The sequence below is a fragment of the Leopardus geoffroyi genome, chromosome D1, assembly GCF_018350155.1.
Source record: "Leopardus geoffroyi isolate Oge1 chromosome D1, O.geoffroyi_Oge1_pat1.0, whole genome shotgun sequence".
Lineage (NCBI taxonomy): Eukaryota > Metazoa > Chordata > Mammalia > Carnivora > Felidae > Leopardus > Leopardus geoffroyi.
This window is the reverse complement of record NC_059329.1, coordinates 44,563,688-44,635,776: the sequence shown is the minus strand read 5'-3', so window position 1 is coordinate 44,635,776 and position 72,089 is coordinate 44,563,688.

Sequence of the window (72,089 nt, the reverse complement as noted above, 5' to 3'; positions counted from 1 at the left end):
TTTTGAAATTCATTAGACTTACAGAAGTCATACCCTGGTTCTATAATCACATTGACCCACCTTCAATCATCTTACATTCCACTCTATGCCAACTGACTTCAGCTCTAACAAGCCTTCTACACATCAAATATCACTTCTGTGATGTCTTTTCTTACCATTCTGGGCTGAATTAATTCCTGCCTTTACTTTAGAAATGTGGCCTATCACAATGCATTATGATATCATTAACATTATAAAGCTAAGGCTGATCTTAAACCTAGGATTCTATAGTATTCAAATACTATTTCACCATAAAAATACTTGGAGTTCCTTCTTACTCTTATAAAAGTCTTATCCTCATTGAACTCATTTAGATCTACATAAAAACTAGGAAATAAATACAAAATATATTATATATTATACTATTTATACTGGTTGGATATTGATATCCCTATTCAGAAAACTGCCTACTATAGCATGACAATAAGATACATGAAAAGAAAAAAGTCTAAAGAGATTGCTTGGAAAAAATAAACTTGAACAAAAGCAAAGGTTTTTTGGTTCAGACTGCTGGGTATTTTTCTTAGACCAATGTTTCACAAACTCTGTCTCTGTTTCTTTTATTAAAAAAAATGTTTTTAATGTTTTAATTTATTTTTGAAGGAGAGAGAGACAGAGCACAGACAGGGGAGGAACAGAGAGAGAGGGAGACATAGAACCCAAAGCAGGCTCCAGGCTGTCAGCACAGAGTGCGATGTGGGGCTGAACTCACGAACTGTGAGATCATGACCTGAGCCAGAAGTCGGACGCTTAACCAACTGAGCCACCCAGGCACTCACTCTGTCTCTGTTTCTTAAGTTGATAATAGATTTCTCTTGAAATGAATAATTAATTTCCTGGTCAAGTACATTGGGAAAACGCTGCACAGTGTGATTTACAACACAAATTAACTATTTAAAGTTTTTCAGAAGTCCTACTGAAAAGAAATCCATTATACTTGAAGACCTATCTAAACATCTCTCAGATCACTAATATTTTCAGATCCGTCTGGGAAATTCTGATTTAGTCTATTTTCACAACTCTTCCCAAGGATGTTTTCCCTCTTGTTAATCAATTCTGTCAGTTAGCATTTAGTTGCAGAGTACTGAAGCAGTAAGAAATTTACTAAGACATTAGGCTGAACTTCCAACAATGACTCCTAAAGCTACACCACAGAACTATCTTTAAGGGTGCTACCACTTTTATCATGATCAAGAATACATCTGCTGAATCAAGAAGGTGCTTCTCCAGACAATTCCATAACCATTCTAGTCTGCTGTGATCAACAACAGCAAAATAAATGCCTCACATCCGGCCATTTTCCCCACTTAATCCAATTTAAATTCAGGTTTCATGCTTGTTCATGTGACTGGTGAAACATACATATATCCAGAACCTTAGCTTCAGGGGAATGTGGAAAATGTGATGTTCAGCTTCCCAGCCTCTACAATACAAAAGGTGATTAGAATAGATGTTAAGGCAATCCCCGGTATCCTACTCACCATTTCTGTTTTATCCCAGCACATAATATTACATTGCAAGGTAATGAGATTTCTGATGATGCAATGACGAACTAATTAAAAATACATATAATTAGAACCAGTTTTATAAAGATTCATTATGGCAGAAACTACCTAGCTCAGTGCCTGTAATAGAAGAACTGACCCAAAACAAAACAAAACAAACAAAACAGTGTCATTTGAATGAATGAATGAATGAATGAATGAATGAGATTAGAGGATCACCTTGACCAGTCTCCTTGCTTTCCAGAAAATGAAACTGAGCTCCAAAGAGGTGAAGTGATTAGTTCATATTCTTCACAATGGAACCCAACAAAGTCTTCTCTCTTAAGTTTGTGTTCATTTTTTGTTCCATGGTTCTAATATTATATTTCACCATATCAAATAATTTGCCTTTTTTTTTAATGTTTATGTATTTATTTTGAGAAAGTGAGAGAGAAAGAGAAAGAGTGTGAGTTGGGGAGGGCAGAGAGAGAGGGAGAGAGAGATTCCCAAGCAGCCTCCAAGTCGTCAGCACAGAGCCAGACACAGGGCCCAAACCTATGAACTGTGAGATCATGACCTGAGCTAAAATCAGGAGTCACACACTCAACCAACTAAGCCACTGAGGCACCCCTAATATGCCTTTTTTAAAAGGACTAGAGGGAAAAAGAAATATGTAATCAAAAAGAAACAAAAATATTGAATATCAACAAATATCACTGAGCTTTAAAATATGTAGAATGCTGTGCTAGGTACTGCAGGGGGCATAAATAATAATATAAAATCCTGCCCTTCTAAAGTATCAACAAAATGAAGTTCTCATAGTGAACTTTCTCTCTGTATACTGACATACACAGAGTGTTGGAGCAAAATTACACATGCCATCCCCGTAGCCAATTTTACATACATACCCCAATACTTGGAAGCCCAGGAATGAAACAAACAGAAAGATAGTACATTTAAACCTAAATATATCAATACATATACATTAACTATATATACATTATACATATATATATATATATATATATATATATACACACACACATTAACTATAAATGATTCAAACATCTCAACGAAAGGAGATGCCACTCAGAGATTTTTAGACTTGATAAAGAAAACAAGAACCAACTACATGCCATCTACAAGAAGCTAAGTTTAAATATAAAGATAGAATTAGATTAAATGTACAAGGATGAAAAAGTATATACCATTAAAACACTAACCAAGAGAAACCCAGAGTGTCCATGTTAATATCAGACAAAGTAGATACCAGAGTGAGAAATATTACTAGAGATAAATAGGAACATTTCATAATGAAAAATGGGTCAATTCATGAAGATGATATTATGATCCTAAAGTGTAAGCACATTATATAGCAAAAACTGCTAGAACTGAAAGGAAAAATAGGCAAATCCATAATTATAATTGTAGACTTGAACTCTCTTTCAGTGATTGATAGGACAAGTAAAAAGAGAATCAGTAAGAGTATAGAAGATTGGAATGTTATTGATCAACGTGATATAATTGACATGTATAAACCAATATACCCCCATAAAGCAAAATATACATTTTTTCCAAGTACACATGAAATAATCACCAAGATATAGCTAAAACAAATCTTAGCAAATTTAAAAAGTATGCAATTATTCAAAGGGTGTTCTGGGATCACAAAGAATTAAACTAGAAATATTAACAAAATGTTCTCTGAAAAATTCTAAAATATTTGAAAATTAAACAACACACTTCTAAATCATCTATGGGTCAAAGAAGACCCCTTCCAAGGGGAGGTTATGAGATATTTTAAACTAGATAAAATAACAACATAACATGTCATATGTTATAGCTTAGTGTGAAGCTACTCAAACAGGGCTTAGATGAAAATCTATGGCATAAATGCTGATATTAAGACAAGAACAATTGTCTTATATCAATGGTCTGAATTTCAGCCTTAAAAATTTATCAACAGGATGCCTGTATGCCTCAGTTGATTGAGCATCCCACTCTTGATTTTGGCTCAGGTCAAGATCCCAGGGTTGTGGGATCAAGACCTGCATCAGGCATCATGCTGAGTGTGGAGTCTGCTCAAGACTCTCTCCCCCTCTGCCCCTCTCCTCAGCTTGCATCTCTCTCTCTCTCTCTCTCTCTCTCTCTCTCTTTCTCTGTCTCTCTCTTTCTCTCCCTCTCTCTTTCTCTCTAAACAAAATAATAAAAATAATAAAAATCTGAAAACAAGAAGAGCAAATTAACTCCAAAGTAAGACATGGAAACAAATAACAGGAACAAGTAGAAATTATTAAAATTGAAATGGAGAAAAAAAAGATAAAAACAGTGAAACTAACAGCTGCTTCTTGTCAAAGTTTCAATAAATTTGATAAATCTCTAGCTAGACTGAGCAAGAACAAGAGACAGCACAATTTACCAATGTCATAATGGAAAGAAAGATCATAACTATAGATTTTTCTGACATTAAAGAAGAGAATATTTTGAAGGGTTTCATGACATAAATTAAAAAAACATAGATTAAATGAACAAATTCCTTGAAAGAAAAAAGTAATAAGATTTACTCACAAAGAAATAAACAATCCAGATAGTCATATATCTAGTTCACTTAGTTTTTATCTTAAAGTTATATTGAATTTTGTCAAATGTCCTTTCTGCATTTAATAAGATGATCGCATAGCTTGTATTTTCTTTAGTATATTGCAACTATAAAATGCAGATTGCTTTTGAAATGATGAACCAACCTTGAATTACTAGAGTAAATCCCACTTAGTCATGATTTAGTGTTCTTTTAAAAACTGAAATTCTGATTCGATTTGTCAATTTTTTTTTTTACATTTTTTCTTCTCATGCTTATCAGGGATATTAGCCTACAGTTTTGGAGGTTTTTAAGTGTATTTGGTTTTGCTATCAGGATAATGCTGGTCTCATTATCACTTGGGAAGTGATAATTAACTTTAAATTTTCTGGATAAATATGAAGAAAAACACAATTTCACAATTTATAGTCAAGTAGCTAAAAAACAAAGAAAAAGAAAAAAGAGAAAATCTTGAAGTCAGAGAAAAAGGCATTATAATACACTAAGAAACAAATGAGAAAATTAGGCAGACTTCTTTTCTTAAACTCTGACAGCGCACGCGTGCACACACACACACACACACACACACACACCAATGAAGGAGGAAGGAGAGAAGGAAGAGGAGGAGGAGAAGCAGGAGGAAGAGAAAGCAGTGGCTAGACATGGTAACAATGTGAGTAAATATAACAGACTTTAATTTTTAAAATCTCTTTAAAATAAATTTGACTGTATTTATCCTGCTTCTTGGGTTTCTCTGAGGCTTCTGCAATTCTGACTTATTATATTTCATTATATTTGAAAAAGTCTTGGCCTTTATTCAAATATTTCTTCTGCCACATTGTCTCTCCTCTTTCTGAAATTCCAATTATGGGTATATCAAACCATTTGGTATTGTTTTACAACTCAGATGCTTCTGTTTGCTTTTCACTCTTTTTTCCTCTTTGTGTTTTAGTTTGGATAATTTTATTGAACTATCTTCAAATTTACTGATTCTTTCCAGTATTGTATCCATCCTGCTGATAAGCCTGTTGAAGTAATTTCTTCATATATTTTTTTCTAACATTTCCATTTGAATCTTTTTGATATTTTACTTCTTTATTCTGAAATCCATCCATCTTTTCATGCATGCTGTCATCTTTTTCACTACTAAATTTCTTCAACAGGTTAATCAGTTATTTGAAGCTCCCTGCCTGAGAGTCAATCTCTGGGCAATCTCCAATTCCGGTTCTATTCATGCTTTTATTTCCTGAATATAGGTCTTTTTTTTCTCTTGATTTGTATGTCTCATAATGTTTAAATAAATGCCAGACATTGTGAGTGGAATGTCAATTAAAGCTAGGTAAATAAAATTTATGCCTGGCAATGGCCAACTTTTTTTCTGTCATATAATTTGAGGGAAAGACTTGAGTAAATCTAACCTATAGCTGACCTGGGTTTGGGCTTCCTCTAGTGGTGGGACAGTATTGCCCTAAGCTTGATGCAAGTTACAGAGTGGTAGAAGTTTTCCTGTTCCACCCTTGGCTTTCTGTGGGTCTGCAAGCCTATGCCACATAGGTGGTTTCTCTCTATGCTTTTTCCTCTCTCTTGGTGAAAGATTGCTATTGTCTGTTACTTGTGGTAAGAGCAGTGCTTTCTTGGTTCTACTGCTTTTGCCTCAATCTTGTAGGCCCTGCATACAAGGGGCTCAGTGGTAGGGTTTTTCAGTGTTTCTATTCCCAAGTGGTAGCCAAGCAACACCTTGTGTTCTTATAGAACCCATAGTACACAGATGGATATCTCCAAGTACTCCTCCACTCACACACTTGGCAGGTCCTGCATGATGGTGCCACTAACAGGACTCTTTCAGGTCCTGCCCTGCCCCAGTCTTCCTCATGAGCACCTGGCAGATGCACACACAAAAGAGCTGGTGAGAAAGAGCAGACTTCCCTTGTATTCAAGACTCCCAGGAATACTAAACTGTCACGCTGGTCCATACCCAGCCTTTAAGAATTTATTAAAATATCAGCTATATTCTTCTACCACTTTTATGGTAATCATCTTAATACTTTTGGGAAGAAAAGCCATTATATGAAAATGATGAAAGCATACATTTTATCATATGAATGTTTTCACATCTATGAAATATTAAATATAACAATGATATGATCTTTTGTTGCCTTATTCATGACACATAAGTATCTGGAAATATGTTTTCACCAATTTTATAAATGAAACAACTGTAAAAAACTGACATAAATTGTCACCATATAACTAACAAGTGGTGGATATTCTCACTATTCAGACTAGTTTCGGCTTTTATGTACCTACTTTCATAGAGGGCTACTTCCCAAATATTTACAGTAAGTGGATATTTGAAAAAAATAAAAAGCAAAACCATTAATGCCCATTAAATGAGGTGTGGAAGAAGGAGTGAATTATGTCATGCTTCAGAACCTTCCCACTCACACCTATGCAAAGAAGGCATAGAGATTGTTAGCTGATCTTGCATTAGAATCAATATAGCATATGGGCTTCATATGCTGAAGTTCATCCTGGCCACATTAAAGGGCTTTTTTTTTTTTAAATAACCAGCAGGAATAAGCTTTTCACTTCAAACTTTACCTCCTATACAAAGCCTTTTCTGGGGGAGGAGCCAAGATGGCAGAACAGCATGGAAGCTTTTTGTGTCTGGTGTCCATTAAATACAGCCAGACCAACACTAAACCATCCTACACACCTACGAAAACCGATTGGAAGATTAACACAACAATCTCCACAACATGAACCACAGAATTCAGCAGGTACATGACATGAAGAGCTGAACTTGGGGGGCAAGAAGCCCCAAAAGGTAAGGAACCCGTTTTGCAGGTGGAGAGAGGACACAGACTGGGGAGGGGGGGAGCATACAGGAAAAGCACCCCTACCCAAAAGAAAGAAAGCGGAAAATTGGAAGCAGCTGCAGGGACTAAACTAAAAAGGGAGAAGGGAGAAAGGAGAAAGGAGAGGGTTTAAATTCCATTAAGACTGTAAACAAGGGGAGTGCAAAGGCTGTAACTCCTACCTCTATACCTGGCAGTGCTCTGGTAGGAAAAGTGAATCCCCAGGAACAGAGTGGGGTCTGGGAGGTTCTTGGGCCACACGGGGAAAAGCGGTTCCACTGCTGGAAGGACATTTGGTAGAGACTGTTGAAGCCGCCTGGTCCCAGCAGACCCCAGAAGGCAGACACATTCGCTACTGCTGGGGCAAGGTCGTTAAGGGTGAAGTCTGGTGCCAGATGTGTGTTGCGATTTTCCAAGGTCCCTGAAACGCTGAGGGTACACTGTCTCACGATTTTTGGGGGGGGGGGGGGGGCGGGCTGTCACCTGGCCGCAGTCTCGGGGCACCCACAACAGCAGGATCCAGCGGGCATTCCTGGGTACAGCTGATATTTGGGCATTGCTCATTAGGCCATCGCTCGGTGAGATCCTCCCACAGAGGGGTGGAGCAGGTCAAAGCCGCAGTCCTTCAGAAGTAAGGGGCCAGGGAAAACAGCCACGTCTGAGACAAAACTTGGGAGAGAGGTACTACCTGGGGCCTGGTCATGGAGAGTGGAAAAGCAGGGAGTGGATGAGAGCTGAAGACGGAGGACTGGTGCATGACTATTGATCTGGGAGAACAGACTGGGTAGCTGGGTGGCGTCATTTTCACTGCTCCCACGCATGCATATACGCACCAAGAAGCACCATAACAATCCACCCCAGTAGGCTAGCAGCGCCATCTAGGGGAGAGCGGAACTGTTACACTGAGCCCTGCCCAACTGGGCCAACTTTGCTCTTCACAACACAAACCTCACCGCTGGCTTAATCTATGGACTATAAAGAGCTACATGGACTGACCTCTAGGGGAAAACAAAGCAATTTCAGTCCTACTTCAATCTGTAAGCAGGTTCATCTATTCAATTTTTCTTTCTCTCTTTTTCCTTTTTCTCTTGTACAATTCTTTTCTTTTTCTTGAATACAGAAAGAGAAAAAAATCATTTTTATTTTCAATTCTTATTAAAAATATGTCTTTAATTTTTATTACTATATTTTTTACTTTTGTGTAAATTTTTCAAATTCTACTTTACTTCCATCATTTTATTTTAGTCTACTTCAGTGTACTCACCTTTTCAAATTTTCAAACAATTTCCTTTTTTCTTTCTTTTTCTTTTTTTCCCTTTTTCCTTTTTCTTTTTCTTGAATGCAGAAAGAGAAAAAACTTCATTTTTACTTTCAATTTCTTTTAAAAATATTTTAATTTAATTTTTATTACTATATTTTTTGCTTTTTTATGATTTTTTTTAAATTCTATCTTACTTCCATCATTTTATTTCAGTCTACCACAGTGTGTTCACTTTTTCAAATTTTCAAATTATTTCTTTTTTTGTCTTTTCCTTTTTTCTTTTTTAATCTTTTTTCTCTTTTTCATTTCTTTTCTTTTTTCTTAAATACAGAAAATGAACAAAACTCATATTTCTTTTTAATTTTTATTAAAAATATTTTTCTATAATTTTTTTCTACTATAGTCCCTACTTTTGTGTATTTTAGTCTACTTTAGTGTATTCATTTTTTCAAATTCTCAAATGATTTCCTTTTTTTCTTTTTCTCTCTCCCCCCAACTTTTTTTTGTTTGTTTCTCTAATCTGTCAAACCACTTTATACACCCAAACCAAAATACACCTAGGATATAGCATTATCTATTCGATTTTTGTGTGGGTGTGTTTTTAATTTTCAATTTTAATATTTTTTGATTTTAATTTTTTTAATTTCAATTTTCTACATCATTAATTCCTTTTCTCCCTTCAAAATGACAAAACGAAGGAATTCACCCCAAAAGAAAGCGCATGAAGAAACGACAGCCAGGGATTTAACCAACACTGACACAAGCAAGATGTCTGAACCAGTATTTAGAATCACAATAATAAGAATACTAGCTGGAGTCAAAAATAGATTAGAATCCCTTCCTGCAGAGATAAAAGAAGTAAAAAATAGCCAGAATGAAATTAAAAATGCTATAACTGAGCTGCAATCAGGGATGGATGCAGCAGCAGCAAGGATGATGAGGCAGAACAGAGAATCAGTGATATAGAGGACAAACTTACAGAGAATAACGAAGCAGAGAAAAAGAGGGAGATTAAGGCAAAAGAGCACAATTTAAGAATTAGATAAATCAGTGACTCATTAAAAAGGAACATCAGAATCATAGGGGTCCCAGAGGAGGAAGAGAGAGAAATAGGGGTCGGAGGGTTATGTGAGCAAATCATAGCAGAAAACTTTCCTAACCTGGGGAAAGATACAGACATCAAAATCCAGGAAGCACAGAGGACCCCCATTAGATTCAACAAAAACTGACCATCAATAAGGCATATCATAGTCAAATTCACAAAATACTCAGGCCAGGAGAGAATCATGAAAGCAGCAAGGGAAAAAAAGTCCCTAACCTACAAGGAAAGACAGATCGGGTTGGCAGCAGACCTAGCCACAGAAACTTGGCAGGCCAGAAAGGAGTGGTGGGATATATTCAGTGTGCTGAATGAAAAAAATATGCAGCCAAGAATTCTTTATGCAGTAAGGCTGTCATTCAAAATAGAAGGAGAGATAAAAATTTCCCAAACAAAAATTAAAGGAGTTTGTGACCACTAAACCAGCTCTGCAAGAAATATTAAGGGGGACTCTCTGAGGGGACAAAAGATGAAAAAATATATATATAAATAAATAAATACCAAAAGCAACAAAAGATTAGAAAGGACCAGAGAACACCACCAGAAACTCCAACTCTACAAGCATCATAATGGCAGTAAATTCATATCTTTCAGTACTCACTCTAAATGTCAATGGATTCAATGCTCCAATCAACAGACATGGACTAACAGAATGGATAAGAAAATAAGACCCATCTCCATACTGTTTACAAGAGACCCACTTTAGACCTAAAGACACCTACAGATTGAAAATAAGGGGATGGAGAACCATCCATCATGCTAATGGTCAACAAAAGAAAGCCAGAGTAGCCATACTTATATCAGACAATCTAGACTTTAAAATAAAGACTGTATCAAGAGAGGCAGAAGGGCATTATATCATAATCAAGGGGTCTATAGACCAAGAAGAGCTAACAATTGTAAATATTTATGCACCGAATGTAAGAACCCAAATATATAAATTAATTAATCATAAACATCAAGAAACCCATCAATAGTAATACCATAATAGTAGGAGATTTCAACACCCCACTCACAGCACTGGACAGATCATCTATTCAAAAAATCAACAAGGAAACAATGGCTTTGAATGACACATTGGACCAGATGGGCTTAACATATATATTCAGAACATTTCATCATAAAGCAGTAGAATATACATTCTTCTCCAGTGCACATGGAACATTCTCCAGAATAGACCATATACTGGGACGCAAATCAGCCCTAAGTAAGTACAAAAAGATTGAGATCATATCGTACATATTTTCAGACCACAGTGCTATGAAACTCGAAATCAACCACAAGAAAAAAAAATTGGAAAGGTAACAAATACTTGGAGACTGAAGAACATCCTACTAAAGAATGAATGGGCTAACCAAGCAGATAAAGAAGAAATTAAAAGGTATATGGAAGTCAATGAAAATGATAGCACCACAACCCAAAACCTCTGGGACGCAGCAAAGGTGGTCATAAGAAGAGAGTATATAGCAATCCAGGCCTTCCTAAAGAAGGAAGAAAGATCTCAGATACACAACCTAACCTTATGCCTTAAGGAGCTGGAAAAAGAATAGCAAATAAAACCCCAACCAGCAGAAGACAGGAAATAATAAAGATTAGAGCAGAAATCAATGCTATTGAAACCAAAAAAACAGTAAAACAGATCAATGAAACCAGAAGCTGGTTCTTTGAAAGAATTAACAAAATTGATAAACCACTAGCCAGTTTGATCAAGAAGAAAAAGGAAAGGATCAAGAATGAAAGAGGAAAAATCACAACCAACACAACAGAAATAAAAACAATAATAAGAGAATATTATGGGCAATTATATGTCAACAAAATGGGCAATCTGGAAGAAATGGACAAATTCCTAGAAAAATATGCACTACCAAAACTGAAAAAGGAAGAAATAGAAAGTTTGAACAGACCCATAACCAGTAAGGAAATCAAATTAGTATCAAAAATCTGCCAAAAAACAAGAGTCCAGGTCCAGATGGCTTTCCAGGGTAATTCTACCAGACATTTAAGGAAGAGGTAACACCTATTCTTTTGAAACTGTTCCAAAAAATAGAAATGGAAGGAAAACTTCCAAACTCTTTCTATGAAGCCAGCATTACCCTGATTCCAAAACCCCACTAAAGACAGAGACCCCACTAAAAAGGAGAACTATAGACCAATTTCCCTGATGAACATGGATGCAAAAATCCTCAACAAGGTATTAGCCAACCGGATCCAATAATACATTACAAAAATTATTCACCACAACCAAGTGGGATTTATACCAGGGATGTAGGGCTAGTTCAATATCTGCAAAACAATTCACGTGATTCATCACATCAATAAAAGAAAGGACAAGAACCGTATGATCCTCTCGACAGATGAAGAGAAAGCATTTGAGAAAATACAGCATCCTTTCTTGATAAAAACCCTCAAGAAATTAGGGATAGAAGGATCATACCTCGAGATGATAAAAGCCATATGCGAGCAACCCAATGCTAACATCATCCTCAATGGGGACAAACTGAGACAGGGGACAAACTAAGGTCAGGAAAAAGACAGGGATGTCCACTCTCACCACTGTTATTCAACATAGTATTAGAAGTCTTAGCCTCTGCAATCAGACAACACTAAGAAATAAAAGGCATCCAAATTGGCCAGGAGGAGGTCAAACTTTCACTCTTCACAGATGACATGAAACTCTATATGGAAAACCCAAAAGATTCCACCAAAAAACTGCTAGAACTGACTCATGAATTCAGCAAAGTTTCAGGATATAAAATCAATGCACAGAAATCGGTTGCATTCCTGTACACCAACAATGAAGTGACAGAAAGAGAAATGAAGGAATCGATCTCATTTACAGTTGCACCCAAAACCATAAAATACCTAGGAATAAATCTAACCAAATAGGTCGAAAATCTATACACTGAAAACCATAGAAAGCTGATGAAAGAAATTGAAGAAGTCACAAAAAATGGAAAAAGATTCCATGCTCCTGGATAGGAAGAACAAATATTGTTAAAATGTCGATACTACCCAAAGCAATCTACATATTCAATGTGATCCCTATCAAAGTAACACCAGCATTCTTCACAGAACTAGAACAAATAATCTTAAAATTTGTATGGAACCAGAAAAGACCCCGAATAGCCAAAGCAATCTTGAAAAAGAAAACCAAAGCAGGAGGCCTCACAATCCCAGACTTCAAGCTATACTACAATGCTGTACTCGTCAAGACAGTATGGTGCTGGCAGAAGAACAGACACTCAAATCAATGGAATAGAATAGAGAACCCAGAAATGGACCCACAAACGTATGGGCAACTAATCTTTGACAAAGCAGGAAAGAATGTCCAATGGAATAAAGACAGTCTCTTCAGCAAGTGGTGCTGGGAAAACTGGACAGCAACATGCAGAAGAATGAACCTGGACCACTTTCTTACACCATACACAAAAATAAACTCAAAGTGGATGAAAGACCTCAATGTAAGACAGGAAGCCATCAAAATCCTCGAGGAGAAAGCAGGCAAAAACATCTTTGATCTTGCCCGTGCAATTTCTTACTCAACACGTCTCCAGAGGCAAGGGAAACAAAAGCAAAAATGAACTACTGGGACCTCATCAAAATAAACAGCTTCTACACAGCAAAGGAAACAATCATCAAAACTAAAAGGCAACTGACAGAATGGGAGAAGATATTTGCAAATGACATATCAGATATAGGGTTAGTATCCAAAATCTATAAATAACTTACCAAACTCAACATCCAAAAAACAAATAATCCAGTGAAGAAATGGGCAAAAGACATGAATAGACACTTCTCCAAAGAAGACATCCAGATAGCCAACCAACACATGAAAAAATGCTCAACATCACTCATCATCAGGGAAATACAAATCAAAACCACAATGAGATACCACCTTACACCTGTCAGAATGGCTAACATTAACAACTCAGGCAACAACAAACGTTGGTGAGGATGTGGAGAAAGAGGATCTCTTATGCACTGTTGGGAATGCAAGCTGGTGCAGCCACCCTGGAAAACAGTATGGAGGTTCCTCAAAAAACTAAAAATAGCACTACCCTACAACCCAGCAATTGCACTACTAGGCATTTATCCAAGGGATACAGGTATGCTGTTTTGAAGGGACACATGCACCCCCATGCTTATAGCAGCACTATCAACAATAGCCAATGTATGGAAAGAGCCCAAATGTCCATTGATGGATGAATGGATAAAGAAAATGTGGTGTACACACACACACACACACACACACACACACACACACACAGTGGAGTATCACTCAGCAATCAAAAAGAATGAAATCTTGCCATTTGCAACTACGTGGATGGAAATGGAGGGTATTTTGCTAAGTGAAATTAGTCAGAGAAAGACAAAAATCGTATGACTTCACTCATATGAGGACTTTAAGAGACAAAACAGATGAACATAAGGGAAGGCAAACAAAAATAATATAAAAACAGGGAGGGGGACAAAACAAAAGAGACTCATAAATATGGGGAACAAACTGAGGGTTGCTGGAGGGGTTGTGGGAGGGGTGATGGGCTAAATGGGTAAGGGGCATTAAGGAATCTACGGAAATCATTGCTTCACTATATACTAACTAATTTGGATGTAAATTTTAAAAAATAAAAAATAAAGTTAAATTTTAAAAAAGCCTTTTCTAAAACCCCTAGACTAACCTATACACCCTTTTTCTGGGCTCCATAGTTCTCTCCTCTTTTTATCTTTATACTTTACTAATAGTGTTGCATTACTTTTGTTTTTCGGTGTCTTTCCAGATAAAGTATGAATTCGTCTCTTAGAGGTGAACTAGTCTTATTTTTCATGGTGCTGAACATACAAAAAGAACATGATAAATATTTGTTACATTAATTTTCTGTCTTTATGATGTGAAAAGATATGTCACTATACTTCACCTTCTTAATGGTAAAGAAAAAGCTATAGCTATAATATTTGTTATGATTTAGATAGTACATCATTTTCTAAATATCAATGTTTCTAAAACATCAGGTTTGTTTTAGAAAGAATGAGTTTTTACAATTTACCCTTTGTATGAGAAAATGAAGCCTATTAACTATGTACAAAACATTATGAGATAGTATTATTACTAGATACAATATTAAATGAGATTGGCAAGTTGGAGTAATTTTTGTTGCACTGAAGAATGCTTATATTTCTAAAAGAATCCTTGAGTATTTCCAGAATTTGCCTTGATTACAGTAAAGGCCAAATGCAATGATTATGAGAAGCAAAATAGTATAATGCAATGTTTTTTCATCACTTTTAAGCCAGATAAGTCTTTTAATGCGATAACATGGAGACCAAATACAGGAAATACATTGGAGTTCCCCTTCTCCTCTGCTTGAAGTGGAAGTGGGGAATATTTCACTAGGTGGACATCCTTCTATGTCTTTTCCACTTACACACACATGCACATATTGCCTTGAAGCTTGAGGAAACCATGCAGTCCTGCAGAGGACAGAATGAAAACACCAGTATACTAAAATAAGCTATTAACAGGGAATTGGGAGACCTGGTTGAATAACAGCCTTTTCACCAAAACATTCAATATCTAAGGTTTTTTAAAATGTTTATTTATTTATTTTGAGAGGGAGAGACAGAGCACGAGCAGGGGAAGGGCAGGAGAGAGAGAGAGAAAGAGAATCCCAAGCAGCTCCACACTATTAGCCTAGAGCCTGATGTGGGTGGGGCTCAAACCCACAAACCATGAGCTCATGACCTGAGCTAACATCAAGAGTTGGATGCTTAACTGACTGAGCCACCCAGACACCCCAGGATCTAAGCTTTTAAAAGTTCTTCAGATGATGTCAACATTTAGCCAGACTTAGGGATCACTAGATATATACTCTTATGGTCCTCAATAAATTTATGATTTTATTATCTTTCCCCAAATCTTATGTTTTCTCTTTTTCTTCCTCATTAGTTTCTTTTTTACCCTTTTTCCCACTTTACTTTTTTTCTCTTTTCTTCCCTTTCTTTTCTTTTTCTTCTTTTTCCATCCTAAATAATCCAGTTCAAAAAACATTAGGTAGTAGGTGTCTGTGGTGGGAGGAGGGCCACTGTGGCACAACATGAGGAGTCAGAGCTCAAGGCAGGTAGAAAGGGTGTCTTTTTAGGAGGGTGTTACAGTGATGGCATCAGAACCTGAGAGTTGGGGGACATGGCCCTGCACACTGTGCTGGTGCCAGAGAAGGATGAAGATAGCATGCACATGCTGGGGACTGGAATCAACAGTTCTCAGACCACTCTGGGATCCCTAGTCCCCCTGTACACCCCTTCTTGCCAGGCAGGTTGCTTAATCTCAATCCCTGTGTAATATAGCATAGGATATGTAGTCTGAGTGGAGGTAGGAGGGCAGTAGAGGAAGGAGGGTGTCCACATGGGGAGTGGAGGCAGCTCAGAGAGAGTGTCAGAGTCCAGGTAGGGAGAAGAGAACATCTGCAAGAGGGAAAAGTGGGCATTAGTACTGAAAAATTGTTGAAATTCCCAGGCCTTAGACAAAATAAGTAGATAAAGGGTATTGTGAGCCAGGTTTATTGCTTTCAGAAAATGATGGAAATATGGAAAGAGAGAAAACTAGAATGAACCTGTAGTGTTAGACTTGACTTGAGATATCAATGTGACCTTATAATATACAATGTATATGCCAACATAAATACAGATGTAATTGTGAGTATGCATGTATGTATGTATATCTTTTTTTAAATGTTTATTATTTTTGAGAGAGAGAGAGAGAGAGAGAGAGAGAATGAGTGGGGGAGGGGCAGAGAGAGAGAGGGAGACACAGCATCCGAAGCAGGCTCCAGGCTCTGAGCTGTCAGCATAAAGCCTGAGGTGGGGCTTGAACTCACGAAACGTGAGATCATGACCTGAGCCAAAGTCGGACGCTTATCTGACTGAGCCACCCAGGCGCCCTACATATATGTATGTATATCTAAATTTAAATCTAAATTTTTATCTCTGTATCTATCTATATTCTTACCCTGTCTACTGAGGAGGCCTAGTGTCAGCTGCAGCTCAATGGAAGCAAATACATCTAGTACCCAGATGTTAGTTTGTAAATATCTTTTTCCAATAATAATAATAATTATAATAGGACTTCATGGAGAAATAGCTAGTTCCAGGTCTAAAGAAGGGGAAATACAAAATGAGCCTAGATTATCCTGTTCTGTCAAAAACAAAGAGGTGCCCAAGAAGATGAAGACATATTAAAATGATACAGAAGCCAGCTAAAATGGGCTCTTAAAGGCCCAATATGGGACAGCATGAGTATGAGAATTAAAATGGTATCCGTAGATGAAAACCCATTGAATTAAATAGAAGTCTATGAGACTAGAGCAGAATTAGTCTGCTGTGAAAAGGAAGCAGGCTCAACTGGAATGAGAGGTAGACCTCCTGAGATTTACAAGAGGAGATTTAGAACGTGGCAGAGAAGTAGGGAGACCTGAAGTTCCCTCATCCCTCAAACACAGCAGTACTGAGGCCAGAAGGCTTGAAATTCCAGGTATCCAGGCTATAGAGTGACAGAAACATCTCCAGGGGCCCACAGAGACAACTTGGCAGGCCACAGGTGCATTATTACAAACTGGGAGAGATAAAACAGGCAGTGTAGGCATGGAGGGGAGGAATCTCCTTCTGTGGAGAGACAAAAAGGAGAGAAAGAGAGGCTGTGGAAGTGTAAGATTGAATTTGGACAAGAGAAAAACCACGGACCAGGGAATGGAAAAAATGGAGAAAGAACCAATTTCTACCTCATTCTATGGTTTCAGGGCTTTCTCCTGACTGGGGCCTGCCACCTTGTTGGCATGCCTGGGGAAGAGGGGAGCCAGCCCTGGGCTCATTAGCCAGCTCAGAGGTGCAATCGGAGAGAGCAGTCCTCTCCCTTGAGTGCTGTGGGAAGAAGGCAAATAGCCTCCAAGGACAACAGACCCTGCAGATTCCCACCACCCAGAGGCTTTTTGTCGGTTGGCTGGCGGAGTGGCGCTACCCCAAAATGGGCCACATGGAGCAGGATCCTTTAAGACATTGGGGTTTGAATCCTAGTTGAGCACCTGGGAGGCATGGGAGACTGTGGAATAGGACAAGCCAGCCAGTTCGTGCCTGCACACCACTGTGAGGATTGCCTGAACAGTGTTTGGGACACCTGGTCCAGGGGGTGAGCAGACAGACTGGGGCATTGCCATTTTTCTCCCCATCATCAACAAGTGGGGCTTCAGGGAACAGACAGCAGGCACACAGAGGAAGGAGGACCCCCCTACATCAAGTCACGTGCCTCCAAGCCTGGTAACTGTGTATCTACCACTGTAAGATTGACACTGACTCAACCAGACAGTCTCCTCCAGACCAGCACAGGCACTGGTTCCAAGGCACCATCAGATATCAGTCCAGCGGTTTTGCATTTTCTGATTTGTACACACATACACACACACACATACACACACACACACACACACACACACACACACATTTTTTAATTTAATTTAATTTAATTTAATTTAATTTAATTTAATTTAATTCTTCTTCCTTTTCTTCCTCTTATTCATTCCCTTCTCTATTCTGGTTATTCTGCCTGGTCAATTTTTTTTTCTTTTCTTTTTCCCCATCCCTATCATTTTTCTTTTTGTATGGGATAAGGCTTCTTACACCACTCCCCTTCGTTTTTAATAAATGTTTCCAGGATTAATTCAATGAACAAATCAAAGCACATCTTGTGGAAGGTCCAAACCACCACCACGAGTAGGGAGATAAAGCAACCAGAGTCACAATAATAGAGAGCATGCAACACACTCCAAAAACACCTCCTGCAGGGCCGGGCCCTGGATGGTGTATGACCCCTTTTTAATATAATAGTGTTCACAGGTGCAGGACACATAATAAGTTATTAAAACACATAAGGGACAGAAACTAGCCAAAATGACAAAATGGAAGAATTCTCCTCAAAAGAAATTCCAGAAAGAAATAACAGCAGCAGAATTGCTCAAAACAGATATAAACAATATATCTGAGCAAGAATTTAGAATAAAAGTCATAAGATTAATAGCTGGACTTGAAAAAAGCAGAGACAACAGAGAATCCACTGCTGCAGAGATCAGGAACTAAGAAATAGTTATGATGAATTAAGAAATGTTGTAAATGAGGTACAAAATAAACTATATGCAGTGACATCAAGGATGGAGGAAGCAGAGGAGAGAATAAGTGAAATAGAAGACAAAATTATGGAAAATGATAGCCAAGAAAAAGAGAGATAAGAAAATACTAGAGAACAAGGGGAGAATTAGAGAACTAAGTGATTCAATGAACCATAATATCCATATCATAGGAGTTCCAGAATAGGAAGAGGGAGAGAGGGGCAGAAGGTTTACTTGAACAAATTAGAGCTGACAACTTCCTTGATTTGGGGAAGGAGAAAGACATCCACATCCAGGAGGCACAGAGAACTCTCTTAAGATTTAATAAGAATAGGTCTTCTCCACAGCGTATCATAGTGAAACTGGCAAAATACAAAAATAAAGAGAGAATTTTGAAAGCAGCTAGGGACAAATAGGCCTTAATCTACAAGGGTAGACACATAAGGGTAGTAGTAGACCTGTCCATTGGAACTTGGCAGGCCAGAAGGGTAGGAAATATCCAATGTGGTGTATAAGAAAAATATGCAGCTAAGAATCCTCTATCTAGCAAGGCTGTCATTCAGAATAGAAGGAGCAATAAGGTTTTCCCAGACAAATAAAAACTGAAGGAGTTCATGACCAGCAAAACCAGCCCTGCAAGAGATCCTAAAGGGGATTCTGTGAGTGGAACACTGCAAAGAATACAAAGGACCAGGGACATCATCACAAGCATGAAACCTACAGATAACACAATGACACTAAATCCATATATTTCAAAAATAACTCTGAATGTAAGTGGACTAAATGTTCCAATCAAAAGACAGAAGGTATCATACTGGTTAAAAAAACAAGACCCATCTATTTTCTGTCTACAAGAGACCCATTTTAGACCTGAGGACACCTTCAGATTGCAAGTGAGGGGATGGAGAACCATCTATCATGCTACTGGAAGTCAAAAGAAAGCTGGAGTAGCCATACTTATATCAGACAAACTAGATTTTAAACTAAAGGCTATAATAAGAGATGAAGTGTATTATATCATAATTATGGGGTCTATCCATCAAGAAGAGCTAACAATTGGAAATGTTTATGCTCCCAACTTGAAAACAATATATAAATTGACTAATTGCATACATAAGTAATCTTACTGATAAGAATACAGTAATTGCAAGAGACTTTAATATTTAATACTCCACTTAAGACAATGGACAGGTCATCTAGGCAGAAAAACAGTAAAGAAACAATGGCCTTGAATAATACACTGGACCAGATGGACTTGACATATATATTCAGAACTTTTCATCTAAAAGCAGAAAATACACATTCTTTTTGAGTACACATGAAATATTCTCCAAGATAGATCATATAGTGGGTCACAAACAGCCCTCAGTAAATATAGAAGAATTGAGATCATACCATGCATATTTTCAGATCACAATGCTATGAAACTTGAAAACAACCAGAAGAAAACATTTGGAAAGCCTCCAAATGCATGGAGGTTAAAGAACATACTACTAAAGAATAAATGGGTTAACCAGGCAGTTAAAGAAGAGATTAAAAAATATATGGAAGCAAATGAAAATGACAACACGACAGTCCAAATGCTTTAAGATGCAGCAAAAGCAGTCCTATGGGGCAAATACATTGCAATCCTGGCCTATCTCAAGAAATAAAAAAAATTATAAATATAAACCTTCACACCTAAAGGAACTAGAAGCATAACAACAAAGAAACCTCAAAGCCAGCAGAAGAAGAGAAATAATAAAGATTAGAGCAGAAATAAACAATATAGAATCCAAAACACAGAACATATCTATAAATCTTAAGAGCCAGTTTTTTGAAAGAATAAACAAAATTGATAACCCCCTAGGTAGACTTCTCAAAAAGAAAAGAGACAGAACCCAAATAGATAAAATCACAAAGAAAGAGGAGAGACCACAACCAGTTCCACAGTAATATAAACAATTATTAGAGAATACTATGAAAAATTATATGCCAACAAACTGGACAACCTGGAAGAAATGCACAAATTCCTAGACACCCACACACTACTAAAACTCAAACGGGAAGAAATGGAAAATTTGAACAGACCCATAACTAGTGAAGAAATTGAATCAGTTATCAAAAATCTCCCAACAAATAAGAGTCCTGGGTCAGATGGCTTCCCAGGGGAATTCTACCAGACATTTCAAGCAGAGTTAATACCCATCCTTTTCAAGCTGTTCCAAGAAATAGAAATGAAAGGAAAGCTTCTGGACTTATTCTATGAAGCCAGCATTACCTTGATTCCCAAACCAGACAAAGACCCTACTAAAAAGGAGAATTACAGGTAACTATCCCTGATGATCATGGTTGTAAAAAATCTCAACCAGATACTAGCAAATTGAATTCAACAGTATATAAAAAGAATTATTTACCACGATCAAGTAGAATTCATTCCTGGGCTGCAGGGCTGGTTTATTCATGAATCAATCAATGTGATACACCACATTAACAGAAGAAAGGATAAGAACTATATGATCCTATCAATAGATGAAGAAAGAGCATTTGACAAAATACAGCATCCTTTCTTAATAAAAACCCTTAAGACAGTTGGGAGAGTAGGAGCATATCTTAACATCATAAAAACTATATATCATCCTTAATAGGGAAAAACTGAGAGCTTTTTCTCTGAGATTAGGAACAGGACAGGGATGTCCACTCTCACCACTGTTGTTTGATATAGTGCTGGAAGTCCTAGCATCAGCAACCAGACAATAAAATGAAATAAAAGGCATCCAAATTGGCAAAGAAGAAGTCAAACTTTCACTTTTCACAGATGACATGATACTCTACATGGAAAACCCAAAATACTCCACCAAAAAGCTGCTAGAACTGGTAAATGAATTCAGCAAAGTTGCAGGATCCAAAATCAATGTACAGAAATCGGTTGTATTTCTTTACACCAATAATGAAGAAAGAGAAATCAAGAAATCAATTCCATTTACAATTGCACCAAGAATCATAAAATATCTAAGAATAAACCTAATCAAAAATGTAAAAGATCTGTATGCTGAAAACTATAGAAAACTTATGAAAGAAATTGAAGAAAACACAAATGGAAAACATTCTGTGCTCATTATTTGGAAGAATGAATATTATTAAAATGTCAATACTACCCAAAGCAATCTGCACATTCAATGCAATTCCAGTCAAAATAACACCATCATTCTTCACAGAGCTAGAACAAACAATCTTAAAATTTATATGGAACCACAAAGGACCCTGAATAGCCAAAGTAATACTGAAAAAGAAAACCAAAGCAGGAGGCATCACAATCCCAGACTGTAACCACTACCACAAAGCTTTAATTATCAAGACAGTATGGTACTGGCACAAAAAAAGACACATAGACCAATGGAATAGAATAGAGAACCCAGAATTGGACCTACAAATGTATGGCCAGCTAATCTTTGACAAAGCAAGAAAGAATATCCAACAGTAAAAAGACAGTCTTTTTAGGAAATCGTGCTAGGAGAACTCGACAGCAACATGCAGAAGAATGAAACTGGACCACTTTCTTACACCATACACAGAAATAAACTGAAAATGGATGAAAGGCCTAAATGTGATACAGGAGAGGGAGGGAGGCAAACCATAAGAGACTCTTAAATACAGAGAACATACTGAGGGTTGATGGGGGGGAGGGAAAGGGGAAAGTGGGTGACGGGCATTGACGAGGGCACTTGTTGGGATGAGGACTGGGTGTTGTATGTAAGCCAATTTGGCAATAAATAATATTTTAAAAAAGAAAGAAAGAGACAGGAAACCATCAAAACCCTAGAGGAGGAAACAGGCAACAACCGCTTTGACTTCAGCTGCAGCAATTTCTTACTCGACCTGTCCCTGAAGGCAAAGGAAATAAAAGCAAAAATGAACTACTGGGACCTCATTAAGATAAAAAGCTTCTGCACTTCAAAGGAAACAATCAACAAAACTAAAAGGCAACTGACTGAGTGGGAGGAGATATTTGCAAATGACACATCAGATAAAGACTTAGTATCCAAAATCTATAAAGAAGTTACCAAACTCAACACCCAAAAAACAAATAATCCAGTGAATAAATGGGCCAAAGACACGAATAGACACTTTTTCAAAGAGGATATCCAGATGACCAACAGACCCATGAAAAGATGCTCAACATTACTCACCATGAGGGAAATACAAATCAAAACCACATTGTGATACCACCTCACACTGGTCAGAGGGGCTAAAAGTAACAAGTCAGGAAACAACAGATGTTGGTGAGGAAGTGACAAAATGGGAACCCTCTTGCATTGTTCGTGGGAACGTAAACTGGTGCAGCTGCTCTGGAAAACATTATGGAGTTTCCTCAAAAAATTAAAAACAGAACTACCTTATGACCCAGCAATAGCACTCCTAGGAATTTATCCAAAGGTACAGGAGTGCTGATTCACAGGGGCACTTATACCCCAATGCTTATACCAGTGCTTTCAGCAATAGCCAAATCATGGAAAGAGCCCAAATGTCCATCAACTGATGAATCGATAAAGATGTGGTTTATATATACAATGGAATACTACTTGGCAATGAGAAAGAATGAAATCCTGCTATTTGCAACAACGTGGATGGAACTGGAGGGTATTATGCTAAGTGAAATAGGTCAGAGAGAGACAGATACCATTTGTTTTCACTCATGTGCATCTTGAGAAACTTAACAGAAGACCATGGGGGAAGGGAAGGGGTAATACAAAACTTTCAAACAGACAGGGAGGCAAACCCATAAGATACTCTTAAATATGGAGAAGAAACTGATGGTTGAGGTGGAAGCGAGGGAGAGGGGAAAATGGGTGATGGGCATTGAGGAGGTCACTAGTTGAGATGAGCATTGGGTGTTTGATGTAAGCAATGAATCATGGGAATCTACCCCCAAAACTAAGAGCACACTGTATACACTGTATGTTAGCTAACTTGGCAATAAATTATGTTAAAAAAAAAAAAAGGGAATTCTATGATAAGCTTGGACTGATGTATATACAGACATATATGCATGGATAAAATGAAAGTTTCATGAGGAATGGAATATTAAATGATCAAAGTGTCTCCCCACTAAATACTTACTAATTACAAAGGGAAAAAGTGTAAATTAACAGTAGAGAAGCCTGGCAGACACCACCCTAATCAAGTGGACGTTATCAGTAATGGGACAAATCAAAATTATTTGCCAATTAATAGGATGTACTCAGCACCACCGCTGTGATATTCCTGCAATAAATAGATAACTTGAACCTTATTATGAGGAAATGTAAGATGAACCCAAATTGATGAAAGGGCTACAGAGTAACTAGGCTGGAATTATCAAGTTCAAAAATTATCAAGTTCATGAAAGTCAAGGAAAAACCAAAGAACTAATGCTGATTGAAGAAGACTGACATGAAAACTAAATAGGCAATATGATTATGAGTTTGATCTTTTTGCTAATAGAAATAGTACTGATACAATTAATGAAACTTTAATGGGATCTAAAGATTCATTATTGGTGATATTTCAATACTTTCTGATTTTAATCGTTTTTTATGATTATATAGAATAATGTCCTTGTTTGTAGGAAATACATGCAAAAGCATTCAGAGGTAATAGAGCATCATGTCTATAACTTACTTTCAAAAGGTCAGGGAAAAACTATTCCTACTGTACTTACAACTTTTCTGTAATTTGAGATTATTTCAAAATAAAAATGAATAATCAAAATGTATGTATTTCTAGACTTGAAGTGCTTGAGATGACAGAAAATGCTTTAATTTCTTTTAATCCCATCTAAGCACCTAGCACAGCTTCAAGAGATACTTTCAAAAAAGGTGTTTATCAAACAAATAAATCTAAAAGAATGGACAGAAACCAATGATAATTAAACTGATTGCTAATTAGCACTTCAGAGAATTCAATGATTAGTACTGATTGTGCTCACTAGCATTTATATAATAAAAGCAACAATATATTTTTATATATTATATAACCAACAATATATTTTTAAAGAGTTGAAACAAAAATGGTTGTTGATAAATCTTAAAAGTTAAATTAAGCATAACCTCCCATTTCATTGAATATTTCAATTATTTAAGATTTTTCTGCCCACAAATAATTCAAATAGTTTTAACATTATGGATTGTGGATAAGATATGAATATGTAAACACAATTTGCATTTTGGGAGTATAATGTATAGTTTGGCAACTAAAGTAACAATACTGTATCATATATTAGACAGTTGCTAAGAGATTAAGTGTTAAAACTTCTCATCCCAGGAAAAAAATTATAACCACATGAAGTGATGGATGTGAACTAAATACATTGTAGTAATCATTTCACAATGTATATGCATCAAATCATCATGTTGTATACGTAAAACCAATACAACAGTAGTATAAATTACATCTTAATAGAACTGGGAAAAAACACAATTTGCAGATTTTTGGGGCAGAGATAATTATATTCCTATCCTTACATCCATTTTCACTTTCTTCTTTCATAAAAGTACTCTGCTTTTTGAGCTGAGCACACTGCCACCTAGAAGAGAGACTGTTCCCCATCCTCTTTTATAGTTAGGAATAGGTACCAAGTTTGTGGCAGTGAGCTGTGATTGGCTGTTGTCCAGAACTTCAAGAAAGGCTTAGTGCAGCTGTACCAACTTGACACAGTCTTGTGCTGGAGTTATTTACCTGAGAGAATAAGTTTCCATCTTAATTAGGTTTTGGAATTTTTCCGTAATACTCAGCTGAATATAATCCTAAGAAATACTCCATGTGTTAACAAAAATTCTCAGAACTGATCCAAACATCTGTCAAACATGTTTAAGAGCATGCTTCAGGTATACGTGGGTGGCTCAGTCTGCCAAGTGTCCAATTCTTGATTTTTGCTCTGGTTGAGATTTTGTGGTTTGTGAGATCAAGCCCCAAATTGGGCAGAACCTGGCCTGCTTTCTCCCTCTTTCTCCCTCTCTCTCTCTCCACCCCCACTCACATGCTCGCTCTCTCTCTCTCAAAATAGATAAATAAAGTAAAAAAAAAAAAAAGAGCATGCTTCAAATAGCAACTCCATTATGTACTAGTTAGTTCCATAACCTTATGAAAGTTATTTAATGTCTCTTAGCCTCAAATTCCTCATTTGTAAAAAAGAAATAATAATATCTACCTCATAGTGGTTCAGTGAGTATTCAATTAGATAATAGTTACTTCAGAATGAATGTCTGAAAGCTAATAAGGATGCAATAAATGCTAACAGATCATGACAACCTTTATTTTAATGCACATGGTTTTATTTCTCTGCTTTGTAAATTATAGTACTGTTAATGTTTCACCAAGTTCTCATCATGGATTTTATTTCTTCTTAAATGTTTTCACTATAGTTAGACATTCCATGATATAAAAATCCTTTTCCTAGGGGTGCCTGGGTGGCTCAGTCAGTTGTGTTTCTGACTTTGGCTCAGGTCATGATCTCAGGGCTCGTGAGTTTGAGTCCCACGTTGGGCTCTGTGCTGACAGCTCAGAGCCTGGAGCCTGCTTCAGATTCTGTGTCACCTTCTCTCTCTGCCCCTTCCCTGCTTATTCTCTCTTTCTCTCTCTCCCTTTCTCTCTCCTTCAAAAACAAATAAACATTTAAAAAATTAAAACATAATCATTTCCCTAAATTCTGCTCAGTTTAATGCTGATTTTCTGTTCTATAATCATTTTTTTCTATCTAAAATCTGAAAGATCAGTGTACCTCATCTGTAAACCATTTGTCTTGAGAAACAGGTATTGCTGACCTGGAGTCCATTAAGTCAAGCAAGATCACAGGAGGGATGTGTTTTGGTGTTGGCCAATGCATCAGCACAGTTCTTGGGTCATCCCCTTCCCTAAGGACCTGCAGGTTGGATTACTATCCAGGATCTCAATATGCCTTAAATCCATCAACAAAGTTTATGTGTCTTCATTCCACTAGTGTTCCTGGAGCTAAATTATTACTCTTACTTCTCAGTGAGACCACTGTTTCTATGTTCCTTCTTAAAACTCTGTGACACATACTGGGATGACAAAGAGGATTGAAGACTCCTAACAAATACAGTAGACCAGGTCAGACATGTTACATATCATTCTTAAATGGTATCTTAAACTGAATGTGGGCTGTAACTCCCATAGCATTTTCCTGCTTTCCCACCTCCTGAGTCGATCTTGATTTTCTAGGAAGACCCATCCAGAACTCAACTCATAGAAGGAGCACCCTCAAAATCCTGGCTGAAATTTAATCCAATCACAATTAATCCAATCAAACTTTTATTGTATTGTGAATAAGGTATTCTCATAGATTGTAAAGATAAAAAAGAGAAGATATCCTTTTCTAGAAAATACTTGTAATTGACTGGAGCCCATGGTTGCTGCACCAGAGCCCATCCAATGAGAAGACTTTTAAGCTTCTAGGAATGTAAGATGTCGAAAACATTCCATGGATTCAATATTATATGGTTCATTAGGATCTGTTGTGGCTATCCTTAGACATTTTTTGCTAACTAACAGAATTAAAAGATCAACTAATGTTGAAGAGGGAGGATTTTTCTTGGTGACTTTAGGATGCTGTTTCCATTGTAGGAATAATTATGCAAGGCTAAGTATCTAGGAAAGAATTGCCAGAGAAAGAATTAAAAATAAGATTTTATATGGAAGTACCCACCTTGATCCTGAAAGAAAACAAATGAACAGCAACAGCAGCAATTGAGCAGAGACTCAAACTTAGAAAACCCAAATATAATTCACTGGAGTCAGTGTGAACAAAGCTGAAGTCAACTATATTAAACATCTTATGTACCAATCAAGTAAAGTATGTGTAAGTTGTAAAAACAAAAAACAAAAAACAAACAAACAAAAAAACACCTTATAAGTGAAGGTCTTATCTCTTCTTGTATTTCCCATTCTTAGTGCAGTAAGTGACAGGACACTAAATACATGTTTAATTAATTAAAAAAAAAACACAAACACATTAAGACAGAATAAGAGGCAGAGCTCTTATATAAAGGTTTTCCTTAAGAAATGAGGCTAAGTTGTTTATAATTCTTTTAAATACAGTGGGATACAAATTTCAGGATATAAGAGCAAAACAAGTCAAAGAATTTTTCTTTTTTAAATTCTTCATCCAAGAAAATGCTTATTGGTGTTCAAATGTCATATACAGTGCTTCAAGTTCCCTGCTTTAAGGTTTATTTTGCACACTTGAGCCATCTACATATTTGAGCTGGAATATTTCCTTTGGAAAAGAAAGTAAAAATGAAAAGTTGGCCCACAAGTAAAAATCCACAGGCGAGACTACAGGGTGCTTTAAATTGAAGTATCAAATCCTTTTTAATCACCTTCCTTAATGTAAAAATGTTGATATTTAATCCAAACTCTTTTAGATTATTCAGGATGATAAGCAGCATGTCTCTCTATATACTCTAAAGGATTAATTCAAAAAGCAACTTAAGACACTTTTTGGACAAGAAGATTTCCCCTTGGAATTTTGGAAACACACATAAATATTTTGTTTGGGGTGCTGAGGATGGAGCTGGTGTTCAGAACCTTAAAGTGGAATATCAGACGGTGTTTATCAGGTTCATTCCATCGTAGACCTTTAGCTGCTTCCTTTTGGTTTCCTGAGAGAGATACAAGTCTCACAACTATTTTTCAGGTCAGAAAAATATTCAATTCCCTAAATCTTCCTAAATTCCTCTACAGAAACTCAAACTTGAAACACAAGAGTAATGACTTTACCAAATTTTATGTCTTCACAAGACTCTCCAATTTCCCACAAGGCCATGAGTCAATTTTTACAATGGTAGGTACAATTTTCATGACTTCTCAAGGAATTTCATTATTTTACATTAATTAAATGCTCTAGGAAGAGAAACATAAAAAGACTGATAGCAAGATACACACACAAACACATAAACATACAAAAAGTGGAGTGAGATTAACAATAAGAGAAAGAGAAATTCAAAAGACATCTGTTTTACTTATTGAGTGAGCAAGAGGACTTCTTGTCCCTTCATATAGGCTCTTTCCATTTGCCTAGCATAGAATGATTATCTTAGTAAACTGGAGTCATTTCAAGATTTTAAAATTGGTATGTTTTTTTTTTAATTTATTTTTTATTTTAGAGAGAGAGAGCATGAGCCAGGGAGAGGGGCAGCAGGGATGGGGAAGAGAGAGAGAGAGACAGAGAGAGAGAGAGACAGAGAGAATCTTCAGCAAGCTCCATGCTAGTATGGAGCCTGATGCAGGGCTCAATCCCATCATCCAAAGATGATGACCTAAGTCAAAATCAAGAGTTGGACCCTCAACTGATTGAGCCATCCAGGAACCCCAAAAGTTTGTATGTTTTTGAGCATGGTTTCAAATGTAAACCAATTATTATGCTGAATCATATAAATTTGTCATTTTTGTAGGTCAAAAACTGTCAAATTCTAGCAATTTCCTATTGCTCAACTGTTCATATAATCTCTTATTGATTCTCTTGGTGAGGGAGGGACCCCATACTCTAAATAATACAAGATGATCAATCATATGATACTCAACACTGGAAAGAAGGAAGATATTGCTTGCTATGTAGGGCCATGAGAGTTTGTACTTGGGAGCAGAGTGAACACGCAGGGGCTGTGGAAGGCAGACTTTAGAGTAACAAGACGATGAGATTCCTTTGGTTCCAACAGGAGAATGTAACTGGCTTGTTTGAATAATCCCACAGGCTGACAGGGAACTGAAGCAGTTAGGCTGAAGTACAGTGCAGCTGGTCCAGGTGTTAAGGAAACTAGCTGAGTGAGGAGCCCTTTCTTCTGGTTGGGAGGCATATCTGATGCAAATCCTTGGGACCCTTTGGGATGCTAGTAACCCATGTCAAAGTAGCATATGAAATTTTAGGTATTACAGTGCATCAACCTAACTTCAACTGATATTCAACTGGTAAAAACTTCAACTGGAAAAAAGAAGTTGATGTGTTCTATTGTTGGAGAAAATTTAGTTGTGTGGTACTCATATCTTCGATATAGAGCTTCCCCAATGGTAATTTTCAGTATATGTGATTTTCTGATCAAGTGCTAAGATAGATGCTGCTAGTTGTCTACTCAATATTGGTTCTTTCCTCTTCTTTACTAAGTTCAACTTTATTCAGGACAACAATGTACACAGTTTAAAAATGTGATGTCATATGCTCCATTGTATTTGTGACGGCCATGCGACATAGCTTTGGTCAAAAAGATATTACCAGGAGGCTACTGGATTGGACTTTCAGAAAAGCAATGCTTCCGTGAATAAAATGTAACCAACTCACCTCGCACACATCTTTTGTTCTTAGCATCTTTGTCTTTTTTCTTTTCTTGTCTTTCATAGGAAGATGCAATGTCTAGAAGTGGAGAATTATGACCATAAGAAGGATACAACTTATGCATATATGTTAAAATTTTCAGGAGTTAGTGTAACATAAGTTATTACTTTTTAAAAATGTTTATTTATTTTGAGAGAGAGAGAGAGAGAGAGAGAGAGAGAGAGTGTGCACATGCACAAGGGAGGGGCAGAGAGAAAGAGAGAGAGAGAGAGAGAGAGAGAGAATCCCAAGCAGGCTCCATGCTCAGCACAGAGCCCTATGTGCGGCTCAGTCCCACCAACCATGAGATCATGACCTGAGCCGAAATCAAGAGTCAGACCCTTAACCAACTAAGCCACCCAGGCACCCCAGCATATACCTGAATTTAAATGTTAGCTTCCACTCATAGACTTAGCTGGATAAACATGAAAATAATATGTAAATTTTCAGTTTTCTCATTACTTTTTACTTGTTAAGGTCCCTGTAAAGTTTATATCTGAAAACACAGATTCATTTATTTAAAAATATTGAATGTTCCAAGCCCTGAGAGCATAAAATAAAATAAAACAACAAAAACCTAATATAAGTCATACCCCTAATGAATTTCTAGTGAGGGATAACAGTACCTTATAAAAAGAAAGAAAGAAAAAAAGAAAAGTATTATGAAGTACAGGTATGATTGATGATATAGGGAGGTAAGTGTTGTTAATGGGGACAAAATGAGACAATCAAGAAAAATGTGCTGCTTTCCTTCATCACAAAACTTTTCAAAATAGTTATTTATACTTGTCTCCATTCTATGTCTTCCCAATGCCTTCCTGATTCTCTCTAATCTGCCTTTCCCATCTCTACTTCATTACTACATGGAAACAGCTCTTATTTTTTTTTTTTTTAATTTTTTTTTTTTCAACGTTTATTTATTTTTGGGACAGAGAGAGACAGAGCATGAACGGGGGAGGGGCAGAGAGAGAGGGAGACACAGAATCGGAAACAGGCTCCAGGCTCTGAGCCATCAGCCCAGAGCCCGACGCTGGGCTCGAACTCACGGACCGCGAGATCGTGACCTGGCTGAAGTCGGACGCTTAACCGACTGCGCCACCCAGGCGCCCCGGAAACAGCTCTTATTAAGGTCACCAGTGATCTTCGTGTCACTAAAAACAATGTATACCTTTTGGTGTCTTGTCTTAATTGTCTTTGCAACATGGTGTGACACAATTAAATGCTCCTCTTTTCTTGAAAAAAAAAACCCTCCCTCTGTGACACCACACTCTGAGTTTTCCTCCTTACCAGCTTATCCTCTTCTTTCACTGCATGTGACAATTCCTCAGAGCTGGACCTGAGGTCTCTTTCTTTTTAGTTTTTGTATTCTTGATGACGTTATCCATACACATGGGGTCAATTAACATTTATATGTTAGTAATTCCAGAAGCACCTACATGGCTCAGTCAGTTAAGCATTGGACTCTTAATTTCAGCTCAGGTCATGATTCCAGGGTGGTGACATCGAGCCCCACATCCAGCTCTGCACTGGGTATGGAGCCAGCTTAAGATTCTCTCTCTCCCTCTCCCTCTACCCCTCCCCTGCTTATGTGTGTGCATGCATGTGCACACACTCTCTCAATAAAAAATATTATAAGTAAATAAATTAAATAAATAAATAAAGTTTAACATTTATATGTTAGTAATTCTAAATTTATACCTCCAGCCCAGATTTCTCCTGTGAGTTACAAATGCAAATCCTGACATATTCTTGCTAATGCATGACAAATTATAGTCAAACCTGACATTGTTTTCAACTTCCCAGCACCTTATTTCCTTTTTTCCCCTTTTTCTTTTTTTTTTTTTTTTAAATGTTTTTACTTATTTTTGAGGCAGAGACAGAGCATGAGCAAGGGAGGGGCAGAGAGAGAAGGAGACACAGAATCCAAAGCAGACTCCAGGCCCTGAGCCGTCAGCACAAAGCCCGATGTGGGGCTCAAACTCAGACTGTGAGATCATGACCTGAGCCGAAGTCGGACGTTCAACCGACTGAGCCACCCAGGTGCCCCACCCCCTTTTTCTTTTTTAAGAAAATTAAGATGCATAATCCTTGTTCCACAATGAAATTTCAAAATTCCAAATCCTGGGTTTCCCATACTTCCTTGTATTTAGAGCATGGGGCATGACCTATGATCCATCAATCATATGTGCCTGTCACAGACTGTAAATGGAGAACCGATGACATAATAAATTGAGATTTGTGACACCTGTCCTCTGGCCGTGGTGTTGAGAGAAAAACGATCAAAGCCTGAACCAGTAGCTTTGGTGGAGTCAGTGACAGGACTCAGTGTTCAGTGCTTACAGGGTCATAGGAACAGCTACAGTGTTTACAACTGGATCCCAACTGGACTAGTTCTATGGCATAATTTTGGCCATTGTCCCTGAATCTATATTCATGGACCTGGTTGTGTACCAGAGTGATGGTTCTGTGAGCTACTAGATAAGTTTTTTTTTTCTTTTAAACTCTTTACTAAAATACAACACTAACACAGAAAAGTGAACAAATCCTATGTGTACAGGCTTAGTGAATGATTGCAAACTAAAACAAACATGTAAACTCAGCACCCTCAGACACCTCCTTTACGTTCACTTCCTTCTACAGCTCTTCTGACAAAGGTAACCATAACCCTGACTTCTAAAACCAATTTTGAGCTTTATATAGTTTCATACGTACACACTCCATTATGTCTGACTGGATTCTTTTGCTTAACATTATATTCCTGGGAATCATCCATGTTTTTCCATGTAGTAGTAGACTTATTCATTCTTATTGGTTTATAATTGCCACCAGGTGAATATACACACTTTATTAATCCATTCTTCTGTTTACAAGCATTTGAGTAGTTGCCAGATGGGGGGTATCTCCATTATTATTTGCAATATATTGTTATGAACATTCTTGTATTTGTCTTTTGGTGAATGTGTGTATGCAATTCAATTGGATTCATTCTTAAGAATGGAATTGCTGGGGCATAGGGTTTATGAATTTTCAGTTTTTCTAAGTACTGCCACATGGTTTTCTAAAGTGTAGCAATTATTGCTCATAACAATTTATTCTTCTATTTTAGGGCATAAAATTCCCAGTTCTTCCATATTCTCATCAATCCTTGGTATTTTCTGGCATTTTCATTTTAGTCACTTTGGTAAGTATGTAGTAGTATGGAACTTGTTATAATTTGCATTTCTTTGGTAAGCAATGGCCTTAGTTCAGGCTGCCGTAACAAAAATATCATAGAGTGGGTGGCATTTATTTCTTCCAGTTCTGGAGGCTGAGAAGTCCAAGATCAAGACTCTTACAGATCTGGTGACTGGGGAAGGCCTGCTTCCTGTCTTATAAATAGCCATCTTCTCCTTATATTCTCACAATAGCTGAGAGAGAAAGAGGAATCACACTCTTTCTTTACTCTTTTTATAAGGGCACTAATATCATGAGGTCTCCACCCTAATGATCTAATTAACTCCCAAAGTCTCCATCTCCAAATATCATCACATTGAGGATTAGGGTTTCAACATGTAAGTTTTGGAGGAACACAAACATTTTGTCCATTGCAACAATGACAATGAACCCTTTTTATGTGTGTTTTTTTGATTTGGATAGCTTCTTCTCTGCCTATTCAATTCTGTGACCATTTCTCTTTCGAGATCTCTGCCTTTTTCTTTAATCTATAGGCCTTTATTTTTGCATACTTTGGATATATTGCTTTGTTAATATATGTATTGCAAATATTTATATTTTTTATATATTCTGAATATGACTCTTTTTTTTAATAGAACACACTTTATTCCTAAATCAGTTTCCATGAAATCAAAAGCAGGGGCAAACTGTTTTTGGAAAAGGGAATATAAGAAGGCAACATGTCATTTATTTTATATATATATATATATATATATATATATATATATCCATTTATATATATATATTTTTGGGTCTCAGTCTGTGGGTTGCTTTTACCTTTTTAGTCTCCTAATGGAGTATTTTGATAAAGATGAGCTCTAAAAAAAGAATTTCCAAGTTATTATCCTGTATTTTTAGTGCTTTTGTGTTCTGTTAAGAAACAGTTGCCTACTACAAGTTCATGTAGATATTTGCCTACGTTTTCTTCTAAAGATTTTTTCCCCAATAACTTTAGGTGAATTATTTTCTATGTGAATCAGACAAAGCTTGTTTACTTTGCTTGCAACTAAGAATATTATTGTTTATAATCACCTAGATATTCCAAAAGCACCCCAAATTCATCCAGAATAAAACAGAATTTGTTCAACCCTCAAAACCTAGGTCATTGCCTATATTCTCTGTCAAAATAGCTGTGAAAGCCAGAAATGTAGGAATTACCTCTGATATATTCTTTTTCACTTACCACTATTTGACTTCTTTCTGTATTAATTACTATTTCTGTGTAATACATTAGTGGATTAAAACAACAATAACGGTTCATTTTCTCTCACAATTTCTGTGGTTCAAGAATCCAGATGTGACTTGGTTGGGCAATCTGGCATGTGGTGTCTCTTTTTTTTTTAAAAAAATATTTTTTTAATGCTCAGAGCATGAGCAGGTGAGGGGCAGAAAGAGAGGGAGACACAGAATCCGAAGCAGGCTCCAGGCTCTGAGTTGTCAGCACAGAGCTCAATGCAGGGCTCCAACTCAAGAACTGCGAGATCATGACCTGAGCTGAAGTTGGACACTTAATTGACTAAGCCACCCAGGCACCCCAGGCATGTGATGTCTCTTACGGAGAATGTAGTCATATGTCAGCTGACACCACAGTTCTCTGAAGGCTTGACTGGGGCAGGAAGATCTATTTTGAAGTTGACTCATACATATGGTTGGCAAATTGGTCCTGATTTTGGTGTAAAGTCCAATTCTCCTCTACATAGACATTTCAAAGGGCTGCTGTAGTATCCTCATGGCATGACTGCTGTCTTTCCCCAGAATGAGTGATTTAAGACATTAAGGCAGAAGTTGCAATGCCTGCCTCTTAAGATCAAACCTCAGTAGTAATACATTATCATTTCCATAAATATTTTATTGGTCACAAAGATAAGTCTGATTCAATGTGGAAGTAGCATATACAAAAACATGAATAACAGGAAGTAAGGATCATTGGGTACCATCTTGGAGGCTGGCTACAACAATCATTGGGTCTTCTACATTTTACATGAGAAATATCTCTCAACTCTGCCACTACTGTGGTCTAAGGGACAATCATTTATCTCTTGTCTCATATCCCATATCTTCTTTAAACTCCCTCACAAAACTTCTTAGTAGGAGCCAGAGTGTTTTTTTCAAAAGATAAATCTGATTGTTAGTCCTCTGCTTTAAATCATCTGTATTAAAAATACTTATAATTTATAATGATTATAAAGATATTATAAAATATACAAATAATATAATATAATATAATATAATATAATATAATATAATAAGCATTATAAATATTTTCTAATACTTTTAAGGAAAGATCTAAAACCACTGAAAGACATATTGGGTCCCCCATGATTTGGCTCTGCTTTGTTGTACCTCTCTTTCTATTTACTATACTATTGCCTCACTAGTCCTCTTCCAGTTACACTGATGCTTAATGCTTATTCACCTCTAATGCTTCTTCCTGGAATACTCTTCCCTCTTATCCCGTTTCTCATTTGACTACCTCCTAATCATTCTCAGATGCCCATTTAAATACCAATTCCTATTTTTTTTCTAAGCTTTCAAACTGAATTAGACTTTACTGTTATTCTTTATTATATCATATGATTCCTTTCTACCATAGCTCTTAGTTTAGTCTATTGAAGTATTTAGGTATTTAGGTAACTATTTGATTAGTGTCTATCTCTTCTACTAAAGTTCTGTGGGAATAAACCATAACTGCTTTGTATCCCATCAAGAAGTACCTAACTCACAGTAAGTCCATGCATACTCTTGAATAGCTTTGAATAAATGGATGAATAAATAGATGGATGAATAGATGAATGAGAGTGACTGAGTACCTAAAAAGGCAGCTGAGTGGAGAGCCTTAAATCTTGGGACATGATGAAGAAAAACAGGGTGGTAGATTTAGGTGGTTATACCTTTTCTCCAATATAGCTGGTTCCAGACTTCCTTTTACAGATATATGTGTCTGGTAAATAGTGAAAGGGATATTGGGAAGATTGTACTCCAGTCAACAGGTAGAATCTATAAAGCAACTCATACTTTATATCATGGTTGCTACTATAAAAGAGTGACCATTTTACAGACACGCTTTGCCCAAATGTTTTGTTATCAGAAGCTATTTTAATTTAAAGAAATAAACAGTTTTGATATGCTTGCATTGTGTTTAACTACAAAAGTCCCTAGAAGTCTTCCCTAGAAGTCTTTACACCTGAAAGGGATTCTGTCTCTTCCAATCTTTATATAATCAGAAGTAACCTAGATTCCATGCCAGTTTAATGCTCTAGAGAATAAAATGTCAATGATAGAAGTATTTTCAACTAGGGCCATAACATGAACTCTTTAAAAAAAATGGTTTAGGGCTTCAAAAAAATGAGGGCATGAAATATTTTTAGTTGTCTTTATTTTTTATTTTAGCCCCACTTCTTAATTCCACATACTACCTCAGTAACTTTGTTACTTAGAAACACTAAGTAATAGCAACTCAACATTTATAAACCAACTTCCTGAAAAGTAATTTTGGAAACAAGATCTTAATACTAATAGAAAGAAGAAAATTACATACAATAATAGAGTTTGGTATATTTATTTTTGTCAGTTTTGTGTGTGACAGAAAGAAAATGTGTGTAGAAACACATGATGAAACACATGATATGTGTTAAAGACCACTCCTTTTGCTGTAGACCCTCAATTTCTGAATCTTTCATCTAGTTTCTCTCCAATATATATGCAAAGTTGGTCACATGCTAAAGATTTTCTCTATTTTCTTAAACCAGATATCCATGGGGCCTTCCTATAGCATTTAAAAAGACAAGCAGCTCTATCAAGCAATTTCTTGGTGGAAAATGACCAATGAGTTTAATTTCTCTCAATAGGAAATCATTCTGCCTTCCTTCCTGGGGAAGAAAAGCAATGAAAAAAGGAGTTGCAAACTGGAGAATAAAATTTTGACTTCAATTTTATTCTACTTTATAATAATAATCTTTTGCATTGATGTAATATGCTACAAATAGAACTTTCATGTTTACTAAGATATAACTTGTGCTTTCTTATATAAGATTCTTTCTTGTCAAAAGTCTGTGTATTTCTTGTACTTACCAAATTAGCTTAAACCGTTTCATTATCTACTTCTTTTGATGATAATCTCAGCACACATTTATTAGATCTATGCCATGAATAAATGTGCTCAGTACAATCAAGAATTCACACACACACACACACACACACACATGTTTACACACACACACACATGTTTAAGAAAGAATATCTGCTTGGGGTGCCTAGGTGGCTCAGTCAGTTGAGAGTCCAACTTTGGCTCAGGTCATGATCTCACAGTTTGTGAGTTTGAGTCCCGCATTGGGCTGTCTGCTGTCAGCACACAGCCCGCTTCAAATCCTCTGTTCTCTTCTCTCTCTGCCTTCCCCCACTTTCTCTCTCTCTAAAATAAACAAACGTAAAAAAAAGAACATCTGTCCATAATCCAAAATCCAATTACAAGAAGAGGACAAGTGCACAGAGACCAATAACACTAGTGAAAATGTGGTAATGTGTGAAAGGATTCATAAAATGAAATGCCAAAGAGGTTCTGAGCAGAATAGAAATTATCATTAGGATTATTGAATGCTTATTATATACTAGATACTTTGTACTTTACACACTAGATTGAACATTTACATTATTCTGTGAGACAACTATTGTTTCCATTTTACAGAAAGAACAAGATTCTCAAAGTTCTTGAGTTCCCAGTCCTAAATCAAAATAAATAAGTGAAAGCCCTAGAATCAAAAAAGCATGTTGAGAACCTAGGTATTTGGTTATTATGGAAAAGCTTCACATGGAAGTGTCATTTAAATTAAGCTGAGCTTTGAATAAATCACTAGAATTTTGAATAGACAAAGAACAGGGCAGAGGAAACCAACCACCTGATCACAAGTAGAAATCAGACCCCGGGCAGCTGGAGTGGATATCTAGAGAAGGAGTGAACTCAAGCAGAATGGTGAGTTCTTAGCACAAAGCTGAAAATTGATGGAGGAATATGAACTCATAATATAAAACTGAGAATAATGCCAGGAATGAGATAAAAATAAAGACTGACCACTGAGTACTAAGTATAAAGGGTTTGGGGCATGAACTAGTCTTCAGGGGGAAAAAATGAAAGATGAGGACGTGTAATATATCATGTTATTATATAAACTAAACTTAAAAAAATTTAATATTTGACCCCATAGTGAATGATACTGTGGTAACTGATTTTTGCCTTGTACGTCAGAAAGGAGCAGAATGTTTATCATCTTCATATTCTGGGACAGATTATTTCTTTATCCATTTTCCTAGCAATTAGATAAAGCCAGTGACTAAGTTCCTTTCAGTGAAGTGTGAGTGAAGTGAGGAGCAGCACTTCCAGGACTAGCCTATGAAAGCCCCCATCTAATTCTAGCATTTTCCCTGCATCCACTGGATGAATGGAGACAACTTCAAAGACCTACAAGATGACAAAGAGCCAAGATAAAAGGATCTTGAGCGCCTGAGTGATGGTATGCAGCCAAAACCATCCCCTGTACTACATTTCATGGTAAGTGGGAAATACACACACCATTTTTGGCAGTAAACCGTTGGAATTGAGGAACTATTTGTTCCTGCAGTTATCCCACTCTGATACCCTTTGCTGAATAATTTGATATGATAACTACTATCTCTGATTTAGTCCCTGATTCTCTCCTGCTTGCTATTCCCAAGACTGAATAGTGCTGGAGAAATTATGCAACACTATTGGATAATGTCTCAACTGGGTTCCCAGTGTTGCTGTGTAATCCTCCTGTGTGCTTTTGGTCATGAACTATTCTCATTCCTTTCATGGTCTATTTTGAAGATTCACCTCTCTCCTTAAGATCTTCCTTGCCCTTTCAGCAGATGAATTAGCCTTCTCTTTAGCTAAGTGCTTATTCAAGAATTGTGCCCATATTTTTGTTGTCCTTTTCTTATTAGTTTAAGTAGTTATTTATGTATTATGGCTATAAGACCATTATGGATATTAGATAAAAAATGGCTAAAACTCAAAAGACTGACTATACCAAAAGTTAACAATGATGTGGAGAAACCAGAATTCTCATACACTCTTGATGGAAATGTAAAATGATACAATTACTTTGTATAACTGTTTGGCAGATTTTTACAGAAAATTCAGCATTCATTTATTATATACCTTAGCTATTCTACACGTAGGTGGTTACCTAGGGGTCACAGAGGAGATCCCCAGTGGGACAATGGCTGAGAAGAGGCTTTATATAGAGGATTTTCTGTGGTTTGTGGCAGAGAGTCAGATGTAACACGTCACTTTATTTTCCCTATGAAATCTTCACTAAGATGTATGTCAGCAACTAGTTACTAGTGTAAGCTGCTTTTAATGAAAAGACTACCGATAATTGGGTTACATTAACAACATGTATTGATTACTGACCTTGGTCCAAGTACTATGCCATCCACAATTCACATGTTATGTTTTTCAATTTTTACAATTACCTTGAATAATAATTTTTATTCCTCTTTTAGAAATGAAAAACAATGTACTACATACTAAAATAAAACAAATTTAAAAATTTCTAAGAATAACATACTGGATGATTCTAACACCCTCTGCCCTCCAATTAAAGATAAAGCTACTTATTGTTATCTTTACTTGGAACTTGACCTTATTTTATTTCAGTTTTTGACCTGGCAATCTCAGGTTAGTATTAGTTGGAACTTACTTTGGGCTAGGCTTGAGATAAAAAAAAAAAAACAGCTTGGGAGTGGGGTGAGAATAAAACATATTACCTACATTCAATGCTTTACAGGGTATAGAGAATAAAAAAAGATATTGCCTGGATATCTATAGTGAATGTCAAGGCAGAGTCCAAAGAAACACAGAGGAAGAGTATTGGTTGTGTGAGAAAAGGAAGTCTTCCCAGAAGAAGTACACTTCAGTTGGGTCTTAACAGGTACGCAGGCATAGAAGAAAAGTAAGGGGGGAATGGCATAGAGCCACTCCTAGCAGACGGGCTAGATGGGTGCAAAGGTACTGAAATTAAAAATCACACAGTAGTTCAGAATGGCTGGAGCCTGGAGCAGAGATTTCAATATAGGGCACATGGAAATAAACATGGGGAGTAGTGACAGGGGACACCAACTCCTGGGAAATCACTCATGTCAGACAACCAACTGGACCTAAACCTTTAGACCCAGTTTCCTGCACTCTACCTTCAGAAATTTTCTAACCATTATTTCCTTCTTAGGAAATAGTGTAGTTTCCTTCTTAGACTACAACATGGAACTCAGTATTCTGATTTTCTTTTATCTGGCTATTTATTAATTTTAAAATGTTTATTTATTTTGATAGAGAGAGTGTAAGTGGGAAAGGGGCACACAAAGAGGGAGAGAGAGAGAATCCTGTGCTATCAGCACAGATCCTGATGTGGGGCTCAATCTCATGAACTGTGAGACCATGACCTGAACCAAAATCAATAGTCCAAAGCTTAACCGAGCCACCCAGGTGCACCTGATTTTCATTAAGTTTTATATATACTCAGTTTAACTCAGAGAACCAATTATTTCATGGAGCAGAGCTTCTTATAAAGACAACTATTGTTAAGATACCCTGATTTTGTCGTCAATTTTGTAGGTTCTTTAATGTGATTTGATCACCTTCTCCAGAGATGAGAAGGCACTAGAGTCCCTAGTAGACGGATTCATTAACAAAACTTATAACCAAACTGACAAATCAAATGCCCATGTATTCAATGATAACACAGAAATGCCTCTCCAATGGCCAGAATATTAGATCCGGTCATTCTTGGTAAAAGGAATGGCATTTAGTGGAGAACTCCCCATATAGCAGTGGGAACTTACTCATATTGTTTTAGGCAGCTGTTATCACAATTTTGTGATATAGTTCTTGCTTTATACCAATTTTATACATGAGGAATTCAAATGAGAAACATTAAATGATCTTCCTTGTTCTCATAGCTATTAAGTCTTGAAGCTAAGATTCAAACCTAAGATTCTTTGATTTCTATCCCATAAAATGGGTAGAATGCATCCACAGTGACTGGAACAAAAATGATGATGATATAATTAAAATAATTATAATTTATTGGGTGCTTACTTTCAGCCAGGTGCTTTTTACATTATCTTACGTAACATTCCTAGCAACTCTATTAGGTGGGAAACTATTTTCATTTTATTTTTATTTATTGTTAAATGTTTATTTATTTATTTTCGAGACAGAGAGATGCAGAGAGAGTGTGAGTTGGGGAGGGGTGGAGCGGGGGAGACAGAGAATCTGAAGCAGGCTCCATGCTGTCAGCGCAGGGTCCAATGTGGGGCTTTAACCTATGAGTTGTGAGGTTGACCTGAGATGAAACCAAGAGTTGGACACAAATTACTGAGCCATCTAGGCACCCTTATTTTCATTTTAGAAGTGAGGGAACTAATGTTCACAAAGCTGAAATAACTTTTCCAACCTTTCAACCTGGTTAAGTGATGGGGAAATATTCAAAGTTCTTTCATTGCTAGTCAAATAATAATAAGAATACTTGATTAATGAGAGTCAGAGTAGAGAGAATTTGTTAGCTGAGAGAATATTCCACCTAGTCTGGGCTAGAGGATAGAAAATCATTGAAATTCCTCTACTAGGGACTGATCATGTGTCTTTATAACTTGATGCTCTAGACATTGAACGTTTTATACCATAAGCTTTTGCTTTTTAAAATAAATCTTATTAGTCACAAAGCATTCCTGTCACTATCTTTAGTTATTACAGGCGGTGTACATTATAATTTTCAGTTTATGTATCTCTCTTTTTTCTCAAGAGAAATTTTAAGGATAACAAAGAAACAAATTACACCCAAACTAAGCAAAAACTTAATTATTTTTTGATATCATTCTGTAGCAATTTTTCTTTACTAATTGGTAGTATATTTGTTTAACTTCCTGATCAGTGAAATTATAGTTTAGCCTAAAAAATGGACATATGTATGATACTTTTACAAACTTAAAATCTTTAAGCAGTTTTAGGACTAGATCAATAAACTTTAACAGACATTCCTTTCTAGCACCTAGACTAACGATCTTATCAAGACAGTGCTTTTGTTTTGTTTTGTTTCTATAAAGGCTTTTTGCAGAAGCAAGATTTGAACTGGCTTTCTTTGAAGTTAGTACTCTTATAGCAAGTTTGAAATGAGCCTAGACCTCTGCTCAAAATCAATACATACGAGAAATTTCCTTCAACATTCCTTTGTCTCTTGAACTCCTTGAGAAAGTTTTGTTTCTTTCCACTACAGCTCAATTATCTGGTCTGAGGTTTGGTACAAATGAATATGTTTTCTAAATGTTAGTTGTATAAATGAATATTTGAATGAATTTACTAACTGTGGATTTTGCTTCATTTTTACAAGGCTTATTTTTTGGAAAGATATCTCTGATAAAGGAAATTTGTATATAGGAACCCATAAAATTGAGGCACACCCCAAATCTAAACCAAAGTTAGCACACACTTAAGGGAAACACCTCACTGTCTAGGAAACCTAACATATACCAGTCACAATCCTCCAACTTAGCTTTAGTGAGCTCACCTTCCTATAGAAAACAGAACTTGCTAGCCTTACCAAAAAGTCCCTGACCTCCTAGGCAATCATGCTCTGTGTCTGTACTGCCTCTTCTAAGATTCTATAAAATTTGTTCTTGCCCCAAATCTCTCAGGAAAAAGGCTTTACTACTTGTGAGGCACTGTACTCCCCCAGTCCATGGATTGTTTTCTCTTACATAAAGGACATCAAGCTCATTACCAAATTGCATTATTTTTGTCATTTGATGTCCCAAATGAGACTTCTCAACTATTTTTTATTCTTTTGAAAAAAATGTCCTTTGGGACCTCCTTTCCAGATTTCTTAGGTGTGTATTATCTTACCTGGTTTGGAGTTTTCTAGGCTTGGATATTTCCTCCCCAGCCTGGGACAATTCACTCCCCCTCCACCCACTCCCAATTAATTACATCACATTCGAGGATATTTTCCAAATCCTCTTCCCCTATGTACAAGGTTTTTTGTTTCTTGTTTTTCTTCTTAAATTTGAAAACGATGGTGGGCATTTAGTTAGGCAACTTAGATAATATTTAAAACAAAAGAGAACAAAAATAAAACAAAAGAGAAGTAGCTGGAAGGTTAAGAAAAGGTCACTACAGTTAGTAAGAAAAGTCTGAGTCACTAGGGAAAAAACACATTAACTGACAAAAAACAAGTAAAAAGAAAAATAATGAGAACATTCTGGGTATCTGGCCAAAATACTACCAAAGCTGCAAGTGATGAGAATAGGAAATTAGTCAGAAAAGATTATAAGCACACCTCTGAGATACTGCAGGTTCAGTTCCAGACCACCATAATAAATTGAATATCACAATGAAGTGAGTCATGAATTTTTTGGTTTCCTAGTATATATACAAGTTATGTTTATACTATACTGTAGTCTATTAAGTGTGTAATAGCATTATATCTAAAAATTTCCAATGTAAATATCTTAATTAAAACATATTATATTGTGAAAAAATGTTAAACCATCAGGTGAGCTTTTGGTGAGCTTTCACCTTTTTGCTGGTGGAGAGTCTTGCCTGGATGTTGATGGCTGCTGACTGACTAGGGTAGTAGTTGCTATGGTTGGGGTGGCTGTGGCAACTTCCTAAAATAAGACAGCCATGAAGTTTGCTGCATTGTCTGACTCTCTTCATGAATGATTTCTCTGTTACATGCTGTGCTCTTTGATAGCATTTTACCTTCAGTAGAACTTCTTTCAAAATTGGAGTCAATCCTCTCAAACCCTGCCACTGTTTTACCAGCTAAATGTATGTGGTATTCTAAATTCTTTGTTTTCATATCAACAATCTTCACAGCTTCTTCACCAAGCATAGATTCTCAAGAATCCATTTCATTTGCTCATCCATAAGAAGTAACTCCTTATCTATTTGAATTTTATCATGAGATTACAACAATTCAGTCCCATCTTTAGTCTTCACGGATAATTCTAGCTCTCTTGTTATTTTCCCCACACCTGCACTTCCTCTGCTGAAGTCTTGAACCTTCAATTTGTAAAAAAAAAAAATGCAAGATCTGTGAAGTGCAGTAAAGTGAAGCTCAATAAAATAAGGTATGCCTCCACTCATGAGATGGAGAAATTTGCATGGCTCCTGAAGTGAGGTCTACGTGTAGCTTTGCCCTGGTTGGTGATGTGACTTTTTTGCACCCTCATTTTTTAGAGGAGGAGATTGGATTAAGTCATATATAAGTTTCTTTTCAATTCTAACAGTTTACAGATGGCTAGAATTTTCTAGCAGATCATATTGATTTTATGTTTTAAGTTTTATATTTATATTTCATCTCATATATTTTGATCTTTATAGTTTCTTCATTATTTAAGCCATATTATTGAGTGGCTGCCTGGTGTTTGAATAGTGTGTTATGCAGTGAGCACACAAGATGGGTAAGATAACTGCAATCTACTGCCACACAGCTTTATACCCTGTAATTATTATATAATGCCTTTCTTCATCTCTTGTTACAGCCTTTAATTTAAAGTCTAGTTTGTCTGATATAAGTATGGTTACTCCAGCTTTCTTTTGACTTCCAGTAGCGTGATAGTCTCCATCCCCTCATTTTTCAACTGAAGGTGTCCTCAGATCTAAAATGAGTCTCTTGTAGACAGCAAATAGATGGGTCTTATTTTTTTATCCATTCTGATACCCTATGTCTTTTGGTTGGAGCATGTGGTCCATTTACATTCAGTGTTATTATTGAAAGATATGGGTTTAGAGTCATTGTGTTATCTGTAGGTTTCATGCTTGTAGTGATGTCTCTGGTACTTTGTGGTCCTTGCAACATTTTACTCACAGAGTCCCCCTTAGGATCTCGTGTAGGGCTGGTTTAATGGTGATGAATTCCTTCAGTTTTGTTTGTTTGGGAAAACTTTTATCTCTCCTATTCTGAATGACACACTTGCTGGGTAAAGGATTCTTGGCTGCATGTTTTTTTTCTGTTCATCATATTGAAGATTTCCTGCCATTCCTTTCTGGCCTGCCAAGTCTCAGTAGATAGGTCTGCTACTACACTTTTGTGTCTACCTTTGTATGTTAGGGCCCATTTACCCCTAGTTGCTTTCAGAATTCTCTCTTTATGCTTGTATTTTGCCAGTTTCACTATGATACATAATGCAGAAGATTGATTCAAGTTACGTCTGAAGGGAGTTCTCTGTGCCTCTTGGATTTCAATGCCTGTTTCCTTCCCCAGATCAGGGAAGTTCTCAGCTATGATTTGTTCAAGTACACCTTCAACTCCTTTCTCTCTCTCTCTTCTTCTTCTGGAATTCCTATGATAACAGATAGTGTTCTGTTTGAATCACTTAGTTCTCTAATTCCCCTCTCGTGATCCTGGATTTTTTATCTCTATTTTTTTCAGCTTTCTCTTTTTCCATAATTTATCTTCTAATCTCCCCTCTGTCTCTTCAATCCATGCTCTTCCTCACAGCTTTATAAACAGCAAAATAGCAATTGGAGCAAAGAAGATGGCTAGGGAAGAGAGGCCAGGATGGAGATAGACTGAAAAGGATAAGAGCAAGACAAAACACTGTATAATTTCTGAGGACACAAGTAAGGCCACTGCTTTGAGGTAAAAACTGGGTAGGATTTTCATTTTCATTTTGGTTTTAGGAGGCTGGTTAGTGCTGACTCTATGACTTTAGCCTTGTTAGAAGGTTAACAAGGGATTCACAGGACTTTCCACACCTCCCATAACATAGCATAGCTGATTATTATTTTTATTGATGTGGTCACTACCTAACCTGGCTCATAGATTTGTGTTCAATGCACAATAGCTGCCTGGAAATCTGGGAGGTTGCTCAGTGGTCCTCATAGAGCTTGATGCTGATATGAAAAACTGAATTGCAGACAGCAACCCTGAGAACATAAGAGCCTAGACCTGGCTGGGAACTAGACCACCCTGTGAGACCCTGTAGGTGGACATAAATGCGGGAAGCAGGTGGGCACAAGACAATTGGAAGAGATGTGATTAGCAATTAATAAGAAAGCATATTTCACCTAAAAATCTTCATATTCTTCTTTCTCTCCTTTGTTCCTTTTAACCCAATGCCTGAAAAGTGCACAGTTTGAAACCTCTGATGGCCAATAAAGTTCTTTGCAGCATGATGACTTCTGACCTCATATGCCTGGTCCAGTACCTGACACACTGAAGTACTTAACTAAGGAAGCTATTTTTGGTGTTGTTGCCTACTTGTTTTTATTGTACCTTGTTTGAAAAGGTATTTAAGCTGGTCAAACATTAAATATTACTAGAATGATTATTAGAAGAAATGCTTGAGATTTAGAGCCAAACATCTATAAGTCAAAGGGTTTGGAAACATTTGTTAAGTTAAAATAGTATATATAGGATACAGACACGCACAAAAAACTTATAGAAAAATGCCCATAGATACACAAACTAAGTATGTCTACATCAAGAAACACATCAGCAACAGCATTATGGAAGCACAAGACCACTTCATGGTCATGTTTAAAGATAATGCTTAATATCAGTTACCAGGGTCTGCCTCCTAGACTGATCAGTATAGAATTAAATTATTTTACTTATCTCCTTCATTAGACTGTGAAAAACGTTAGTCAGGGAATGGGTCTTTCTCTCCTTTGTATCCACGTTACCATTTCAATGGCTTATATGGTCATCTTGAAGTACCTGGAGCTGAGACACTTATTGAATAAGAAGCCACAGAGATATCCCATTTCCAGGTCACATCTCAGTTTCTGATTTTATAGATCAGATTTAGGTCTTTAGATTTGCTTAGAGCTCTCAGAAAAGAGGCATATTCTAACCAGTCTCTCTGGTTGAACATTAAAAACTGAAGTTAGAAGGGTGATGATAGCAAAAAGGGGTTAATTAGCATTTTGTGTACATTAGATAACACAGCTGCTTCCATTTCATTTAACCAGCATCAGAAGTTCTTTAGAAATGTGTTAGATGGAAATTCCCATTCATGCTTGCTTAAGTGGGTTGATGAAGCTTAGGTAAGCAAGTTGCAACACTGGGGGCGGTGGGGAAGGAGACAAGTACCAACAAAGAATTTAAACTCTCAAGTGGTTTCTGGTACACCAAATAGGCATGGGAAAATCAGGGCAGGAGTGGAGGTTCCTGGCAAACAGCCCCTCTATTCATTTCCCTGTCTTTCTTTAACTGGATTATAGCACAATTTTTGTTGTGGTGGTGGTGTAGCTGTTTCCTTCACAGACCATTGTCTTTAGCTTAGGTTTACCTCTAATCAGTTCAAATCATCCTCATGCCAGTCCTGTGTTGAAGTGTTACCAAGCACAAACTGAAAAAGTCATACTTTATTACGAGACAGGGATCCAGCAAGCTGTGAAGAAAGAGTGCAAGAGTCAGTCTGGGAACATCTCTGGGAGTAACCAGATGTTTTACTTTAGAGGAGAACCACATGCTGAGTGAATGACAGAAAAAAGGGAAAACAGTAGATGACTCATCTCTGAGCAGAACACAAATGCTTGTGGATTTTCTTTTTTTAAAAGCAATGTAGTTGGATTAAATGTTTGAAATCGTCCCCCTCGTGCCCTATATTTTTTTGAAACTATCAAATTAAGTTTCTTGATTCATGGGTCCTACTCAAGGATGACTGCTTTTGCATAGCAGATTTCTGATAGCTGGATTGGAAGAATCAGAGAAAAGCCATCCCTGTACATAAACTGCTGCTGTGGTGGTGTGATGTCAAGTTCACCAGGAGAGCCTTCATTCACATTTCTCTCTCCCTGAAGTTCATAATCCCGCCACAAGGGATTCCTTCTTTCATCAAAATCAATCAGTATCTCAAACTTAGTTTTAAAATGTAAATCCCGATACAAGGATTAACAAGTAAAATTCTATCTGAATCTCTTACAAAGCAAATTAAGGGCCTGGGGAAAAGCTAGAGCAATGCGTGTCACTATTCTTGAGAATGCAGTCCATTGGGCACTTCTCTGATCCTGGATTTTCAAATTCTAGCTGCACACAGAAAGAGGAAGGCATTTGAAGAAGTAAACAGGGAGACAAGGATTCAGAAAATGGAGATGTTAAGTAGAGAAGACCAGTTTTGGATTTTGAACTGATAATTTGACCTTTCTGAGCCTCAGTTTTTTCATTTGTAAAATGGAACCAGTAACATTTTTTTTTTTCAACATTTATTTATTTTTGGGACAGAGAGAGACAGAGCATGAACGGGGGAGGGGCAGAGAGAGAGGGAGACACAGAATCGGAAACAGGCTCCAGGCTCTGAGCCATCAGCCCAGAGCCTGATGCGGGGCTCGAACTCACGGACCGCGAGATCGTGACCTGGCTGAAGTCGGACGCTTAACCGACTGCGCCACCCAGGCGCCCCACCATTAACATTTTTTTCAGATATGTTTGGTCAATGACCAGAAGGGACTCTCTTTCCTTTGCCAGACAAATTAACTAATCAATTATTTTGTTCCCTCTACAAAACAAATAGTGTAAGATTTGGAATTTCAGAGATGAATATCATTGAGAGAGTCTTTTCTATTCTCTCATCTATTTGTTTCTTGGCCCTTATCTAGTAAGAATTCTTTTATTTGTTTTCAAAGTCATCTTAGGTTAGAAACTGGGGACTAAAAGAAGTCTTCCCAATTTCATAGTTCATGGACATGATTTGATCAGAAATTTGAAAGGCAAGATGATTTCATGTTTTTATTCTTTTTCCTTGTTATTTACATAGTTAATTTTTTGGAAGACTTTTTTGATACTATATATTACTTTCACTACTGACAGTTGGTCAAATACAAATGTTCTCAGGAATGGGAAAACAATTTCATGTCAAATGTCCATCAGTTTTGACCCCACATGTGTCTAGAGACAACTCAGGATCACTGGAAATTACATCTCTAGGTTGAGAAGAGGAAACATGATACTAAATGTAAAGTGTCTAGAAGAGAACCTACATCCAATATATATTCATAGCAGTTTACATACTGACAATATTGAGAGTAGCTTTCTTGGATTTTTAAAAAATGAGTGGGGGAGGGGCAGAGACAGAGGAAGACACAGAATCTGAAGAAGGCTCCAGGCTCTGAGCTGTCAGCACAGAGCCCAACGTGGGGCTCAAACTCATGAACTGCGAGATTATGACCTGAGCCGAAGTTGGATGCTTAACCAACTGAGCCACCCCGGCGCTCCAGAAAATTCAAATTTTAAGACACATTATATTTATTTCTATGAGGACTCAGAAGTACTGGTACTTTTGAAATATTACTACACTGGCTATTAATGTATTAATTAATACATTAATTTGTACCTGTTTAAAACAAAACAAAACTGAATGATTCAATCTGTACCTGTTTGAACATTTGTGCTGTTTAAAACAAAACAAAATGGAATGATTCAATGACTGGGCATTTAGGGTATCATAATTTTTTTTCATTATCAGTTGGCATTGAGTCAATTCCATGTACTAATTCAGACTTTTTCTGAAGCAATTTTTAGTCTATACCACCTCTTGAAGTAATGAGTTTCAGAGGCTTGCTTTATAATATATGAGATAAGTCTTTTCCTTCAAGGTCTTCCTCCTCATCTCCCTTCTTCTCTTCCCTTTCCTTCTCCCCCTCCTGCTCCTCCTCTTCTTTCTTCTCCTTTTCCTCCTCTTGTTCTGCTTCCTTCTCCTTTTTCTTCTTTTTGAGGTCAAATTAACTCTCAAGCTTAAAGCAGAGTTTCCTAGCTCTCATAGGCTAGAATATCCAAATTATGTTTACCCACAAATAAAATCAGATTTGCAGAATATCTTTAACCATTTGGTTGTCAACATTTCCAGGCTACTGACAAATATTTCCTTTCTTATCTTGGCACAGAAAAATTGTACTGCTCATCTACTTAATTTTTTTTCCATTTTTTTAAAGTCCAAGTTGGTTAACATATAGTGTTATAATGGTTTCAGGAGTAGAATTTAGTGATTCATCACTTACATATAACACCCAGTGCTCATCCCAACAAGTGCCCTCCTTAATGGCCATCAGCCATTTAACCCATTCCCCAACCCAACACCCCTCCAGCAACCCTGTGGTCTCTGTAGGTAAGAGTCTCTTATGGTTTGCCTCCCTCTCTGTTTTTATCTTATTTTATTTTTATTTCCCTGAACCTATGTTCATCTGTTTATTAAATTCCACATCTGAGTGAAATCATATGATATTTGTCTTTCTCTGACGGACTTATTTCACTTAGTGCTTATCTACTTTAATATTGGGCATACTCAAGTAATTATTTTTCCCAATGACATTTGAATGAAAGTGGCATATGGCCACTTCTGAGTAGAAGTTTCAAGAGCCATGCTCAATTTGTCCCATCTTGTTCTGTGAAAAAATAATTGTTGACAATTAAACCCTTACAGCATAAATCCCTGAGTGACTAGTATGAAAAGTCCTGAACTCCACTGGAAGTGTACAGTGAAAAGAGAAATAAATCAGCTGTTAGGCCATTGAGATTTGGAGGATGGTTGTTACTACAGTATCATCTACCCTTTTGTAATAAAATACAGTAGTATAATAGATTTTTAGCCTTTATCTTCTCAGACTGAAAAGTTAGTTTCTAAATGATAATCTTCAAGTCAATGCAAAGCCATGCATTGATTAGAAGATCTCCTAATACGCAAGTCTGGCGAAATCCTGGCTTGAATCCCTTCACTTTTCATCATCACCATCATAACCAGCATTACCAATGATGTACTTAGTAGTAAATTGCAGACTCTTAATGTTAAGAAATATAATGAGTTCTCTTTCTAATAATCTTATTTCAGAAGTGAGGAAGCTCAGATTTTCAAAATATTTACCTAGGATCATATAGGTAGGTTTATTTTTAATTTTAACTTGTAATATTTTTCTAGATCTTTGTACTTGGTAATTCCATTCATTTATTCATAGAGTTTTTCAATGAAATTTTTAAAAGTGAATATTTGCTGGTTAGTAGAATAACCGAGATTAGTCTTAATGATTTTTGCTAGAGACCAGTATTATTTATTTTTTTTAATTTTAATTTTTTTTTGATGTGGTTTCTGAATTGGGTGATTGTTTAAAAATTTAAATCCAAGTTAGTTACCATATAGTGTTATAATTTCGGGAATAGAATTTAGTGACTCAGCACTCACATACAACACCCAGTGCTCATCCCAACAAGTGTCCCCTTAATGCCCATTGCCCATTTAGCCCATCTCCCCACCCAACACCCCACCAGCAGCCCTAAGTTTGTTCTCTGTATTTAAGAGTCTCTTATGATTTGTCTCCCTCTTTGTTTTTAAATTATTTTTGCTTCCCTTCCCCTATGTTCATCTGTTTTGTATCTTAAATTCCTTACATGAGTGAAATCATATATTTGTCTTTCTTTGACTGACTTATTTTGCTTAGCATAATACACTCCAGTTCCATCTATGTTGTTGCAAATGGCAAGATTTAATTATTTTTGATCACCAAGTAATATTCCACTATGTGTGTGTGTGTGTGTGTGTGTGTGTGTGTGTGTGTACACATATAAACCACATATACACCTTATGTATATATGTGGTATATATAAATATACCACATCTTCTTATCCATTCATCAGTCGATGGACATTTGGGTTCTTTCCATACTTTGGCTATTGTCAATAGTGCTGCTATAAACGTGGGGGTGCATGTGCCCCTTTGAATCAGCATTCCTGTATCCTTTGGATAAATACCTAGTAGTGCTATTTCTGGGTCATAGGGTAGTTCTATTTTTAATTTTTTGAGAAACCTCCATATTGTTTTCCACACTGTACCAGTTTGCATTCCTGCCAGCAGTTCCCGCCAAAAAGAGTTCCTCTTTCTCTGCATCCTGGCCAATATCTGTTGTTGCCTGAGTTGTTAATGTTAGCCATTCTGACAGGTGTGAGATAGTATCTAATTGTAGTTTTGATTTCTATTTCCCGGATGATGAGTGATGAGCATTTTTTCCTATGTCTGTTTGCCATCTGGATGTCTTCTTTGGAAAAGTGTCTATTCATGTCTTTTGCCCATTTCTTCACTGGATTATTTGTTTTTTGGGTGTTAAATTTGATAAGTTCTTTATAGATTTTGGATACTAACCCTTTACCTGTTATGTCATTTACAAATATCTTCTCCCATTCTGTTGGTTGCCTTTTAGTTTTGATTGTTTCCTTCAGTGTGCAGAAGACTTTTATCTTGATGGGGTCCCAATAATTCATTTTTGCTTTTGTTTCTCGGCCTCTGGAGACATGTCAAGTAAGAAGTTGCTGCAGCCAAGGTTAAAAATGTTGTTACCTTTTTTCTCTCTAGGATTTTGATGGCTTCCTGTCTTACCTTTAGGTTTCTCATCTATTTTGAATTTATTTTTGTGTATGGTTTAAGAAAGTGGTCCAGGTTCATTCTTCTTCATGTTGCTGTCCAGTTTTCCCAACACCATTTGCTGAAGAGACTCTCATTTTTCCATTGGATATTCTTTTCCTGCTTTGTCAAAGATAAGTTGGCGATATGTTTGTGGGCCCATTTCTGGTTTCTCTATTCTGTTCCATTGATCTATGTATCTGTTTTGTTTTTGTTTTTTGCCAGTACCATACTGTCTGGATGATTATAGCTTGTAATACAGCTTGAAATCTGGAATTGTGAGGCTTCCAGCTTTGGTTTTCTTTTTCAGGATTGCTTTGGCTATTTGAGGTCTTTTCTGGTTCCATACATATTTTAGGATTGTTTGTTCTGGTTCCGTGAAGAATGCTGGTGTTATTTTGATAGAGATTTCATTGAATATGTAGATTACTTAGGGTAGTGTTGACATTTTAACAATATTTGTTCTTCCAATCCAAGATCATGGAGATCAGAGCTATTTTTATGCATATTAGTTTCTTAGGGCTGCCATAACAAAGTACTACAAGACTTGTTGGATTAATAGAAATTTATTCTCTCATGGTTCTGGAAACTGGAAGTCCACAAGGTGTTGGCAAGGTTTCTCATGTTTCTTCTGAGGTCTCTCTCCTTGATGTGAAGATGGTCTTCATTTTGTATCCTTAACATGATATTTCCTCTGTGCTTATGTGCTCCTGGGGTGAGTTATGTTTTCAAGTACTGGGAGTAGAGCTTCAACATATCAATTGGAGGGGAGGTGGGGACTAGATTCAGCCCATAACACTAAGACAACCAACTGATAACATTTTATATTAAAAACAAAATAAAACAAATGGCTACAATCCCACTGTAATTTTCACTAGTAGTGATTTTTTACAGAGTATCAGATAGAGGAGTTTGGCATAAAATATCTATAAGACTTTAATATTACTTACACATGTTACAAAAGGCATTCAATCCCAGTGCTGAGACTGTACCCCACTTTGATACAACTGACAGCTGAGCCATCTAGAAGCTGTGTATGACTGACCACAGTTCTGCAGGGGAATTCTCTCAGATGCTAAACTGAAGCAATCTCACTCCCACTAATGAAAATCATAATATTTCTATCCTCTCTCTCTTCATCCCTCTCTACTCTTTCCCTCTTTCTTTTTTTCCACATGGCTCCTGTGAGTACAATGCCAGTTTCAGGTACTAGGTATTTCATATGCTAGTAATCAAGTTTGGGTAAACCATAACGCTGCCCTCCAGGGGCTCATAACTAGGAGATGAAACAGACAAGTGATCGCACAATTATCATATAATGTAACATGTGCAATGCTCTGTACTATATGAAAGCATGGAGGGGAATTTTCTATGTCACAATTGGGAGAGATGGGAAAAGTCTTATCCTTTTCATTTCTACAACTGGTTTTCCTTTTCAAAAAGATATTCCTATATTATCATCATTATATCCCAAGAGATAGAGCATGTAGCATGAGGCACAATTGCAAAGCATGGGATGAAATTTCTAAGCAATGAACTGGGAAATATGCTGCAAAAGAAATTGGTCCCTTTAGAGTCTCCCTTTTGAGGGGCTACTCTGTAATTCCAAAGATGCTGCTTTTCCTTAAAGTATTGGGAATTTATATTTGGTCAGACTGAACTTTACTAGAGCACAACAAAAATTAATTTAATGTATGGTGTATGATTAAGGTTTATAAAACAAGTAAATAAATCCAGAGACCATGGCACACTTTTAATGTCATGTTTGGTGGCTAATACTTGTCCCTGAATATTTTGGGTTTCTAGAAAGTTAAGACATCCAGATTAAACAAAATCATAATTAAGCAAAGAATGTTTAGAGTTCACAAGTGAAGCATGACAATACAGTGATGGAACTGGGTTTCTTGCAAACAAGCTCAGAAGAAAACCAGAACCAAAGTAGGAAGATAAAAAAGCAAGGTTTGATGAATAGCAATGTCATCCTCAAATGTGAAGAGTGCTGAGTGTAATGTAGGAGGAGATTGCTATATAAAACCATAAGTATTTTCTAAGAAAAGCAGATTGTATTAGAGGCGTAATTTCTTCTGAGAACAAAAGCACCATTCCAGGGTTACTCAAGCCCTGGAGGAGTTTACATAAACAAAAGTGTCCTAGAGCTGAATTTTTGGATTGGAGTTGGAGAGTACTGCATTAATCAGCACCGTGTTAAAAGAATTTGAAGTTCCTAGGAGCAAGCCAGGGCGAGCCCACCAGGAAGGAGAAGAGAGTGGGAAAAGGAGAGAGACACCACCAATATGAAGAGAAAGCAAGTGACACCACTGTGCCTGGGTGGCTAGGGGACAAAAGTAGATAGGTTCATATGGGGATTTGGTTCTTTGCTGCTTACACTGTTGTTGCAAGTATGAGCACCATACCATGGTTTTATTGTTGGTGGTTTTTAAGATCAAGGAAAAGATCTGAAAGTCTATACTTGAGTCAAAGTGCTATAAATCAGAGACACCATGCAGATGATGAAATAATCCACAAATAGAACTGATTTTTGGGAATAGGGGTTTAGTGCTAGAAGTGGCAATGGAAACTTAAATCCTCCAGGGATTCACAGAGCTCTCAGAAAAGGCTTTCACTGTAGCATGGGAGTTCTGACAAGTCTTAGCTTAACAAAGGAGTAGGTTTATCCCAGTTGACATATGGGTTTCATGTAAAAGACAGTGCTAGACAGACTTTTTAAAAGGAGAATACTTGATTTGAACAAACAGAACTATACCCTCCCTTAAATCCTTCTGTTTATTTTGTACAATTTGTTTCCAAGGATCTGTGGTATAATCTGATCCTTGAAGTGGAATGTCATGTCATGGATAGAAACAATAGGATGAGCCAGACATAAAATCTGAGCTCCTCAGTTTGGGTTATAGAAAAGTGATCCCAAAGCTCTATTTTTTTTTTTTTTTTAACCGCCAGAAATTTCCTCCTCTTTTTGCTCCCTTTGCTTTAAGAAAAGTTTTCCATTCAGCTATTGCCACTGTTACAGAGTTGAACATCTTTTGGAATTCCATTGTATTCTGTAGGAATTTCTATTTCAGCCCATACAATTTTAGAAAATTTATATCTTTTTAAAAAGTTTATTTATTTATTTGAGGAGAACCTGGATGGTTCAGTCAGTTAAGCATCTGACTTTGGCTCAGGTCATGATCTCACCATTCCTGAGTTTGAGCCCTGCATTAGGCTATGTGCTTTAGATCCTCTGTCTTCCTCTCTCTCTGCCCCTGCCCTGCTCATGCTGTCTTTCTCTCTCAAAAATAAATAAACCTTAAATTAAAAAAAAATTAATGTTAATTTTTTTGAGAGAGAGAGCATGCATGAATTAGTAGGGGAGGGGCACAGAGAGAGGGAGAGAGAGAATCCCAAGCAGGTTCCATGCTGTCATCGTAGAACCCTGCATGGGGACTGATCTCAGGAACCATGAGATTATGAACTGAGCCAAAATCAAGAGTTGGGCACTTAACTGACTGAGCCACCCAGGCATCCCTAGAGAACTTAAATTTTTACATATATACTTTTCTACCCCTTTAGACTGTGAGCTACTTGAGGGCAGGGAACGTGTCTTATTCATGTTTACCCTGAACCTGTTACTTATATCAATCATCGAGTAAATGTTTATTGAATAAATGAATGAATGAGTGGTTAAAGTATGCACGTATAAATAAATGAATAAGAATGAGTATCTATGTTCCTAGAACTTACAATCTAAACACAGAAAAATATGAATAGCAAAATATGAGTGAGGACCCAAATCAAATCAAAGCTTTGCAAATGTTAAAAGGAATTTTGCTTGACTTCCTTCCTAGAGACTGTTTTAGTTTGCTTGTTTTAAACATATTTAATCTCCATGTCCTTTATTCTATAATTTCTGTAAGCCACCACGATCATCACCACCCCCACAAAGCAAATCTTTATTGGAGAAACACAAGAGGAAATAAATGAAATTGGTTTGCATGTCTTCATGAATTATTATGATCAAAGAATAACCTGGAAACACTTTCCCTTACACTCAGCTGAACCATTCTTCAGTCTACATAACCCACTATCTAATTAGAAGCTTGAAAGCCTGTTAAGAATGGAGCAAAATCCAAAGAACCAATTACGTCCCCAATCAGGGTTACTGTCGACAGGCTCAGCAGCTGGTGAAAGCAAAGAGGAAGGGACTAAACCAGATCTAATCAGTCTGTTGATCATGTGAGGGGAAGCTCATAAGCTTTCTTATTGTTGTTCTCATAGAGGCTCTATATCACCAAGAGGAGACAAGAGATCTCTTTAAGGAGATCACATAAAGTTGATAATAGGAGTCATTTGTAAGTCTGAACCTTGAGGAGGGGTTATGGACAGAAAACTAGAAGCATCAATTTGCCCTGTTCCCTCTCTTCTTTGGAGACCTGTTATGAAAGTGGGCCAGCATGAGCTGATTATTGTTTCTCTGCAGTCGACCAGAACACAGTCTATTGCTGAAGAAAAAGCAGTATACATAGGAAAAGGCTTGGCACTCTTTTGTGGGCCTTGGCTTGTGACAGCAGAGGACCCAGACAAAAGGAATTAGTTAGCTTCAGTGTTTTGTTCTTTTTTTTTTTTTTTTAAAGAAGAATTGATTTGAACAAACAAAACTATGTACCCTCCCTTAAATCTTTATGTTTATTTTGTACAATTTGTTTCCAAGGATCTATGGTATAATTTGATCCTGGAGAGGAATGTGATGTCATGTGAGGAGACAAAAAAGAAGAAGAAGAAGAAGAAGAAGAAGAAGAAGAAGAAGAAGAAGAAGAAGGCTTATATTAAAAAACTATTTTAAGACTGGAAATAAATGTGGGCTAGGGGAAGGAAAGGATGTGGCTTGGTGGCTAGGAGTAGTGAGGGTGTGTTAGGTGGAGAGCACATGACATGTGAAATCCTAGGAGTCAGAGGATCTGGGCTTGGGGTAGGAAGGCAAAGTGCTATTTGTATAGAAAGCAAGGCCAGGAAACCACTGTGGGGAGAGGGGTGATTATACCCCTGGACAAGAGAAGGTTAGAGCCTCTAAAATCCCAAGTCAGATCCATACACATTTGTTTCATTTTTGGTTTTGATAACTAATATATTGGGATCATTTTAAAGTGACTAATGCCCTGATAGTATATGAAGCTCTCCAGGTGATTTTAATATACCACAGACTAGAGGAAGCACCCTTACTCTGCTCTGGGCGGCTTCAACCTTGTAATACCCCTTACATTATTTCTTGACTTCTTTTGCTTGAATGACCATCTGTAGTGTAGTCACCTGCTGGCACATCTGCCCTCTAAACCTGTGGTTTTCAAATTTAAGATGCATAGGAATTTCCAGGGTATCTTGTAAATTAATTTTTAAAAGACATGTTTTGATTTAATAAATCTGGGGTGAGGTGCGAACATTAACATTCTAACAAGTTCCCGGTGCTGCCTTTGCTGGCCCTTTGAACGCACTGAGTAGCAAGACCTTAAATTACACCTACTCACAGCCTCGTTCACACTTCAATTTTGGTATAGCTTTTAAGAGTCCAGGCTTTGGCTTCTGACCACGTTAACTTCTACCTTCTCCTAGCTGATCAAGTCTGGACAAGTTTATTAACCTACTAACTTAGTTTCTTCACCCTCATGTATGAAATGAGGACAAACGAAGGTTTTGTGAGGATTATAAAAGATTGTTAATTGAAATTAAGTGGACTTACATGCAGGGCCTAGCACAAAGTTAGTGTCTAATACATATTAAATATTATTATCTCTAACTCCTCAAATACTTCCTCTCATCAGAGCTCCTTTAATGGTTTTTCTCTTCTACTCACTCACTTCTATTGAATCTTACAGAAATTCTCAGTTCACCCAGCTGACCTCTAGTCCCTTGAATCCTCTCAACTTCCCCATCCATTATTTCTCCCCTAGCCTCTCTTCCCTTTCCACCCACTTGTGTTCTCTGGTCAATCATGAAGACCATGCCTTCCATCCATTTACTTATTAAATATTTTCTGAGCACCTCATATGTGGGAGGCATTGTGGTAAGCTCTAGGAATATAGTCAGTGGCCAGCTGGTAAATTTTAATGGGCATAAACATGTATGTGTACATATATATACACACACACACACATACATGTTATGTTAAACACTGATACAAAGAATGTGCAGCATGCAATTTTCAGTACCCTTTGCTGTAAATTTCACAGAGCCAATTTGTTCCCACAGAATATTATTATTATTATTTTTTGGAAAATTCTTGTGTCTTCAGCCAATTTATGGCTGCAACTGATGAATAAATGCAGTTCATACAGGAATGTTACTTGATTTTTTTTATATTAATGAGTAGTAACATGAAAGCAAGATTAGAACAAATGTTGTAATTTCATTTGTCAACAACATGCTTCCTTGTAATCTCAGGTTTTGAATACTGGAAGAGTAACATTTCTTAAAGTTTTTGTGTCACAGCTATAAACCCAGCCTTTCAAGCTTAATCTGTGTTATTAACATTTTTGCCATTTTTTAAAGTCTAGACAAGAAAATAAACAATAAATAGAGTCATCAACTAATATTTGCTAATTTCTATGGTATAAATGCTTCCACTATGGATGATTTCAAGCTCCCAATGTGACATCACTGAGTAGGGAGTTTGGAAGAGATATGCTACTGCACGATAAATAGTATTTTTCCTATGGAGATAAAATCAATGAAAATAACCTCAAGAGAATGGACAAGAGCAAACAGAATACAATAAATAGGAAGTGATCAATTCTGATTATTTACAAACTTTTGAAGATAGTTTATTTTATCACAAATTTAAAATTTTAATATCTATGTTTAACACTCTGATTGCAAAATTTCTGAATAATTAATAATAGGCTGTTGCAAGTTGGTACAAGCTGGCTCCAATACACCACTGACTTGTGAAATAGACATAGTTGTTGCCCTCATGAAGCTTAGAGTCCAGAAATGGAGGCAGCGAAATAAATGGGCATGCGTCCTATAAGGACATCTAAGCCAAACTTGGAAAGATCAGTGGAGTAGGCAGAAATTTGACCCCCATGATCTTCACTCTCTTGTATTATGCCCATGAATATGTTATGTTACATGGCAAAGAGAATTTGTAGATTTAATTGAGTTTCTATAGTAGTTGACCTTAAGATAAAGAGGTTATCCTGGATTATCCAAGTGTGCCTAATGTAATTACATGAACCCTTAAAACAGAAAAGGGAGGCAGAAGCAGAACCTAGAAAGATATGAAGTACTAGAAGTATTTGATGCACTATGGTTTGCTTGAAGATGAAGGGAACCACATAACAAAAAAAGGGGATCGTTGTCCTATAACCTTGAAAAACTGAATTCTGCCAATAATCATGAAGTTTGGAAGAGGAATCTCAGTTCCAGATCTGGCCAATAGCTTGATCTTAGCCCAGTAAGATCTTAAGAAGATAATCATTCCATACTGACCTAGAGAAACAGTGAGATAACAAATTTGTGTTGTATAAAGCTGCTTCATATGTGGTAATTTGTTACACATCAATAAAAAAATAATACAATCAATAAAGAAAGGCCCAGAGTAATAGTTATGGAGGAAAAGCAGGGGAAGAATGTTTTAGCACTTTCAGGGATCTAGAGCTGTTGGGAATGCACAATAAGAAAAGAAATGAGAAATAAAGATAAAATGAGGTAGGTCCAATCATGAAGAGCCTTTTAAGCCAGGAGAATATTTTGAACATTTTCCTAAGAGCAAAGGGAGTGAATAAATTATTTAGAATGATCAGTTTGCATTTATGGAGAATGGATGAAATGGGGTTAGACTGGAAGCAGGCAGACCAATTAGATCAGACAAGCATGATGAGTTTGGAAAAAAGTGGATTGAGGATGCCTAACCCTGGCTACAGACTATCACCTGCCTGTTTGTTCTTTCTCACTTCTGTTCCTCAATTCAGTTTGACAATCGCTTGTTCGGTACCAGTTATGTGCCAGGCACCATGCTGGCAGCAGGGATATGACTCCAAGCTCCCATACCTCAATGTTGCTGCCCTTCCTTTTTGAAAAGTCCATGAAATAAGATAAAACAAAATTTACAGATTCTCAAATTTACTTCTGCCACTTATTAAGTGCCCAATCTAAGGCAAATCACTTAATCTTTCTGACTTTCCCTTTCTTTATCTGTGAATGATCTTATAGATACTTCAAAAGGCTATTATGGGACTCAAGTCTAGAGTATATAAAAACTTTAAAAGTCATAAATGCCTTCCTCAAATGATTTATTTTCTTCTTTATTTCTTTACATTTCATGTGCTCCAATTCTCTCATATTCTTTTTTCTCTCCATTCTAGTTCATATTTCTTATTAAATCAGTTCAACAAATAATTCTAGAGAGCCCATTATATACTATTTACTCATATAAATTTCCCTACATATTTGTTTTACACATATGCACACACAAGCACAATTCCTGTCCCACGTGGAGCTTACTCTCTGAACACTTAAGTGTATATAGTAAAGCTCATAATGTATTTTTAAGTGGAAATGAAAAGTTATTACAAAATATGTTAGATTGGTCAAGCACATGTTTGTGTGTATGCACGTGTGGTGTGTGAAAGTAAACAAGAGAGAAAAAATATGAATTTATGCAGAGAACCAAAGATTGGAAAAATGTACCTCAAATGTTAGCAGATTTTAGATGATTTAATTTGGCTTTCTTTTCATATTTTCCAAATTTTCTGTAATAAATACATTTTGTAGGGGTGCTTGGGTGGCTCAGTCAGTTAAGCATCCAACTTTGGCTCAGATCATGATCTCACAGTTTGTGAGTCCGTGCACTGTGTCGGGCTCTGTGCTGGCAGCTCAGAGCCTGAAGCCTGTTTCGGATTCTGTGTCTCCCTCTCTTGGTGCCCCTCCCCCTTTCTCTGTCTCTGTCTCTCTTTCAAAAATAAGCATTGAAAAAAATTTTTTTAAATAAATACATTTTATAAATTGAAAAGTATCCCCACACACATTAGTAAGACCATAAAGTGGAAAGTGCTATGAGTAAGTTATACATAGGATGTAATGGGAGTAGATTTTGGGGGTGGGGTGGGGAGGCAAGTAGATATTTCTAAATTAAATGATAACCTAAGTGGAATCTCTATACTTAGCTCTGAGAAATAAAAAGTTTTTTTTAGGACAGAACCTAGGGAATGACATTCCAGGAAGAGGACTCAGGAGGAAGAGAGGCTCAGCATGGAGTGGTCAAAAACCAATTATGTGTGTAGTTCCTACAGCCTGAAGTGTGTCTTGGGGTGGAGCAGGAAATGGAAATTGAATGCCATACTATGGATCTTAGATTTTATCCTTTAAGCACCAAGACATTTAAGCAGATAATTCACTTAGAGTCAGACCTTCACTTTTGGCAGACTATAGTGGTAGCAGTGTGAAACGTGTAGAATAGAAAGGTTAGAGGCAGACAGGGGGCATGGAAGCTTGTCAGCAGGCCAGTGTCCAGGTTAAAAAAAATGATAGAGGTCTGGACCAGGACAATGTAGTGAGAATGAAAAGAAACACAATTATCTTAATTCGATAATTAAGGAACATTTAGGGCTTATATCCCATTCTGCCAATGTGATACTACAGTGCTAATTAATAACAGTCATATAAGAGAATAAACTTAGGTGCCTACATACAATGCCTAAGTGATTTTCCAACTGGAAGAATAGTGTCAAAGGGGATGGGAAGGCCAAGACTCAAAGACCTTGGAGGATCTCATGATTTGGCTTAAGCCTAATTTCTGCAAGTACAGAAGAGATATTTAGGGTTAGAAATTTGCCACCCTCTGACCTAGGATGATGCTGTGTAGGGATGGGAAACAGCGCTGAGTCTGAGAGACTTTGAGGAAGACCCAATAGGCCTCAACTGCAGACAAGACCAGAGGAGCACCTGCAGTCCTGTGGGCTGTCAAAGGACAGGCTGTGCAGAGATGTAACTTGGAAAGGGAGAGGGAGTTTTGTTTTTGAGTCATGTTTAGTTTTCGTGGCAGCACGATTTCCAACTGGCATAAATAGAGTCAGGAATTAACAGACAAAGCAAAGAGCCTGAGTGTGTCATGGGAACAGGATGTCAAGACATGTTTGCTGGCAGTGAGAAACAACTTGGCTATCCATGCTAAGGAGGGGCCTAAGGCATGGGGAGGAATAAATCCTCAAACTCTCTTTGGCCCATGCTTTAGCTCATTCAAGGTCTGTTTTATGTTTGCGCCAAGTGAGCAAATGCTTTCCTGGTGTGATTTTGAGGCTTTCTCTTAATCATCTTTCCCTGACCATACACATGGGAAGTGTCTAAAAACCTTCCAATTAAGAGACAAATCTTGCTGTTCCTTATACAATGAGTGTATGTAAGTATTGAAATCCAAACCAAGTTGTGATTGATCTCTGCCTTCCTGCTGGCAGACCTCCATGGATGTGTAGACAGCATGTGGGAGGGGACAAGAGAAGCCCTAAAACAAGGAGTCAGGAACACAGCGAGGCTTTGTGGTAGAGTGCAAAGAACCTGACTTGAGAAGTCTGTAGCACCTATGACACATGCCTTCTGAAGAGATGCCCAGAAAGGCCCATAGCATCATCTCTCTGAAGAGCCCTCTCAATTCCGCTACTTGAGGAAGTCAAATCTCTGGTGAGGTCTGAGTAGATTAGATCACCTTAGGTAACCCCTAAGATTCTTTTCATGTTCCCATTTAGATTCCATGGGCCAGGAGGATTGAAAATAACCATTATTTTGAGCTTTTACAGAAAATGGGAGGAATCTACAAAAGTGAGCTTTCTACTATAGGATAACAGAGGGTTTAAACTGAATCAGCTTAGAAGGCCACAGGTAATAATCACAGTGAGGCACATTAAAAAAATAATGTTTATTTTATTTTTGAGAGAGAGAGAACAAAAGCTGGGGAGGGGCAGAGAGAGTGGGGAAGAGAGGATCCATAGTGGGGTCCATGCTGACAGCTGGGAACCTGATGCAGGGCTTGAACTCGCAAACCACAAGGTCATGTCCTGATCTTAAGTCAGATGCTTAACCAACTGAGTCACCCAGATGCCCCTGGGATGTACTTTTCAGTGAGGCCTATTTTGTTTTTTTGTTTGTTTGTTTGTTTTGTTTTTTTAATTTTTTTTTCAACATTTATTTATTTTTTTGGGGACAGAGAGAGACAGAACATGAACGGGGGAGGGGCAGAGAGAGAGGGAGACACAGAATCGGAAACAGGCTCCAGGCTCTGAGCCATCAGCCCAGAGCCTGACGCCGGGCTCGAACTCACGGACCACGAGATCGTGACCTGGCTGAAGTCGGACCCTCAACCCACTGCGCCACCCAGGCGCCCCAGTGAGGCCTATTTTGAGTGTCAAAGGGATGTGCCTCACACTAGCCCTACATTAAAATATACTTGGGATTTGTCAAATATGTTTGGTATCTTTGTGTTTATTGCTTTTAACTCAAGTGAAAATTCTTTCCTAAGCAAAAAGCTCCAAGGTACAGGAAATATGAGGAGGCCATAGGTGATGGGGTTGGGTGACAGAGAGAGCTGCTTTGGGCCCCAAAATTTTCAGACTGGACACCAGGAAATGACCTGTCACATGACCTCCAGGAACTTGAAAATTTGAGGAACTGCTTTCCTGAGAAGACTTGTTTGGCAAACACCCTCCCACAGTTTCCTCTTGCTAGCTAGTCCTAAAGGAGCTCACTGTTAGCAAGGCCAGAACAGTTACCCTGCCACCCCACTCCCCACCCTCCAATGTGGCTCAGAGAAGCCTGCAGATTTTACCCCTCAGAGGGCAGCTCTCTCCTGTGGTAAATACTCTCCTGGGAACTTTAAAAGATTTTTCTTTTTATTACCATTTTCCTAATCATTTACCATTAACAGATTTTCTTTTTAGAATGGAATTACTGCTGGGGTGCCTGGCTGGCTCAGTCGGTAGAGCATGTGACTCTTGATCTCAGGGTTGTGAGTTCCAGCCCTACATTGAGTATGGAGCCTACTTAAGAAAAAAAAGTCTATAAAATTGAATTGTTGCCAATGAAATAGAATGAAGCTTACTTTATAATTTTAACGCTGATTAGGCCTATGGGAATACACAACAACATTTCTGTTGCCTTTTATTCCTTTCATATTTTTTTAAAAAGGACTTATTTGGGCTATGCTTCTATAAGCTAGGTCTTTTTTTCTGGAAGGGGCTGAAATTTTCCTGGGGAGGGATGTGTGTGAAATAAAGAAAGTCAGAAAGCAGAGCAGGACTCCTGCCCTTACTGGCAGGAAAAACCATGAGCATGCGTGCTTGCCTGTGTGTGTGTGCATGTGTGTGTGTGTGTGTGTGTGTGTGTGAGAGAGAGAGAGAGAGAGAGAGAGAGACCTTGATTTGGGAAAGGTTAATTATCATATTACCATCGCTAAAAACAGAGCAGAATATTGATTCAGTGAACATTTTTTTTTATTTACCTTTTTAATGTTTATCTTTGAGAGAGACAGAGAGAGAGAACAGAGGGGGAGGGGCAGAGAGAGAGAGAGGGAGACACAGAATCTGAAGCAGGCTCCAGGCTCTGAGCTGTCAGCACAGAGCCTGACGTGGGGCTCAAACTCACCAACTGTGAGATCATGACCTGAGCTGAAGTCAGACACTTAACCAACTGAGCCACCCAGGCACCCCCTCAGTGAACAATTTTAAAACTGAGTTTTAATCCTCTATTTAAAGTTTCCCTGGAACAAAGACTTCTGGTCCAATTCCTACATTGAATCTAAGGGTCTCAGTTTGTGAAATGTTGAGCACTAGACAGAAATCCTCAGATTACCTTCCTTTGTCTTCCTCCCTCCATTGTCTCTATGACATATTCTATAGAATATGTCTACCATATTCTACAGAAAAAGATGATAACATCATCATAACTTTTCCAGAAGGATAGCCAGCTGGCAGAGTATGCCTCTTTACTTCTCTGGATAGAAGAAAATTCCGAGATCTTTCTCATCTCTCTATGTCCACATATCCTTCAAAACACAGACAACATACTTCCTTCACCATGAAGCCTACTTTAATTCTTCCAAACCAAACAATAAATACATTTTGAGAATTATAAATAAATAAAAGATTTCCCTCTCCCAAACTTTCAAAGAGCACAGAGCATGAACAGCACAAATTCTAATCTATAATTAGAATTCAGTGGATTTCAAGTTTTTGGTTAAGCACTTTATAAATACTAACATTGTAGGGTAAATACAACTTTTATCTCCCTTTTGAAACTGATAAAGAGATGCAAGGATGATTAGATGACATGCTCAAGGCCATTGGTAAATGGTGGAGCTGGTTTTTTTGCAATATTGATACAAATAATATACTCTTAAACCTTACTGATGTCTTTACTATGTCTTTACATTTTTCCTTGTAACAATAATTAACATTTGTAAAAGGCTTTACATTTTACCCATTTGTCAGCTTATTAACAGCAAGAATGCTTTTGCAATGCGGTTTTTACTATTTTCCTCATTTCATCAATGAGCAGGGCTCCCCACAGTCCGTGGGAAATGTGTTTTGGTGCCTTAATTGAGCCAGGTGTTTGATTACAGATTTCACTCTTCTTCAGACCACCAAACCCCCTTGCCTAGCCTCACTTGAGGTCACATGGTGTTTTTAATGCCTTTTGAGGGCCAGGTCTTTCCCTTGATCATAGCTACCTGAAGGCCTAAGTTGTGGATACAGGGCAGGGACATGCCCCAGTCTCGCTCAGGGCTTGGAGAAGCCTGCACATTTCCTTTACCCCTCAGAGGGAAGCTCTCTCCTAAGAGATTTCTAAAGTTGTATTGTTTCCAACAGGATTGATGGATATCATTTTATATTGGGCCATTAAAGGAGGCCATAGAATGTAAGGATCTGGGTCGATATGACCAGTGGCTTTATATGACCAGGTCAACATATCAAGTTGCTTTCACAAGCCCAAGTCTGGATATTGGTTCACAGAATGGTCTCTTCTCTTCTCTGAGAAGAGAATAAAGGTTCAATTCCATTTGGTCAATATACATTAAGAAAAACTAATGTGGAATAAAGTGTTACTTAAATGAATCGCTGTAGTAGTTACTTTATCCTTTATGTTATAGTTTATCCTTTTAGTCAGTCAGTATCTTGAACATTTACCATGTGCCAGATTCTATGTGCATGCTAGAACTTTAGGGGTAAAACAATGACTAAGAATTTGTCCACACCCTCAAGGATTTCATAATTGTGAGAGAGAGATGCAAGACAGTTATGCTGTGTGATGGTTGCTAACAATGATAAAAGCAGGGTGCTTTGTAATCAGAGAAGAAGGTCACTTACAGTGCAAGGAGTTGGATAAAGCAGGAGGTAGTAATGGAGAGGAAGAAAGCGATTGAAGGAATGAGATACAGGGGAAAGTATTCCTGGCAGTGGAATAGCATGCACACAGGTGAGAGACTAAGGAGAACACAGAAAGGCTAGAAGTGTAGCTCTTCTGGAGTGTGCTTGGACAGTAGGACTGGAATGTATTCTGCCTCTTGGGAAGCTAGACCAATGGCCGGTCTCTGAGTGATATCTTGCTTCACAATCCACTCACCTAAAAACGTGTGATTACACACTGAAGGAATTCTCTAGGCCTGTGGACAAAAAAGTTCCAACTCTTAAAAACAACTAATGCTCAAAGTGCCTAGTATCTTGCTTCAGAAATAAATGAATGGATGATAGTGTTTTCTGGTTACTATGCTGTGTAGTAAACTGCTCCAAATGTAGTGGCTTAAAACAACCACCATTTTATCATGCTTAGATTGCGTAGGTCAGGAGCTCATGAAGGACCAAGGAAGAAGTCTGTTACACATCCATGGCCTAAGGCTACCTCCTATAAAGTACAAGAATATGCCTCAGGATGGACTACTAGGACTGTGTGGTGTGGGTGGGGCAAGCAAGGGGAGCATGAGAGTTTTTGGAGGCAGACTCCCTCCTCTGGTTTCTTTGTTCCAGCCCTCAATAGGCCTTGTGTGGCCTTCCATGGTTGGACTCCTGCTTAGCACCAGGTGACTTGGCCGGGATTTTCACTCTCACTCTACACAATATTCTAAGAATGGACTTTTGCGAAGAGACTCGTCTGTTGAGATCACAATAGCCCCTCTTGATTACCTTTTATCCTGTGTGGCCTCACCCTTTTTACTCTTTAGCTCAGAACTAAGCACAAGTTGAGATGTCCAGATTCTCACATAAGGACTAGTGTCTGTACCCCTGTTAGACTCCTAAGAGTTCTCAAATTTGTCAATTTTATTTGTTCCATCTTCCACTTCAGCATAATTTGAAGAAACTTATCAAAGCTAAAAGTAACAACCATATCTCCTTAGTTTCTTTTTAAAATTTTATTTAAAATGATTTTTTAAATAAATTTTCTAGGTAATTCATTCACCTAGATTAAAATTCTAAGATGAACCTGTGCAGATAAATAGGTTCCCTTACACACCATCATGTGCCTCATACATCTTTCCAATTTTTCTAGTATAGGACCTCAAAATATTCACTGAATTTTAACAATCAAGTTGCTAGCCAAGTATACATAATATATGAGATGTACTTTATGAAGCTAATGAGACTTAAGCTTCAGGGCACTTCACTAGTCTAGGCCCTTAGTTTGTTTGGGATGCTGTAACAAACCACGATAGAGTGGGTGGCTTACACACAACAGAAATTTATTCTCATGGTTTTCGATGGTAGGAAGTCCAAGATCAAGGTGACAGCAGATTTGGTATCTGATGAAGACCTGCTACCTGGTTCATAATTATCTTTTCACTGTGTCCTCACACAGTGGGAGGGAGAGGGAGCTCTCCGGGGTCTCTTTTATAAAAGCCCTAATCCCATTCATAAAGACTCCATCCTGGACCTAAGCACCTCCCAAAGTTCCCACTAATACTGACACACTGGGAGTTAGTATTTGAACTAAGAATTTGGGGGAGACACAAACATTGTCTATAGCAGGCACCTCCCAAGTCACCTCCAGGAGCACTATCAAATTGCCTTTGTAAAATTTACAATCATAATATATTTTAACCATATTAGTTAAGACTTTTGACTCCCGTCACTTGAATTCCCCTTGCCGAACTCTCCCTCCTGAAAGGTGTTGGGAGAGTACCTATGGGCAATTTTAGGCTCTGGCCAAGGAGACACTGAAGTGGGAACACATTTTATGTTTAGGAAGAGATGCTTATGAGCTTTTCAGTCTCTTCAGTGAATAGCTAAGTTATTGTTAAATGCAGCAATGGCTTTCAGTTATATTCCTACTGTTCACTCACCTAATGTCATAATGTGGCAACTCACCTACTGTCATAATGTGAATCTGCAAGGTTAGAGATATTTGCTATATAAAAATGTGTTATGGCACCTGGAGTTGGAAGTATGTGTGAGAAAAAAAAAGTATAATAGTGCTGGGAGAGACAATTTATTAATGAGAATGTTATGTTATTTTTCCAGATTTTGTGATGTTTGTACTGTCAGCACTGTTATATTTTTAATTTTTCCCCAGTCTTTTGCCATTTTTAAACACACTTTTACACATTTATTTTTGTTATCTTGGGTTCTTTTCTTTAGGTACCCAAAATTGTCTTTTGGTCTCACACAATATTGATCCTCTCCTATATAATTAGCCCAGCAGGTATTTCACTACTTTCCTTTACTTGTTTACCCATCTGTCCACTGGTAATGACCCAAACAATAGAAGGAGAGGTCATGTTTCCCACACCACAGTCTTGGCACTTTCTTGGCCCTTATCTAAGTTATTGGATAATAATCTCCATCATTATTGTTTATAGCAACAGATTAAAATGCAATCATTGCAAGTCATCTTGGCTATGCCAATTCCTGAGTTAATGAGTTGAGAAAAGGACAAAAAGGAGAAACCTAAAGGCAAAGAGAGGCTGGGGCAGGAGACAGCATCTCCTCTGCTGCCCTTTCTCCACAAACTTTCCTACTTTTGTTTGATTTGCTCAGCCGTCTGTGCTCACTCTTTCCCTGGCCTTGAGAGAACACGGTTAGATATTCACAATGGAGAAACATGAAAAACTCCAGATAAACTAGACACTGACACAACAGACAGACAGACTCTAAGTCATTTGTTTTCTTTGACAGTGCTTTACCACACTGGATGGAAGGAGAAAAGACCATCAGTGAAGCAAATGGCTCAAATGGAGTAATAAATCAAGTCTGTTCTCTTCAGAGGATTTATTCAGTTGATAACATGTTCAATCCAGGCCCTCATGACTTTATTATCATTATTATTTTGTGTATGTGGAGAAATAACAGTTAATACACTTAACTATCCCAAGGCAGAAGAGTATTATTAAAAAAGAATGCTCTAAAATGTTATTGATTTCTCAAGATACCATCAGCTATTTTAAGGTTTGGATTTAATAAAGTATAATACAATTTCTTTTATGGGATTTTTATGTTTTCCCAATCTTTATTACACTGTTTCATATTTCAAAATCCTAGTAAGATCTGTTGAATGGATCCTGATCCAAGTTACAAAAAACTATGGCCTTTGGTAGCCACATAGTCATATTCCCCCAATTATGTCTTTCTACTTGATTGAATCTATGCTTATTCATATTTTTCTATTTATTAAATGTACACAGTATAATGTGATACATTCTGTCAGAGAAAGTATTGGAGTCACAAAGATTCCTAAGCTGGTTGGGGAAAAGGGATGAGGGAGAGAAGATGAGGAGAACTTAGAAAGTCATCCCAACTGAATTTAAAGCTTTTTAAAGAAGGACTACATCTATTTTATTCTCTACTCTCTGCCCACTATCTTTAAGTTCCTGGCATTTGGGAGTTATGCTGGCACAGGGAAGGGATGTGCAAGAAGAAAATAGAAATTGTTTTACATAGAGATAATAGACATCTTCAAAGGAGGAGGAAACAGAAATTAATACGAATAATTTATTGAGGGCCTAAAATGTGCTAAAAATGCTGTGTGGATATTGTGAGAGATACATTTGAAGACTGGTGATCAGTTAGTAAATACAACCATACCAGAGAGCTTCATATTTTTCAGTAATATTTAAAAAGAGGTCATTTACTTGGAAAGAACCAGGTAGTTGGCAACATAATTGGGCTACAGCCGAAGCCATCAAACCTCTGAACTACAATTCATAGGAGGAAATAAATTCCCTTTGTTATTTAAGCCAGTTTCCGTTATTTGCAACTGAAAGCAACTGAGCTTTATGTCAGATAAGATGAAGGATAAAAGCAGAAAAAAGTGACATGCTCTCAACTGTTCTAAACATGCTCTGTGGAACAGCTACAATAGTAGCATCACCATGGAACTTGTTAGAAAAGCAAATTCTTGGGCCCCACCCCAGACCTACTGGATCTCTGGGGCACGACCCAGGGATCCTTTTTAACATGCTTTCCAGATGACTTTTATGCTAGCTGAAATCTGAAAAACAGGCAGTTCTGAGAATCTCCTCCTGTGCATTTCCAACAAGCCACAGGTGCTGCTTATGCCACTGAAAGGCAGACCACATTTTGAGTAGCAAGGCTGTAAAATATTCTCTTTCCTGAGTGGATGTTAAGGTAAACACTCTTTAGTTTCCAGGGATGCGTCCTAAGATTTTGTTCTTACCAGAGGTACATCCCAACTAATTGTGAACTAATTCAAGTTGGTTTCTTCCCAAAAGAAGAGGTGAAGCAGCTGGAAGAATATTTCTTCTCTGTTTCAGCAGATCAGTGATAAAGTGATAAAGAAAATGTATCCCAGGGATGCCTTGGTGGCTCAGTTGGTTAGGTGACCGTCTTCAGCTCAGGTCATGATCTCGTGGTCCGTGGGTTTGAGCCCCATGTCAGGCTCTGTGCTGACAGCTCAGAGCTTGGAGCCTGCTTCAGATTCTGTGTCTCACCCTCTCTCTTCTCCTCCCCCTCTTTTGTTCTATCACAAATAAATAAACATCAAAAAAAAAATTTTAAAACATGTATCCTATAGGTTCCTTAGCTGCTAGAAACAGTACAGGTCTCTACTGATTTTAAATAAGGAAAGGATGTTTAGTGGAAGGACTCTGCCTAATTCACAGAGGACTCAGAGCAGCTTGTAGCAGCAGAAACATGGGACCCTTCTCACTTGAGAGCTGCCACTGGATGCATCAGTCAGTTACAACAATCTTGTACTCCTGCTGTCTTCACTCAGGTGGGTTCCTGTGTCATTCCCACTATAAAAAGCCAGACTGGCCTACCTTTGAGCCCCATAATCACATATGTGTTCTGTTCGTGATTGGCAGACTCATAAGAATCATGTGGATGGAGCTGGGTGAGATGCTGTTCCCCCAAGGAAAAGCTGCTGGACTTTCAAAAACACAGATACCTATGATAATGCTTCTAGGACAGAAGAGTGAGGAAGAAGAGGAAATAAAAGATTGTATAAAAAAGCCAAAAGCTGAGTCATCAGAATGAAGTTTGAAAAGTTATGACACTGACTAGTGGGATATATATATTTAACAAGAAACAAAAATAGTTAAAGAGCATATGCTACCTATTGTACTTTCATCACAGGTATGAAGTTTGTTTTATATATAGCAGGGTTTCTCAGTATCTGCACAATTTACAATTATTCTGTATTGGGAGTGTGAGGATGCTGACCTTGCATTGCA